Below are 72089 nucleotides of genomic sequence, written 5' to 3' on the forward strand. Positions count from 1 at the left end.
CAGGGTCGGTGCATGCAACAAAGTGTGGGTGTTTGAGGTAGCGGAGGAACATGATTGGCTAGACCTTATACCAGGCCTCACACCGAAGGAAGTGTGGACGGGAAAGCTGCCCGGTTGGCATCAAGGTTAAGATCTCTTATGGGTAAAGCAACACACCTCTGCAGAGTGTAAAGAACTGTGACCTGTCACTCCCTGTTCCGGGATTGAGGAACTGCGAACGCGGCTGGAAAGGAGCTCCATGAAGTTCTAGTAAACCGGTGAAGGCTGACGGACATAGTTTTTTTGAAATAAAAGCAATCACTTGAAGAAATGTTTACCAAAACCTGCATTGGTATTAGACTTTCTGGTCTAATATCGTAGCTAGTGCATGAAACACCTCTTATCTATAATGAACTTGTTGAGTACGCTCGTACTCATACCACTCTTAAATCCCATGCTTAGATTGTCTGAATCGTCTGGAGGAGGACTACGACAACAATGAAGGAGCCGAGATCATCGGCTACGAGGAACCAGACCTCTCAGGAGGTGTTGAAGGCGTAGACTACATCATCGTCTACGGATCCGGGGAGGCTTCCGGAGGAGAACAAGCCTAGAGATATCCGATAGTAGTAGTAACCGAGCAGCCCGAACTCTTAGTATTTAGCTGCTCGAGGAAATAAATGTTTAGTTTAATGCGACTCTTATATTGTAAATTAAGTTGGGTTCGCCTCGAACCTAGGAGTATTCCTCTCCGGACCCAAGAGGAGCTCCAAGATGACATGTGTATGATAGTTGTAATAATCAATGAATGAGTTATGGACCCTGCTATGTTCTGTTGTACTACTCTGAGGGATGTAATATTTGCGGAATGGTACTTCGTGAATGTTATATCAACGACTGGCATACTACAACATGCAGTGGTATGCAGGGTCACCACAGTTGGTATCAGAGCAAAAGCTTTGACCTTAGGTTGGAACCTAGTAAATGGGACCAAACGTTAGGAGTCAAATAGGACTAGTAAAGAATTCTCTAAAAATATGGTGTATATTCAATTGAGAATACAACAATCATATCTTTTAGTGCGATAATTCTTTATTATCTCTATTATGATGCATTATTACTAATCTTATAATCTTTCTATTTCTACAGCCAACTGATACGTCTCCGATGTATCGATAATTTCTTATGTTCCATGCCACATTATTGATGTTATCTACATGTTTTATGCACACTTTATGTCATATTCGTGCATTTTCTGGAACTAACCTATTAACAAGATGCCGAAGTGCCAGTTGCTGTTTTCTGCTGTTTTTGGTTTCAGAAATCCTAGTAACGAAATATTCTCGGAATCGGACGAAATCAACGCCCAGGTTCCTATTTTTCCCGGAACCATCCAGAACACACGAGAAGGGCCAGAGAAGGGGGATAGGGCCACCAGACCACACCCCGGCGCGGCCAGGGGGGCGCGCCCCCCTATGGTCTGGGCAGCCCGTGGCCCCTCCGACTCCGACTCTTCGCCTATTTAAGCCGTCATGACCTAAAACCTCGACACCAATTGACGAAACTCCAGAAAGACTCCAGGGGCGCCGCCACCATCGCGAAACTCCAATTCGGGGGACAGAACTCTCTGTTCCGGCACCCTGCCGGACGGGGAATTGCCCCCGGAGCCATCTCCACCGCCGTCTTCACCGCCATCTTCACCGCCATCGCTGCCTCCATGATGAGGAGGGAGTAATCCACCCCCGAGGCTGAGGGCTTCGCTGTAGCTATGTGGTTCATCTCTCTCCCATGCAGCTCAATACAATAATCTCATGAGCTGCTTTACATGATTGAGATTCATATGAGTTTTGTATCACTACTATCTATGTGCTACTCTAGCAAAGTTATTAAAGTAGTTCTATTCCTCCTGCACGTGTGTAAAGGTGACAGTGTGTGCACCGTGTTAGTACTTGGTTTATGCTATGATCATGATCTCTTGTAGATTGCGAAGTTAACTATTGCTATGATAATATTGATGTGATCTATTCCTCCTACATATGCATGAAGGTGACAGTGTGCATGCTATGTTAGTACTTGGTTTAGTCTGTTGATCTATCTTACACTATAAGGTTACTAAAACATGAGCATTATTGTGGAGCTTGTTAACTCCGGCATTGAGGGTTCGTGTAATCCTACGCAATGTGTTCATCATCCAACAAAAGTGTAGAGTATGCATTTATCTATTCTGTTATGTGATCAATGTTGAGAGTGTCCACTAGTGAAAGTGTAATCCCTAGGCCTTGTTCCTAAATACTGCTGCGTTACTTTGCTTGTTTTGTTTTACCTGCGTTACATTATCGCTGCAATACTACCACCATCAACTACACGCCAGCAAGCTATTTTCTGGCACCGTTGCTACTGCTCATATATATTCATACCACCTGTATTTCACTATCTCTTCGCCGAACTAGTGCACCTATTAGGTGTGTTGGGGACACAAGAGACTTCTTGCTTTGTGGTTGCAGGGTTGCATGAGAGGGATATCTTTGACCTCTTCCTCCCTGAGTTCGATAAACCTTGGGTATCCACTTAAGGGAAAACTTGCTGCTGTTCTACAAACCTCTGCTCTTGGAGGCCCAACACTGTCTACAGGAAAGGAGGGGGAACGTAGACATCAAGCTATTTTCTGGCGCCGTTGCCGGGGAGGAAAGGTAAAAGGTACTCACACTCCGGACCTCGGCTACCAAGCTATTTTCCGCCATTGTAAGTACTCAAAGCTATTTCCTTTAGATCCTGCAATTGCAACTTTTTGTTTCTTGTTTACACTAGTAAGGCATAATGGACAACAATGAGCTTTTTACTCTATTTCCTGATTTAAGACATGGATGGTTTGATCCAAAAATTAAAAAACCCATGGAACATGTTAGTATGAACACTTTGAATACCATTGTTGCTAATGATATGGAAAATTCTAAGCTTGGGGAAGCTGGTTTTGATGAGCATGATCTTTTTAGTCCACCAAGCATTGAGGAGAAAATTTACTTTGATGATACTTTGCCTCCTATTTATGATGATTATAATGATATTGGTCTTTTAGTGCCGCCTACTATGGAGAGTAATTTTTATGATGATAATACTATGCCTCCTACACTTGATGAGAATAATAATGATAGCTACTTTGTTGAATTTGCTCCCACTACAACTAATAAAATTGATTATGCTTATGTGGAGAGTAATAATTTTATGCATGAGACTCATGATAAGAATGCTTTATGTGATAGTTATATTGTTGAGTTTGCTCATGATGCTACTGAATATTATTATGAGAGAGGAAAATATGGTTGTAGAAATTTTCATGTTACTAAAACACCTCTCTATGTGCTGAAATTTTTGAAGCTATACTTGTTTTATCTTTCTATGCTTGTTGCATTATGCTTCTTGAACTTGTTTATTTACAAGATTCCTTTTCATAGGAAGCATGTTAGACTTAAATTTGTTTTGAATTTGCCTCTTGAAGCTCTCTTTTGCTTCAAATACTATTTCCCGCGAATGGATTATTAAAACTGCTGAGCCCATCTTAATGGCTATAAAGAAAGAACTTCTTGGGAGATAACCCATGTGTTATTTTGCTACAGTAATTTGTTTTTATTTTGTGTCTTGGAAGTTGTTTACTACTGTAGCAACCTCTCCTTATCTTAGTTTTGTGTTTTGTTGTGCCAAGTAAAGCCGTTGATAGAAAAGTAAGTACTAGATTTGGATTACTGCGCAGTTCCAGATTTCTTTGCTGTCACGAATCTGGGTCCACCTCCCTGTAGGTAGCTCAGAAAATTAAGCCAATTTACGTGCATGATCCTCAGATATGTACGCAACTTTCATTCAATTTGAGAATTTTCATTTGAGAAAGTCTGGTGCCATTTTAAAATTCGTCAATACGAACTGTTCTGTTTTGACAGATTCTGCCTTTTATTTCGCATTGCCTCTTTTGCTATGTTGGATGAATTTCTTTGATCCACTAATGTCCAGTAGCATTATGCAATGTCCAGAAGTGTTAAGAATGATTGTGTCACCTCTGAATATGTTAATTTTTATTGTGCACTAACCCTCAAATGAGTTGTTTCGAGTTTGGTGTGGAGGAAGTTTTCAAGGATCAAGAGAGGAGTATGATGCAACATGATCAAGGAGAGTGAAAGCTCTAAGCTTGGGGATGCCCCGGTGGTTCACCCCTGCATATATTAAGAAGACTCAAGCGTCTAAGCTTGGGGATGCCCAAGGCATCCCCTTCTTCATCGACAACATTATCAGGTTCCTCCCCTGAAACTATATTTTTATTCCATCACATCTTATGTGCTTTTTCTTGGAGCGTCGGTTTGCTTTTGTTTTTGTTTGTGTTTGAATAAATTGGATTACATCATGCTTGTGTGGGAGAGAGACACACTCCGCTGGTTCGTATGAACACATGTGTTCTTAGCTCATAATATTCAGGGCGAAGTTTCCTCTTCGTTAAATTGTTATATGGTTGGAATTGGAAAATGATACATGTAGTAATTGCTATAAATGTCTTGGGTAATGTGATACTTGGCAATTGTTGTGCTCTTGCTTAAGCTCTTGCATCATATACTTTGCACCTATTAGTGAAGAAATACATAGAGCTTGTTAAAATTTGGTTTGCATGAGTGGTTTCTCTAGAGTCTAGATATTTTCTAGTAAGATGTTTGAACAACAAGGAAGATGATGTATAGTTTTATAATGCTTGTAATATGTCTTTTATGTGAGTTTTGCTGTACTAGTTCATGCTTGTGTTTGCTTCAAACAACCTTGCTAGCCTAAACCTTGTATCGAGAGGGAATACTTCTCATGCATCCAAATCCTTGAGCCAAACAACACTATGCCATTTGTGTCCACCATACCTACCTACTACATGGTATTTTCCGCCATTCCAAAGTAAATTGCTTGAGTGCTACCTTTAAAATTCCATCATTCACCTTTGCAATATATAGCTCATGGGACAAATAGCTTAAAAAAACTATTGTGGTATTGAATATGTAATTATGCACTTTATCTCTTATTAAGTTGCTTGTTGGGCGATAACCATGTTCACTGGGGACGCCATCAACTACTCTTTGTTGAATTTCATGTGAGTTGCTATGCATGTTCGTCTTGTCTGAAGTAAGAGCGATCTACCACCTTATGGTTAAGCATGCATATTGTCAGAGAAGAACATTGGGCCGCTAACTAAAGCCATGATCCATGGTGGAAGTTTCAGTTTTGGACATATATCCTCAATCTCAAATGAGAAAATTATTAATTGTTGTTACATGCTTATGCATAAAAGAGGAGTCCATTATCTGTTGTCTATGTTGTCCCGGTATGGATGTCTAAGTTGAGAATAATCAATAGCGAGAAATCCAATGCGAGCTTTCTCCTTAGACCTTTGTACAGGCGGCATAGAGGTACCCCTTTGTGACACTTGGTTAAAACATGTGCATTGTGATGATCCGGTAGTCCAAGCTAATTAGGACAAGGTGCGGGCACTATTAGTATACTATGCATGAGGCTTGCAACTTGTAAGATATAATTTACATGATACATATGCTTTATTACTACCGTTGACAAAATTGTTTCATGTTTTCAAAATAAAAGCTCTAGCACAAATATAGCAATCGATGCTTTCCTCTTTGAAGGACCATTCTTTTACTTTTATTGTTGAGTCAGTTCACCTATCTCTCTCCACCTCAAGAAGCAAACATTTGTGTGAACTGTGCATTGATTCTTATATACTTGCTTATTGCACTTGTTATATTGCTTTGCATTGACAACTATCCCTGAGATATACATGTTACAAGTTGAAAGCAACCGCTGAAACTTAATCTTCCATAGTGTTGCTTCAATACCTTTACTAAGAATTTATTGCTTTATGAGTAACTCTTATGCAAAACTTATTGATGCTTGTCTTGAAAGTGCTATTCATGAAAAGTCTTTGCTTTATGATTCACTTGTTTACTTATGTCATATACATTGTTTTGATCGCTGCATTCACTACATATGCTTTACAAATAGTATGATCAAGGTTATGATGGCATGTCACTCCAGAAATTATCTGTGTTATCGTTTTACCTGCTCGGGACGAGCAGAACTAAGCTTGGGGATGCTGATACGTCTCCGACGTATCGATAATTTCTTATGTTCCATGCCACATTATTGATGTTATCTACATGTTTTATGCACACTTTATGTCATATTCGTGCATTTTCTGGAACTAACCTATTAACAAGATGCCGAAGTGCGATTCTTGTTTTCTGCTGTTTTTGGTTTCAGAAATCCTAGTAACGAAATATTCTCGGAATCGGACGAAATCAACGCCCAGGTTCCTATTTTTCCCGGAACCATCCAGAACACACGAGAAGGGCCAGAGAAGGGGGATAGGGCCACCAGACCACACCCCGGCGCGGCCAGGGGGGGGGCGCGCCCCCCTATGGTCTGGGCAGCCCGTGGCCCCTCCGACTCCGACTCTTCGCCTATTTAAGCCGTCGTGACCTAAAACCTCAACACCAATTGACGAAACTCCAGAAAGACTCCAGGGGCGCCGCCGCCATCGCGAAACTCCAATTCGGGGGACAGAACTCTCTGTTCCGGCACCCTGCCGGACGGGGAATTGCCCCCGGAGCCATCTCCACCGCCGTCTTCACCGCCATCTTCACCGCCATCGCTGCCTCCATGATGAGGAGGGAGTAATCCACCCCCGAGGCTGAGGGCTCCGCTGTAGCTATGTGGTTCATCTCTCTCCCATGTACCTCAATACAATAATCTCATGAGCTGCTTTACATGATTGAGATTCATATGAGTTTTGTATCACTACTATCTATGTGCTACTCTAGCAAAGTTATTAAAGTAGTTCTATTCCTCCTGCACGTGTGTAAAGGTGACAGTGTGTGCACCGTGTTAGTACTTGGTTTATGCTATGATCATGATCTCTTGTAGATTGCGAAGTTAACTATTGCTATGATAATATTGATGTGATCTATTCCTCCTACATATGCATGAAGGTGACAGTGTGCATGCTATGTTAGTACTTGGTTTAGTCTGTTGATCTATCTTACACTATAAGGTTACTAAAACATGAGCATTATTGTGGAGCTTGTTAACTCCGGCATTGAGGGTTCGTGTAATCCTACGCAATGTGTTCATCATCCAACAAAAGTGTAGAGTATGCATTTATCTATTCTGTTATGTGATCAATGTTGAGAGTGTCCACTAGTGAAAGTGTAATCCCTAGGCCTTGTTCCTAAATACTGCTATCGCTGCTTGTTTACTGTTTTACTGCGTTATTACTGCTGCAATACTACCACCATCAACTACACGCCAGCAAGCTATTTTCTGGCACCGTTGCTACTGCTCATATATATTCATACCACCTGTATTTCACTATCTCTTCGCCGAACTAGTGCACCTATTAGGTGTGTTGGGGACACAAGAGACTTCTTGCTTTGTGGTTGCAGGGTTGCATGAGAGGGATATCTTTGACCTCTTCCTCCCTGAGTTCGATAAACCTTGGGTATCCACTTAAGGGAAAACTTGCTGCTGTTCTACAAACCTCTGCTCTTGGAGGCCCAACACTGTCTACAGGAAAGGAGGGGGAACGTAGACATCACCAACATGGCAAGTTCACGACCGGGAAGAAACGTGAAAGTTATGGATTCCACACTGAACGAATACCAAGGAGGACTTGCTGATATCCTACGAGCCATGTTACTGGAATTTGGGTGCGATCCCCAGATTCCAGTAAAGAAGTACATGTTCTATGATGGACCGGTATTGGCCAAGTGCAGGGTAGGATTGCGACTTCCCGAATCTTTGGGAATGAGCGTAGTCATGCCAGCTGGAGAAGCTAGGACAACCAACACAGCCTACCATATAGCTGTTATGAGAGCCATAACCGACATACGGGAACACAAGACGAAGGAGCTTATGGATTCCGAGTTCTCCCATATTCCTCATAATCAGGAGGAAGAAGATCCCATGCTCAACCACTACAAATATGCCAAACGCAAACCCATAGCAGCGGCAAAATATATGGATAATAGCCGTAACTTCATATCATTACTCTTTCAGTTGAACCATCATCTGATAGGAGCAATTGATACGATGCTTGAGGAATTTACTGAACCCAAGGAGGCGAGTAGGGAAAAAGAACCTATGGAAAATGTAGTGCACACACCAGTTTATTCAGCTGGTGACTACATCAGTATTGATCCACTCGCACGTGAACCTACACCTGTTACACCTGGGAACTACCTGGGTAGTTCCTATGGGGGATACGAAGGCGGAGAGGAATCCGGAAACAACCAGCGTTCCGAGACTCCTATCGAGAATTCCAGGGGTTGGCGTTGGGGAGATGATACTGGAACTCATAGTACTTCTGTGTATTATGATGGAGAGATGAATGATGACGCAACAACCCAGAACCAGAGCTATCCTAGTAATGAAGGAGTGGATGGAGGATATCCGACTCAAGTTGAGTCGGGTATGAGTTTTGGTAACCCTTATGGTGGGGCTACAGGAGAGTACACCCGATGGGTGGACTATGATGCACTCAACGATCAGTTTGTGAACACTGATTTCTCCCTAGGATCATCATCGGATTCGGATTACCAGCCAACGGGGAGACCTTATGTTCCAGGGTCTATCAGGAGGACGACACGTTCGACCGGATGGAAGCCTGGGATGTACCGGGAGTGAAGATTGACTAGAGTCCACCAAGGGAGGCGAGGCTATAATACACAAGTACCACGTGTATTATAGTTTGTAATATTTGTATAAATTTGTACATATACTTTAATAAGTGAGTTTGCATACTCACATCGACTTGAGTATTGTAATAAGACCACTTAAGTATGTATATACAGGGTATATGTTTGTATGATTTGGATTTGCTTCTTGATTTCCATTGCGTGACTAGTTCTGTGCACAAAGTTGAGCTCAGAAAACTTGCGCATGGAGTAATTATGAGTATCATCTTGTGTTGCAGAACTAGGGGGATTATGTCGGGAACGTTAGGAAACGAGACTGAAGCGCAGCGCATGGAGCGCGAAGCAAAAGAAAAGGAAGAGGCTGAGGGTGCAGCCAGAGATCAGTTTCCACCACCACCACCACCCATGACGCAGCAAAACTTTATCCAGTACATGCAGCTGGTGGAGGAGCGACAGCGTGTAACGCTGGAGCAGCAGAATAAATTCTTTCAAGAGTTGCTGCAGCAGAACAGGGTGGAGAGACCTGAGAACCCGGGAGTCACATTAGCAGACTTCCAAAACACCAAGCCGATATCTTTCGCATACGCGCCCGAGCCAATGGACGCGGAAGATTGGCTGATGGATACAGAGCGCAAGCTCAACACCGTTGGATGTAACGACCAAGAGAAGGTTCGTTATGCTACCCATCTGCTATGTGGACCTGCCGCATCATGGTGGGATAATATTGTAGCCGTTTACCCGGCTGGAAAGGTATTTACCTGGGAGGAATTCACGAGGAAGTTCAGGGAATCCAATGTCCCTGAAAGTATAGTGGAACTAAAGCGTCGAGAATTTGAAAGTCTCGAGCAGAAGGATAAGGCAATCCTGACTTATGTCAGGGAGTTCTCTAAACTGTCCCGGTACGCTGTTGAAGAAGTCAACACCGAGGACAAGAAGAAGAAGAGATTTCTGAGGGGGTTAAGTCCCCAGTTCAAGGTACAGCTACGTATGATGAGAGCAACGGAATTCCAAGAGTTGGTGGATGCAGCCATCACTCTTGAAGATGACTTCAAACAACTACAAGAAGAGAAGAGGAAGAAGGCCAAGTTTGAGCCTAAGAGGTTTGTTAGTAACAAGCCCAATACCAGCTTGAGTTTCAAGCCACGGTACAACAACAACAACAACAACAACAACAACAACCAGAGGAGGAACCAAGGAAACCAAGCCGCAAACCAGATTGTTTGCCGCATTTGTGGGTTTAGAGGGCATCTTTCACAAGATTGCCGGAAACCCAAGATCATATGCTTTGGGTGTCGTCAGGAGGGGCACATGCTGAAGGATTGCCCCAAGAAGAATAGTGGAGGAGGTCAGTCAGGAGGAGGAGGAAACCGAGGAGGAAACACCGGAGGCAACTGGAAGAATAAGAAGCCCTTCGGCAAGCTGAACTGTACCAGTCTGGAGGAGGTGGTCAACTCTGACCAGGCGGTGATAGGTACGCTCCAGATACTCACTCATCCTGGCAAAGTACTTTTTGATACTGGTGCAACTACATCATTCATTTCTCAACAATTCATCGTCAAACATGGGATTAGTTGCACTAAGTTAGATACACCCATAACCATACTTTCTGCGGGGGGAACGATAGTAGTAACCCATGCCAAACAAAAACAAGTCATCATGATCAATAAGTGCGCGTTTGACGCGGACCTATTCATTTTACCGATGAAGGACATTGATGTCATTCTTGGTATGAACTGGTTAGAAGCTAATGGAGCATTGATCGACTGTGTAAACAAGACGGTATCATTGAAAAGCCCCGATGGAAGTAGAATGATCTACCAAGGCGAAAAACATACACAGATTGAAGTTGAGTTACAGCTTAACAGCATGAAGGAGGTGAAGTTAGAAGAAATACCTGTAGTAAATGAATTCCAGGATGTGTTTCCTGCGGAATTACCTGGTATGCCACCAGATAGGGAGATAGAATTCACTATCGACCTAATCGCAGGAACAGCTCCGATTGCTAAGGCACCATACAAGATGGGGCCCAAGGAGTTGAAAGAACTTAAGGAGCAACTGGATGACTTGGAACAAAAGGAATTCATTCAGGAGAGTGTTTCACCATGGGGATCACCTGTAATCTTCGTGGATAAAAGAGATGGAGGAAGAAGGATGTGCGGAGACTACAGGAATCTGAACAACGTCACAATCAAGAACAAGTATCCACTTCCAAGAATACAAGATCTATTTGATCAAGTGAGAGGCGCGGGAGTCTTTTCCAAGATTGATCTAAGATCGGGTTACCACCAGATAAAGATCAAGAAGGAGGACGTTCCGAAAACTGCCTTTGTCTCAAGGTATGGACACCATGAATACCTTGTAGTACCTTTTGGATTGACCAATGCCCCAGCAATATTCATGAATCTCATGAATAAGATTTTCATGCCATATCTAGACAAGTTTGTCATCGTATTTATCGATGATATCTTGATATATTCCAAGAACAAGGCTGAACATGCTGAACATTTGAGGTTAGTGTTGCAAACACTAAGAGAACATCAACTTTATGCCAAACTTAGCAAGTGTGAATTTTGGCTAGATCAAGTGGAATTTCTTGGTCATGTTATTAGCAAAGATGGAATCGCTGTCAACCCGAGTAAGGTAGCAGCAGTTCTAGAATGGGAAGCACCCAAGACTGTCAAGGAAATCCGAGGATTCCTAGGAATGGCAGGATATTATCGGAGATTCATTGAAGGATTCTCTAAGATAGCAGGACCAATGACAAAGTTGCTAAGGAAGAACACACCATTCGTGTGGTCAGAGGAGTGTGAGAAGAGTTTTCAAACTCTGAAGGAGAAACTCACCACGGCACCGGTGTTAGCAGTTCCGGAAGTTGGCAAGGATTACACCGTGTACTGTGACGCATCCAAACATGGATTGGGTTGCGTACTCATGCAAGATCGGAAAGTGATATCTTATGGATCGAGGCAACTCAGACCTCATGAAGTGAACTATCCAACACATGACTTGGAATTAGCAACGGTCGTATTTGCACTCAAAACTTGGAGACATTTTCTCTATGGAGCTAAGTGTGAGATCTATACAGATCATAAAAGCCTCAAATATTTCTTCACTCAGAAGGAACTCAACATGAGACAGAAAAGATGGCTAGAATTGATCAAGGATTATGATCTGACAATCAATTACACACCAGGGAAGGCTAATGTTGTAGCAGATGCCCTGAGTAGGAAGAGCACCGGAGGAGTGGAACAAGAAATATCACCGGAGTTGAGGAAGGAAATAAGTCAAGCCCAAATACAACTTTGGGAGAAGGAAGCCCATGAAGGATTATCGGCGTTGCAAGTAGCCGATGAGCTTAATGTCAACCTGAAGAATGAGATAATGATGGGTCAGTTGGACGATCCATTCATTGTAGAAGAGATGAGAAGAATAGATGAGGGAAGACCATCAGAATTTCATCGCGGAGAATCTGGATCTTTATGGTTCCAGAAAAGAATTTGCGTTCCGGATATTGCTGAAATTAAGGAAGTAATACTCCGGGAAGCTCATCAAACACCATATTCCATACATCCGGGAAGTACAAAGATGTACATGGACCTAAAGGAACTATTCTGGTGGAATAACATGAAGAGGGAGATAGCACAATATGTGGCAGAATGCCATACATGCCAGCGAGTGAAGGCTGAACACTAGAGTCCGGCAGGGAAGTTACAACCTTTACCTATTCCAGAGTGGAAATGGGAGGAAATAGGGATGGATTTCATCACCGGACTACCCATGACCAATAAAAAGAAGGACATGATATGGGTAATCGTGGACCGGTTGACGAAGAGCGCCCACTTTTTAGCAGTAAACCAGCAGGATAAAGGAGAGAAACTTATCGATCTTTACATCAAAGAGATCGTGAGTAAGCATGGAGTGCCTAAGAAGATAGTATCGGATCGAGGATCCGTATTCACATCAGCATTCTGGAAGCAACTTCACGAAGCTTTAGGATCCAAGTTGGATTATAGTACCGCTTATCATCCCCAGACCGGTGGACAAACCGAGAGAACCAACCAGATCTTAGAGGATATGCTTAGGGCTTGTGCCCTAGACTTCGGAGGATCATGGGAAGAACACCTACCACTAGCAGAGTTTTCATATAACAATAGTTATCAAAGCAGCATCAAGATGGCACCATTTGAAGCTCTGTATGGAAGGAAGTGTAGATCACCAATATGTTGGTATGAAGCCGGAGCAAGCAAAGAGTTCAACCCTGATTATGTCAAGGAAAAACAACAAATCATTGACATTATCAGAGACAGGCTCAAGATAGCCCAAAGTCGGCAAAAGAGTTATGCCGATCAGAAGAGAAGGACATGGGAACCACGAGTTGGAGACATGGTCTATCTTAAGGTAAGCCCGATGAAAGGACTCCAGAGGTTTGGAGTAAAAGGAAAACTCAGTCCTAGATATATAGGACCTTTCAAGATACTGAGTCAGAATCGAGGTTTATCCTTTGAGTTGGATTTACAGGGAAGGTTAGCTCAAGTTCACAATGTATTCCATGTGTCACAACTCCGGAAATGCTTGAAGACCCCAGATGAACCAATCTCACAGGATGAGCTCGAGTTACAACCAGACTTAACCTACATCGAGAAGCCAGCCAAGATTCTCGAGGAGAGCTGGAAACAACTCAGAAATAAAGCTATCAAGTATTGCAAGATACAATGGAAGCATCACCCCGAGAGGGAAGCCACCTGGGAAAAAGAGGAAGACCTGAGGAAAACATACCCCGAGCTGTTCAGGTATTACAACCACAACTTCGGGACGAAGTTTTCTTTAAGGGGGAAAGGCTGTAATGTCCCAGGTTTAGAGACGATCGAGGGGTAGATTTTAGAAAGGGATGTGCATTGCATAGTAAATTCTGGGGAAATTTCGCGCTTTTAAACAAAAACTGCATCGAAGGGGGACAAGTTTCTCTCTCGATACCTTACAGGGTTAGGGTTTCGAGAGTGCGACAAACTTGCATCTCATTTCACTAGTTTAGTGTTTTGAGAAGAGAGGGGAGAGTTTGCATGATTGAATTCTAAATGAAGTGACATGGTTGAATTCAAACCAATGTTGAATTTGAATTTCAAATTCAAACATTAAATAACTACCCTAAATAATTCAATTGAGAAAATTCATTAAGTAAATAATCAATAATAAACAAGATGAACAATTACAATAAAGTAAAGCTCATTAGAGAAAACTTTGAGCTTTATTGATCATCACACAATATACATTGTCATTACAATATTCATAAGAGAAAATAAAATGAATTACAACACATTACAAGAATTGGTGAAATTGAAAAATACAAGAAAATGAAAAGAAAAAAATACAAGTAATGACCTAGTCTAAATTCTACAAGATCATCTTCACTTGATCTTGGATTGGATGAACTCCCTGTCCAATGTGATCAATTGATAATTCCTGCACATAAACACAACAAATAGAAGTTATGCCAAGTGGCATAGCCACTTGGCAGGTTAGAAAGAAATGGAAAATTGTGGATATGGATCAGCTCCATCTCCAAACCAAGTTCAGAGTATCAGGTGCACATACACGCAGCCAAACTGCTCACCAGGCAGTGTGCATGCTCAACAGCACACACAGGCCAGTGAGTCACCATAAGCTGCAGACCTTGCTGTCGACCAGAGAGGAAGGAGAAGGCCACATAAAAGCCTCCACAGTAAACCCTAGGCCATATCCATCGACAGGCTTCACAGGGTAAGTCACCAAGAACACAAGAACATATGAACAGCCACTGCTGTTCAATCTGATAATTCACCACAGTACTGAATCAAGTCACACAAGGTTGTAAGGAGGAGCAGGGCAAGCACAAGCTCAATCCTGAAGCAATCCTCTACACCAACAAACAATCTAGGAGCTGGAGTGAGGTATACACCAAATCAACCTGAGCAAAACCAAGTTTTGCTCATAAATAAGCATACAATGCATCACAGGAACACAGAAGGGTAGAATACCCTGTTTGTATCATCATTTGGCTATCAGCCATATGATGCAAGCAAAACCAGGGTAAAACTATTAGGAATGGATCCAAGGGAACACTGATCAAGCCAACAGTATTAAGAAAAGGACTTAACCAGGGAAATCCAGCAAGGAACTAATCCCTATTTAGCTACCCAGATTCACCTAGCAACACACAGCTAGCAAAGCCATCAGATTAATGGACAGATATATGTCCAGTATGATTTCAACATCAAATGATCTGGCAGTCTATGAAGGACTACCAAGATTAGTGCACAGAAGCATCCATGAGGTAGGAGCAACCATTTCTAAGCAGACAGAGTCTGCTAGGGTCACAACAGCTACCCAACCACATAGGAAATTCACCAAAGCATCACATCATTATCCAGAAGGATTCAGTATGAGCTAGGGTTCCCAACCAGTGGTTGGCATCCCTCTAGCTACATCAAATTCATCCATATGATTATTACTGATAAACAGTTCACATAATTTATCCATCTAGTAAAGTAAGGAATTACAGATAAATGAAACAGTAAAGTAACTAAAGCACCAACATCTTGCCAGTGAACCAATGGCTCACTGCAAGCATCAGATGATGCTTGGGTAAGCACTAGCACACACCAGCACAAATACAAGTGTCACACAGACACCAGGTGAAGCACCAGTAAGGCACAGGCAACAAGCAAGTGATGATCAATTGATCATCAGGGCCTGCTAAAGCATGCCAGGGCAGGCTAGAATCAAACACTGGAATTCCACATGAATTCTATAAATTAAACAGCCACAGATAAGCAACACTAGTATTACAGACTAGCACATAACCATTTTTATGGTTATAACCAGAAGCAGATCATCAAGGAATTGATGTATATGAACAACCATTAAGCAAGGCCAAACCTACTATAAGCCAGGACTCAATAATCATCACATAAATAACACAGCCTCTTGCTAAACAGCAAGAACCACTCACAGTAATGAACCAGGGGAGCTAGAGCTTATTACAGCACAAGTAAGCAAGCAATAACAGTGGCTGGTGATGCTCAGATAAGCATCTAGCCAAATAATAACATGTATAACCCAAGGATGAGCAGAGCCAAGAATCAAAGGAAGCACACGCCACAGCAAGGTTAGCACAAGCATCAGAGCAGCATAGCAGCATACACACACACAGCAAGTTAGGCGCAGCAAAGAGCACAGCCTAGAATCATGGAAAGCAAGACACAAAGACAAGAGTAGCTGCAGTGGCAGCAAGGCATGGCGGCATCTCCATCAGGAGGAGGGCCATGGCCAGAGCTGCTGGAGGAAGAAGAGGAGTAGGCAAGAATGAGAGAGAGGAGAGGATTGAAGGAGGCGTACCTGGAGCAGCAGCGCAAGGCGTGCCATGGCGGCACGGCGGCACGGGCCACCCACGGCAGCGCCAAGCCGCGCCTGGCCTGGCGACGCCGAGCATGGACGCCCCACGGCAACACCACAGCAGCACCACGGCAACACCACAGTGGCACCACGGCGGCGCCATAGCACCTGGAGCATCGGCGGCGACAAGAACGCCGAGGCACTCCACGCCAGGAGATCAGAGGCGAAGGGGGCGAGGCGAGCAAGCGGCGCAGCACGAATCGCCGCGGAGGATCTGAATCGCCGTCGAGTGGCGGTTCAGATGCGCCACATCTCGCCGGCGGCGATGGCCGGAGTCGGCCGAAACAATTCGGCGAAGGCGCGGCGACGCGTGCGTCGCCAGAGCTCTAGGGTTAGGGTTCGGACACGAGCGCGAGGTGAGGGAGTGAGCGACCGACCGCTCGGGTCGGTTGGACCCGAGCTGGTCTAGCCCAACCCACTGGGCTCCACTGACAGGTGGGCCCAGGGGCAAATCAGTCTTTTCCAAATTTCATTAAAAACCAGAAACTTGGAAATTCAATAGAAAATTGATAAAAGCTCTAAAAAATAATTAAAAATATTAAACTAGATCAGCATAAAATCCTCTATTTAAATAAAATATCAAAGAGAATTTTTGAAGACAATTAAGAATAAGTCCTATTTTGATTATTTAAATCACACACCTAATTTTCTATAATGAAAATAAGTCCATTAATGTATTTGGACTTTAAAAACACCTTGACAACATTTCAAGGTTGTATATTACTTTAAATCAAGTATCCTCAAATTATTCTTAGTATTAAGCTCTTACATGAAATAATGACAACATCGGAAGGGGGGAACAAACCCTAAAACTGGAATCATGCATAACTGCTTCTTTAACCATTGCCCTTATCGGACAATGATGCTATTTTTCAGAGGCAGAGGACAAGGGTCAGTCCACACCTTCCAACTGCAAAACTTTGCAGTGTTCAGGCAAGTTCATCACTTGCTCATGTCATTTGAGTATTTTTATCAAATTACCTGCAAAGTATTATGGTTATCACTATTGCACAAAAATCAAAACCACTACTTTCATAACTATGAATATGACTATGTGGTGGACAATGGAACCATGGATTGAGTTGATATGGTGGAGGTTCCATTGCACGGGTTTATATCCATCTAGGATTAAACAACAAATGTCGCCAGTGATTCTTGTGCCGTAATACCCGTGTTAACCATAAGATCCGGAGTGGGACGGAGTAGTCAAAAGTGTTTCCACCTCTCGATCATCAACGGATGCGCTTACCGTAGACGGTTGTATCTTGCGGAGCAATTGGTGGGTGGGGAGCCCCTTCTAATTCCCCACGGTATAGCTGTTGCTTACCGTAGACGGTTGCTGCTTGCGGAACAATTGGTGGGTGGGGATCCCCTTCTAATTCCCCACGGTAATGTGGTCTATGATGGGTTGCAGCTACCGGCGAAGGAGTTTGGTTCAATCCTGCATCGTCGTCGTGGTCGGGGTCCACCCTGAAATTACGGGAATAATGGGACCAGCGAGGACCCAGGGTCGGTGCATGCAACAAAGGGTGGGTGTTCGAGGTAGCGGAGGAACATGATTGGCTAGACCTTATACCGGGCCTCACACCGAAGGAAGTGTGGACGGGAAAGCTGCCCGGTTGGCATCAAGGTTAAGATCTCTTATGGGTAAAGCAACACACCTCTGCAGAGTGTAAAGAACTGTGACCTGTCACTCCCTGTTCCGGGATTGAGGAACTGCGAACGCGGCCGGAAAGGAGCTCCATGAAGTTCTAGTAAACCGGTGAAGGCTGACGGACATAGTTTTTTTGAAATAAAAGCAATCACTTGAAGAAATGTTTACCAAAACCTGGATTGGTATTAGACTTTCTGGTCTAATATCGTAGCTAGTGCATGAAACACCTCTTATCTATAATGAACTTGTTGAGTACGCTCGTACTCATACCACTCTTAAATCCCATGCTTAGATTGTCTGAATCGTCTGGAGGAGGACTACGACAACAATGAAGGAGCCGAGATCATCGGCTACGAGGAACCAGACCTCTCAGGAGGTGTTGAAGGCGTAGACTACATCATCGTCTACGGATCCGGGGAGGCTTCCGGAGGAGAACAAGCCTAGAGATATCCGATAGTAGTAGTAACCGAGCAGCCCGAACTCTTAGTATTTAGCTGCTCGAGGAAATAAATGTTTAGTTTAATGCGACTCTTATATTGTAAATTAAGTTGGGTTCGCCTCGAACCTAGGAGTATTCCTCTCCGGACCCAAGAGGAGCTCCAAGATGACATGTGTATGATAGTTGTAATAATCAATGAATGAGTTATGGACCCTGCTATGTTCTGTTGTACTACTCTGAGGGATGTAATATTTGCGGAATGGTACTTCGTGAATGTTATATCAACGACTGGCATACTACAACATGCAGTGGTATGCAGGGTCACCACACTAACAACAGACAATTGCATTAAGTATTGCGCGTAATGTAATCAATAACTACATCCTCGGACATAGCATCAATGTTTTATCCCTAGTGGCAACAGCACATCCATAACCTTAGAGGTTCTTGTCACTCCTCCAGATTCACGGAGACATGAACCCACTATCGAGCATAGATACCCCCTCTTGGAGTTACTAGCATCAACTTGGCCAGAGCCTCTACTAATAACGGAGAGCATGCAAGATCATAAACAACACATAGATATAAATTGATAATCAACATAACATGGTATTCTCTATTCATCAGATCCCAACAAACACAACATATAGCATTACAGATAGATGATCTTGATCATGTTCGGCAGCTCACAAGACCCGACAATTAAGCATAATAGGGAGAAGACAACCATCTAGCTACTGCTATGGACCAATAGTCCAGGGGTAGACTACTCACTCATCACTCCGGAGGCGACCATGGCGGTGTAGAGTCCTCCGGGAGATGATTCCCCTCTCCGGCAGGGTGCCGGAGGCGATCTCCTGAATCCCCCGAGATGGGATTGGCGGCGGCGGCGTCTCTGGAAGGTTTTCCGTATCGTGGCTCTCGATACTGGGGGTTTCACGACGAAGGCTATTTGTAGGCGGAAGGGTAGGTCAGGGGGCGTCGCGAGGGCCCAGGAGACAGGTCGGCGCGGCCAAGGGTGGGGCTGCGCCGCCCTACCTTCTGGCCGCCTCGTGGCCCCACTTCGTTGACTCTCCGGTCTTCTGGAAGCTTCGTGTGAAAATAGACCCCTGGGCGTTGATTTCGTCCAATTTCGAGAATATTTCCTTACTAGGATTTCTGAAACCAAAAACAGCAGAAAACAGCAACTGGCTCTTCGGCATCTTGTTAATAGGTTAGTTCCAGAAAATGCACAAATATGACATAAAGTGTGCATAAAACATGTAGATATCATCAATAATGTGGCATGGAACATAAGAAATTATCGATACGTCGGAGACGTATCAGCAGCGTCATCAGGGACGTCGACAGAAAGGGGGAAAGAAGGATTGTGTTGCTTCTCCATGCCAGGAAGGAGTTTTTTTGTCAAACCTGCAAAAAGGAGGGTCACTCTGCCCCTGACTGTTGGTGGCGCTATGGTGATGATGATGAAGATGACACTTCAATGGAGCAGAAGGGTGCCTATGGTGTAGACACAAACTGGTACATTGATACATGAGCCACACATCATGTCACTGGACAACTCAACAAGCTCAATGTTCATGAGAATTATCAAGGCCGAGATCAAATCCACAATGTTGGTGGACAAGGTATGACTATTGCTAATATTGGTCATTCTGTTTTGCACACCCCAGATAGTTCCATACAACTTCATATTATAATAAACACAAACTCTCTTTTCACTCCAAAAAGTGTGTCTTTCTTGGTTATAGTCCCCATCATAAAGGAGTCAAATGCCTAGATCCTATCATTGGTCATGTTTATATCTCTAGAGATGTTTCCCCTGAAGAGTCAATTACGACTCAAGGCTTAAGTCAATCCAGCCTCTGACGTTTTTTCCAAACACATGATTAAATCGTGTTCCAACGGGAGGTCGAATATATTCAAGAAGCATTGGCATATCAAACTTGTTAGTGTATAGTCAATTTGTCACCGTCACTACACAAGACCATCATAGCACACCCGGCTCGTACTCCTATCCTGCGGCAATCACTTGAGAAGAGATACCACCGACACTTATGTTGTTTCCATGACAACAACAATGATATATGAGTAGGGTAGTTGTACCCTGATCCTTGTAGGGATCAAAACTCATGTTTGATGCCTTAGGTGTCACATTATTGCATATTTTTTATTTAGTGGGAGATGACGTTTGTTCCATAATAGACATGCGCCAATGTTGATTTCACTAATCTTAAAGCTTTGTCATGCATTCTTATACTTGATATACACAAGTATATGCATGTTGCAATGGCGATCTATATGCATGCGTGGTACTAGGTGTTTCTAAAACCTTTCTAAAAAGAATGTATACTCCATCGGTTTCGTAGAAGTTGTTAATCAGCGGCAACTAATATGAAACAAAAAGAGTAATTCATAATCTGGCACCGTAAAAAAAATAGTGGCCCTGTGACATATTGTTACGCACTCTCTCCAAGAGAAAATGTTGTGAAGATTAGTTGAATCGTCCTCGAGAATAAACTGAATGACTCACGTAATATTACATGTATTTGCAAAGTGCAAATTTAAAACCGAACTCCGATGTTCGAGAGAACCCTCCCCTCGCGTCGCCCCCTCCCGGCGACCGAGGGGGCTAAACCCTAGGCCACCACCGCTTCCCCCTCCGTTCTTCTCCTTCCCGTAGCCCCCCGGAAGCGCCGCCGGGCTAAGCCTCAGAAGCCGGTAAAGGTGGCGGTGGGGATCTGGGCTCTTGGCTCCCCGCGTAGTGGCTAGGTGGAGGAACACCGCGCCAGGCTCGCCATGGCCGATGTGTCTGCTCGGTGGTTCCCCTTCTTCGATGGCTTGGCCTATGGCTCGGCCTTAGGTAAGGGCGGCCTCTGTCGGTGGCGGCCTCGGTGGGAGCTCGGGATCCCAGTGCAGCGGCCGGTTAGGTGGTGGGGCAGCACCGGCTTGGCGGCGAGCGGTGCCTGCGGGTGTGGGCCGGCCTCTGCGGCCGTGTGGATGGCGCGGAGCCGGCGGGTGCTGGTCTTGGCCCGGGAGGGCCCTCGGTGGTCGCTGGTGTCAAATTGCAAACCGCCAGCTCCTCCTCTCCTCTTATGCACCTGATCTTGTTGGTTCTGAATCGGCTTAGATTTTGGCGGGACTCTCCGACCGGTGGTGCCGGTCACGACGGCGATGGCGTCCATGGGCACCGCCTTCCCTGTTGGGGGCGCCGTCGAGGTACTATCCTTGCCCCTCCTCCTAAGATCCCAGGTGAAAACCTAATTCGGGATTGGGCCGCAATGGATTCGTGGCGTTGCTCCCCTTGCTGAAGGCATGGCCTTGGGGTGCTTGAGGTGGGTATGGGCGTTTGATGTGCGATTGGAGGTGTGTCGGCGTCTTCTCCAATGTTCCCCAGCAGCTTCGTCTCTAACGTGTTCGATCTCCAGTCTGCTGAGGTGCTCCTCGATGTGTTTGGCCTCGCGTTGCTTGCGTGGTTTGGTCTACTTCGGTCCTTGCCATTATTCTGCATCCAGGCTCAGGGGAGCGTTTCCATTAGCCGGCGGTTCGGCACCCTTTGAGCTAGGGAGAGGAGGCAGGGATCCTTCTTCGACGATGGATTAGATGTGGCTGATGCGCAATTACCTGGCGTTTCTCCCTTGTCAAGCCACAACTGTCGCATTCCTCTTGAGTACTTCGCACCGGGTTGCAGATAGTTGAAGAGGAACATGATGTTGCAAGCTATTCTTCAAGCATTTCTGGTGTTTGCTTTTAATTTCGTTGTGTTGTTCTCGGCATCCATATAATCTATTGTTGTCGATTTATTAATTTAAAGCTGATCTTAGGCTTTAATATTTAAAATAAAATTAAAACCATTTTCAGGGTGAAGTACTTGATCCGGGCGTCCGACCGTGCATTTCTGCGATCAGGAGCCGTCCGGCGCAGCAGCTTTTTTTTTTTTTTAGAACAATCCGGCGCAGCAGCCCTAGATAAACGGCCCGATCGATTCCTCAAATGCACTGCACCCATGCGGCCATGGCAGTATGGCACCGCGGAACACGGTAGCGATTAGCGAACGTAACAAACTGACACGACACGCACCCCTAATCCACCCAACCCGTCGCTACGCAATCGTATTAATTCCTTGGCAACCGTGGTTTTGAGATGGTTGGTAACCATGGTTGGGTAAGTTGATAGGCGCCACCTTGGAGCGAATCTTCTGTGGGGCCGGCCAAGGGCGATCACCTGGGGTGCCTAGCATGAGTGTACAGTTGCCGGGTTACTCCATGGGTATAATTTCAGATTGTTAACGTAAAATTCGTGGGCTTTGACAACGGCAAGACTCACCATTCAATCTGCAAGGACGCGAGTGCGTAGGCACAAGGATTCCAAACTTCTTAATTTATACTGATCTCTTCTTAATATGTTGATGATGGCCTCTACTTGTGGATTTCAAACTTCTTAGTTCAAACACTAGTCTCTACTTTCGTTCTCTTCATATTTAGATTCTCATGTAAACATGGCAAACTTACTTTCTACCTTTTTTTCTATTGATAGTTGGCTTTGCATGTGGCTGATGTACGATTTTGGGCAGTGGTGAGAGCATTCGTACGGATGTCATGAAAAAGAAACATATCTTCAAGGGATCTACTCCCTCCTTCCATGAAGATTATCCGAGATTTATTAAAATTTGGATGTATGTATAATACTATCTAGATGCATCTAAGTTTTGACAAATCTCAGACAATCTTCATGGAATGGAATAGAGGGACTAGTAATTTTCAATCTGACTGAGAATAGAAGTAAATTCTCAGTCCGGTGATATCATCCGATCTCACACTTGCCACTCATGAAAACTCTCTAGATCAACACGAATCATGACAACAAGGAAAAAAAACCTTAGCTCCAATTCACGTGCAACTCACAGGCTTGCACGTATCATGACACAGTGTAACGAACTGAAACATTTCTCCAGATTCAATCCATGTACAACTCATAGGCTATCATGGATCACGGCACTATTTATTGGTGACTAAGAATTAGCGAAACCACCATCTTAATGCGGCAATTCTTCATAGCGAGCTGATCAAGAAGGCGGGAAGGCATACATGTATGTACTCTACTTTGCAGCCGGTGTGTCTAAACAGTAGGATCAAGTTCCTAAAAAGTAGGGTGTACATTGGGCTGCAAGCGGAAATCCCGTGTAAGCTGAGCTAGTTCAAACTAACCTGATTTGCTAAAAAGATGTTGCAAATAGTCTACTTCCACCGCTCCTAAATACTTGTCACGGGTTTAAGGAATGTAGACATGTTTTAGCATGCATTTTGAATATATACGACAAATTTATTTTGACTATGAAGCGGGTCGGATCTGGGCGCCGCTCAATCTAGCTTATGACTTTGTGAGGGAGGATGAATTCTAATCGTTCTTGTTTGCAGAATAAGTTGAACACTAAATTTGAGGGCTATGTACGTACGTACGTGATTTGCTGTGCATGCGACCACCAGGAGCCGTCTGCCGCAACAGCTGGCACAATGCACGATTCGTTAAACAGCCCACACGTCACCAGCACCAGGCATGCATGCATGCGTGACGGACAGCTAGCCTCGTAACAAACACTACGCCACCGCTAAACCACGGTAAGTAACGGCCTAACCCCGATCGACATTAACGCCTTTGCTCACTGAACCATGGTCGAGTCAGTAGGCCCCACGAATCTTCTGCGGCCCCACCGCAAGATAAGCCCGCGCTGGCGGCATGAGTCGGTTAATCGTCCGGGTAAATTACTAATCATTCCTGCACACGCATTTTGTTCGTGTAAAAGTTTCTACTCACGGTTAATTAAGATGCTACTAGTTACAAGCAAGTGACCCAAACAGTACTGTAAATTTTACCACGCGCGCGCCCCTCCCGTATCTTCCCGAATCCCGATCCGCTATAAAATCGATCAAGCCTGGCGACGCAACGCACCCACACACGCCGTCTCCATCTGCTACCTCTCGTCCTCCTCCGCCGATCTCTCGCGTCGCGGAATGGAGGTGCTGGTTGCGCTCGGCTACCTCTCGGCCCTCGCCGTCTATGGGTTCCCGATGTACGTCTCGCTACCTCCTTTCCTCCCTTGCTACGCACACGCAGAGATCTAGCTACTTGCTTCCGAGCAGTACCTCGCTGAGATGCTTGATGCAACCCAATCGCAGGCTTACCACCATGCGCGACGTCAAGCGGGCACAGTCCGTCGGGCGCCGCTCCGCCGTGCCGTACGTCGCCGCGCTTCTCACCTGCGGCTTGTTCGTGCTGTACGGGCTCACGCCTCCGCGCCGGGAGGCCCTCATCGTCCGCAACGCCTTGGGCGTGCCGTTCCAGGCCGTCTACACCGGAGTCTTCCTCTTCTACTACGCCCCGGTACACCGGGTGCTCTCCCTCCTCTACATCGTTCCTGGGTTGGTCGGATTCGGAGCGCTGCTGGGCTTCTTCTTCGCCGGCATGCTGGACGCGCTGGTGCTTGGCTACCTGTGCGCCGCCGCCGGATCGGCAACACCTCTGCTTCCCTTCCTCCGTGTGGTACTACACGCCACCGTGCTGTTTCCATCGCTTGCTCGATCCCCTCCTCCAGTTCTTTTTGATTGACTCACGAAATAATCATCGGCTGTATGTACGTGTTGATGCAGCGCATCATCTGGGGGACCAGGTCCATGGAAGGCATGCCGTCGGCACTGCTGGCCACCTTCTCCATCATCAACGGCTTCATATGGACATACAATACCTTTGAGGCAAAACCTCGGGACTTGCTGACAGTGGTACGCCGACCTATACAATCCTCGTCCTCTCTCTCTCTCTCTCTCTTCTCCTCGCGTGCTCATAATCTGGACGGGATCGCTGGCCTGTAACTAACTAGAAGATGCGCCTGCTGTTTGATTGCAGGTTCCCAACGGGGTGGCTGCGCTCTCCGCAGTGCTCCTGCTCCTGATGCACTTGGCCTGCTGGCTCTGGAAGCCGAAGCCGGTCACCCACGCCGCCGACGACACCAAGACGCCGCTCCTGCCAGCGACGGAGCCGCCTACCGATTCACTCGAGGGAGACGGCCGCGGCCAGGATGGCAACGTCGCCGGCGGCGTCGACAACATCGCCTAGCCCGACGTCCTTTTGCCATTCTGTGATCGATTGATACCCGTCCGTGTTGGGCATGCCGCACTTGAGCTTTAGATCCATGTAGGATTGCGTTTGTTTCTTGCCGCCAGTCCTAACACTTGATGACTGAGACGTTTACGTTCGACCAGCACTTCAGTCTTGAACTCTTGATCGTAACTGGGCTATATTTCTCTATTTCTTGTCATCGTTAACTATTCCTCGATTCTTTTAATTTTGTTGATTCTTGCATGCCTTCGATCACGCTTGTCATTTCGATGCCGTCACACCGCAGTCCAATGTGCAACTCGGGACTGCTAGCTTCACATTCAAATGTGCACTCTCTCTCTTCTACATAAGTTTCCCCGCATCCAAGGTGTCAAGTGGAACCCCACCTAAATTTCACCTATAGTTTTTTCGTTTTTTGAGTGCATATTTTGGTCTCAAAATTTACACTAGAAAATCAAAAATAAACTATAAGCCCTTGTTCAGCAAATCTACATACCAAGTGAACTGAAGGTGCTTACGAGGGATTTTGATTTAGATGGGATTTAATTCCTTTCAATCCATGCCAGTCCCGTTCAATCCCACCGAAGAAGGTCTAAGTGAAACTTAGATGAGATCTCACTTCACACATGACCCTACCCTGTGCTTTCCATGAGAGGCGGTGCTTCTCAGCACTTTGATCCGGCGTTATAATTAGATGTAATACATTATATCGTACAAAATAAAATAAAGACAAACACTACTACCTCCGGTTCGACGAATAAGACTTACAAATTTAGTCAAAATTTAAAGCTTATAAAGTTTGACCTAATATGAAAACAAAAATGTGAACATTTACAACATAAATAAATATACTATAAAAATATTTAATGGTGTATCTACTAATATTGATTTGGTATCCTCAATGTTCACATTTTAGCCTATAGCATTGGTCAAGCTTAGAGGATGTTGATTGTTTGCTAAATTTATTTGTCTTATTTATTTATTTATACGCCTTATTTATTGGAATGTAGGGAGTATGTTGAGATCAACGATAAAAGTGAAAGTTTGATCAAGGTTTATCTCGACATGTTATCGTATCCTGTAACGAAAACCCTTGCATGGCAAGTCGTTGAACTATTGATTCATCCCAGAGATAGCTATAGCTCTTGGTTGTTGTCACACCCTAGCCCATGCACCTTTTTTCATAAAGGAAATATATGAGTATAAGGATGATATTAATTATATATAGCCTCTGCAACAATATAATGTCAAGATATAATCTAGACATTAAGGATGCACATAGCTATAAAAAAATCGGCCAAACAAATTAGAGGCACGTAGCAGCATGAACAAACCTCCACCATTAACGACACCTAGACTCCGAGAAAGGTTCTCCAAAGTGATGCTTTTAGGAAGGTAACAATGCACAAGCATTGTCGTCACCCAATCTAACCATCAAAATCAAAACATAGGTTTTCACGCAGAGAAGGTACAATCTCCAGACAACACCTTCAACAAGGACCGACTAGAGAGCCAACATTGCTAGGTACAACCAAACAAGACCAGAGATAGGGTTTACACACCAGAGACTAAAACTTGATACTCAAAGAGCACCACCAAAACCGAATTCATTCTGTGTTGCCGCCCCACTTGTCGAGCACACTGCTGCAAATTACTGATCGCCAGGCACACATTCATCACGCGAAGCGTTTTGACATGGACAACACCACTCAAGAAAAATGTTATTCGCACAGTGTGACACGTAGTATCATCTTCACCCCATCCATTTGTGAACACTCCTGGTCGTAGAACAAACTGAAGGGTCTTGTCTCCTTGCATCTGACACCACTTAGCGGTCCCGAACACATCATGAGCGTGGAGATACTCTAGCCTCTGAACCGCCTTGACATTCCCACTACGCCAGCACAATGGTAATCACGGTTTGTTTGCCATAATCTTGCCATGCATAATCTCCCAAAGGTGCCGGAGGGAGTGGAACCTCGTGAAACCAATGTCCCTTAGCCTTCAGCGATCATGACGTACGGTGCCAAACAAAAAGCCGTAAGGATACCATGCAACGGTCGAACGTCGGCCTCCCACCGCATCAGGTTGGGATCCATCGGTAAGACCCGGGACTAGAGGGAGGTGCTCGATGTACTGCCGTAGATGCACCAAACGTCAGTGCTCCTGCCGTATGGGCCAGGATGGTCGTGGAGTTCTTGGAGTTGTATGATTTGGTGGTCATAGGTTGTGTTGTTGGTGTGTGGTTGACCCTGGAAGGTGGTTGCGCGCCAAGAACTAGGCTCTGGTGGAATCTCGCAAGACACAAAATCTTGCCCGAACAGCAGTTGGCCGACCTGATTTAACGTTGGACTGGGGGGTCGGGAGATGCGCTACGAAAAATAAAAATAGGAAGTGTGCGCCACCCCGCCTCCACCGTACGCCATCAGACGTCCTCCTCCGGTAGCGGCATGGAGGTTGGGTCCTCGAGGGAGGCATACTTCCATAGATGCACCTGGCGTCGCTGTCATCCGCCATGATCAGAGTCGGCTCAGTTTCCCTCTCACGTGTACTTGCTTATTACTATGTCATTGTTTGATGAAGCGGCCCTGACCGATCTCACGCGTACACTTAAACAAAACTGCCATGGTTCCGCACGTGACACATGGCTTGTACCATGTATGCGGCTTGGGGGTTTATGTCTCTCTTACATTAGCGGTGTGGAATTACTTCTATAAATGTTCCTAGACTACCCGCGCGTTGGAGGCACCTGAGAGGGGCAAAAACATCGCGACCACTCGTTAGCCCTGCGCCAGTAGAATTTCCAACCCGCTTTTGACAGCAGCCGTCCGATGTGGTAGCTTTTTTCTCACCCGCTGCTTCTCTGGACAGGTGACTGACGGGTGGGACTAGGTGTGTGCGGGACCAGCGAACAGAGGCAGGGACGCTGCTCGTTTCACGTCGCATGGATCACACATCATGGTAAAAACCTAGATCGAGATAACCATCCAATCCCCTCCCGACCATGTGCTTCCCATCTGCGCTCCTTCCTCCTCCCGCACATCGTTGTGGCGGCGGACCACTCCCGCGCCAAGAGATCATCGCCATTCGCTTGGTGCCCCTTCCTCCCGCTCCTCCCCCACATCGTTGTGGCGGCGGATCCTACCGGTGGCTGGGCGTCTTCCATTGCTCGTGAAGGGCTGGATTTGCAGGCGGCGGCGTGGAGGTTGTAGGCCGACGCGGAGAAGAGGCAGAGGCGCGCGGGAGATGCGGAGAAGCAGAAGCGGGGCGGCGGCGTGGATGATGCAGGCCGGCGCGGAGAAGAGGCAGCGGCGGGCGGTACGACGGCGCCAGCAAGAAGCAGCGGTGCGGCGCGGAGAAGAGGCAACAGGGGCGGCGCGGGCAAGAAGCGGCGGCGCGACGCCCACGAGCTCGTCCTCACGGAGGGATGCGGTCAAGAATTAGTGGGGCCAGTGCAGATGCCGCCTACGAGCTCGTCCTCGCGGAGGACGCCGTACACCACGAGCTCGTCCTCACGGAGGATGGGTCGACACCGGCGGCCTTTGCGCCAGCAAGAAGCAGCGGTGTGGCGCGGAGAAGAGGCAGCAGGGGGCGGCGCGGGCAAGAAGCGGCGGCGCGACGCCCACGAGCTCGTCCTCACTGAGGGATGCGGTCAAGAAACAGTGGGGGCGGTGCAGATGCCGCCTACGAGCTCGTCCTCGCGGAGGACGCCGTACACCACGAGCTCGTCCTCACGGAGGACGGGTCGACACTGGCGGCCTTTGGCACTATGCACGAGATTGAGCCGGCGGTCTACTGGCTAAGAGGTCCGCTTTCCTTATCTTCGTCCACAGCATCCACACCTCCGCGTCAAGCTGGACGAATTTGTGCGTGGTGTCATCCTCGGAACGCGGGCAACCTGCTACTGCCGCTGATGTTTCTTCATATGTTCCTTGGCAGGTTGGAGCCTGGGTTTCTAGGGTGTGCATTTGGGGTTATTGGCAATACTCAGTTTGGTTGATTTTCTTTGGTTTTTATTGCAGCCAGTCGACGGTTTGGAATGGTGATGGGTTGAGCAACAATACAACGTTTCTTTGTCCTAGGTGAGTGCTTAGGTTCTGTGGGATTCTCTTCATAGTATTGCAGAAATTTCATGCTTCAAGGAAATATGAACAATGTGGTTTCATACTTCAAGGAAATATGAACAATGTGGAGAAATGGAATTGGAAAAGAGATGCTATTGGTGTTGTCCCTGTCTAATAGATGACACAATGTACGGGATATTTTGGGCTGGAGCATTGCAGCTCTGACGCTTGTGCTGCTGTGCCCCAAAGTTTTGCAAATGGTTTCTACTGGTATTCCCTCTATTCTTTCTTATCAATATCTATCGGGTTGTTGCTATCTATGTCTCACCACTTTGTTCTTTGAGTCAATCACTCTGATATAGGAGGTGCAAAATGTGATGAGAGCATAGTAGTACATTTTGGAAGGTTACCATGCCTAATTTGTGGGTGGGTAAATATCTACAAGCTATGAAATAGATTAAGTTAATTAGAAACTAGAATAAATAAATGGCAATGATGTCATGCTTTCTAATTTGGTTCACAAGGCTTGTATTTTGATGTGTTGGTACCACATGAGACATATCTCCATTTCATAGATCTCGGTGAAACTATTAGGTGGCTGAATTTACAGACAAGAAGCTGCAGGGCAGTGCGGACAAGAATCAGCAGGGCGGCGGTGCTCCGCCTAGAGGACTTGCAGGGGAGAGGAAGGAGGCCAGCAACAGGAGGGAAGAGCAGGCGGCCTCCCCTCTTTCTTTGTAAGCCATCTGGACTAATTTGATTCCCAATTTTTCATCATGTTCGTGCTTCAGATCCTCAACACTACTTTTTTTTTTCTTCAATTCCAAAAAGTTCCGGCACTGCAGGACGAGGAGTTCATCTTGCCTGTTTGGCTGGTTCGGTTCTCTTCTCCTTTCCTGCTGCCTCCCTTACCGCCTCACTCCCCTTCATCCCTAAGAACTAGGTACCTTACTTGTTTTAGTTTGGAGAGTTCTGATTCATTCTTGAAGAATGTAAAAAACTGCATTAGCTGTTCCTATTTTCAAAGCTAATTGAGTGGCATGGCTGTAGTTTGGTGGCACTTTCTATGGAAACCTCAATTATGTACTCATAGGCATAAAGTTGACGTGATAAAATCCAAATTTTCTTCCCTACTATTATTTTATTTTGCAGATAACAAGCAATGGTTCATTTAAATGAAACTTCAGGTTCGATATTAGTTAGGTGATGATATTTGTCCAGCATGCTTTGTTTGGGCATCAGGATTCATCATTTTAACGGAACTTCAGATTTTATATTAGTTAACTGATCGTCAAATAGTCGATTTTAGCATCAGGATATTCATCTTTGGTCGGTTTTGCATTATGGAATAACTATTTTTCTGAATATGGGAATTGGCTTATTTGATCTATATGTAATTAACAAGTATGTAGTGTTCAACATGATCTCGGAATTAAAATGAAGCTCTTGTGTTGTAGAACTCAAAATAAATACATGCACTAAGCTTAGTAAGGTATCACAAGGAGAGCAGCCAATGTTTTCTGAAATTGTGTTTGGTTCTGTTTGCGAAAGTAGACAAATAGCAATCTTGATGAAACACTGCATTTTTTGTTCACAGTGACGATTTTTCCATGTGGCTGAAGCTAATGCCTTTTAGAATTAGAAATATGACTGAAGTTTATGTTTTTACAATTTTTCTATTTGTACCTATATGCTTTCTGCAGCTAATTAATAAGTTCTGTCTTAATATGCAGAGGACATGAGATCAAACTGGTTCTTTGGGATGATCTTGCAGCTCAGTGCACCTTCTTTGTTGGACCATTCCCTGAGATGGTAAAAGCAGGTAAACTTGTAGGCATCTACTCTTATATGTGTTTCACTTCAGAGTTTGACATGTCAGTCCATATAACAGGTTGGTTTACTGTGATTCTAATACAGTTTGTGTTTTCAGGTATTTTGAGTAATGGAAATTATTATACTTGGATTGTAAGTGTGATGCGATTTTTCTTTTAAACTAAACCAACCATGATTCGGTTTGTCCACAGAGTGCATGACTGTTTTAGAGTAAGCTAACCTTGACTGTTTTAAAGTAAATGGCATATTTTGAATGATTTCTTTTATTCGAGCATTGTTGACCACTATTCTTTATGTTATGACATTTTCTATTTATGCTTCGGAGCTAATGCAACTATGTGACCAATCATGTATTTATAAAGGTTTGCCACTTCTTTATTTTGGTTCGACTTCTTTTAATTATTTTGTTGTCTATTCATGTTTTTGCGGTTGTCACTATACCATAATAATGATCCATGTTAATCACCAATGAGAATTATATGTGCATGAAGTTATTTATTTAATCTAGGAGGCCAATATAATTTTGTATCAAAAAATGTGTTTATACCAGTTTGCTAACCTGCAATTTCTGCTATAATCGTGTAGCGGGTGGCGGATTTCGAGCGAGCAACGACGACCTTGCGTGGGCACAGAGGCCATGGTGAGCGATGCGGAAAAGCTTGATTTCGAGCGGATCCAAGGAGAGAGGAAAAGCGCAAATGCCTACGGGAGGAAGAGCAGCGCGGCTGACCGGGAACCGTTCAGTTGATTGCAATTATGGTGCTGCACAACACCCAGGCAGGCTGTCAAAGGCTGCCCCTTCTTTCTCCATTTTAGCAACTGCAGTACCTGGTTTACACACATCTTGCTTGGTATTGTTTCCCTTCCACCAATCTATTTTTCTAATTTGATTATAAATCATGCAGATGGATGCTACTAATCAGGGAGTAGGTTGCAGCTCACTCAAAACAATTTGGTGGTAAGCTTCTGTAATTTTATTCGGAGAAGAACAATAATAGTTATACCATCATATTGGTTCATCATCTTGGAGACAATTTTGTTGGGTGAAATTCTGCGAATGTAGCAATTTTCTTGTACGTGCAAAATTTATTATTGGTGCTTGTGTACTGATGTTTCAAGTTCATTCATACATTTATGGAAAAGAGAAATACAGTATTGCATTTTTAAAGAAAAACGAATAATGCAAATATCAATAGCGGTGAATTAAGGGTAATCTGTAATTACCTTGATAATATATCTGAACTCATATATATAACAATTCATTTATAGGAATTTGAGAAGATTTGTGCAGAGGGCCTCGTCATGATTTCATGGTCGAGCTCTCAACAACGGTTACCTTCTTTGTGGCTGCACCTATGTTTTTTACTTCCGTTTGATGGGGAAACTATTTATGGTGGCATGGAAATTCGTTTTGTTGTTATGCACCCCCTAATAAAATTTGGCGCTCAGCTTGAAACAAATAATTTATGTAGCTACAGATGCTTATTGTGAACTCGTGTTTATGTTGCAGCGCTATTGTGAAAGATAATTAGTCTATATCTTCTAAACATAAATTTGGCGTGGGTGTAGGGGCTGGCTTGGCCATGTCAGAGAGCAGCACGGCGGCGGCTCAAGCGTGGAAGGAGGGGGTGTGGTGGGTGTTGGATCCGACGACTTGCCATGAACGCGCTTCATCGCGTCGCCGCTGCAGTCGTTGTGGAAGCTGTACGACATGATGGTGCTGGATCATGCCAGACCATGGGCCGTGAGGTTTCCATGGTTAGAAACACGATCAAAAGCCCCAGGTGAATTCCCACTGTTCTTTGATTTGGTTTATTTTGTGTCTATTTCTATGGAAGAGTTTGGAGTGGAGGTTTGTTTCTCTACAATGAATGGCTTGCAGAATTGGAAAAGCCAATTGCTTCCGCTATCAAATCTCAAGTTTATTACACAATGATTATCAACACTGCTGTAAATTGTCTGAGCCTCACTGTGAAAGGAGGCAACGGTGCCTACTGGATAAAAGTGCATGCCCAGTTGGGTGAGGTAGGTGCTGAACGTGTGTTTTTCCTTTTTAGTAAATTACATATACTACCTAGAGTTTTATGAAGGTGGCTTGCCATGCTAAAGAAACTATGCTGGTCAGTTTGGTTTCTAACTTGCCTTTGATCCTCTGTAATTTATAGACCATCCAATCCCACTTATAGGTTTAGTATGTTCTTTTCCAGAAAATCGACATTAGTAGGATGGACTTATTGGCTCTTTCTGAAGAATGCTTTTGACCTTTTGTGATGATACCTTTTTATATGACACCGTTTAATAAGCTTAAGATCTGAATTATACTAGGCGTGAATTACAAAGAAATATTTTTTGGTATAGAGGTACAACATGCAAATAGGATTCTATTCTGGAATGAACTAATGGACCATAGTTTATTATGAGTTACTGCCCCCATCTGTTTCTATTTTGTCAGTGCCATATACCTTCTCTTAGTAACTTAAACTACATGCCAGCTTGGTTTAAGTGAATATTGTATAGGGTACTTCCGTTCCATTATTTAACTCTCTTATCCTTTCAAGAATTAATATTAATGCCATACTGTGACTGACAATTCAAATTTCTATATGTTGCTACTGACGTGCTCTGCTCCTAAATAATGTTGTGGACATTCGTTTGTTTGTTTTGTGCAGAGGCAGTAGTATATTTGGTACTATATTAGTTTGAAGATTGCGTTGGATCCATAAGAAAGAGGGAAGATATGGAGTGGTAACTCCATATTTCACATCGATGTGTGACAGGACTGGTAACTGAAATTGATTCACCATTTTGTATATGACAAAATAAGCTTGACATTGCCACCGTCTACTTGATCAGTCAGTCTGATGTGGTTTTGGTGTTTTTTCTAACAGAGAAAAGAAGCCCCATCTACTTGGTCAATCGGTCTTATGGGATTTTGGCGTTCTTTGTAGAAGAGAAAAGAAGATTCAGATTGTAGATCGCTTGATTAAAGAGTGAGAGGTCCATTCTTATTTTATAGTTTGCTTACAGTCTGTTTGCACCTGACACAATTTTCAGAGGATATGTTTTCAGATCTTCTGTTTCCTTAAATGATAAGATTCATTGAGCTACTGCATAATTTTCAAGTAACGATGATGAAGTGGGGCAGCAATACATATCAAGTCTAGCCAGCAGCTGAAAAGAAAAAAAAGGTTTGCATACTCGCCTTTTTTACTTTGTGGGAGTAAATGGGCTTCCACCTATTTATTATGAGCCTGTAGTTAAAATAATTGATCATCAATAGGTGGTGCCTGAATAAATAGCTATAACAAGTTTTTTTCTAGCATCTACTCACGAACTGGTTATATGTTTCCAGTTATGTATTATTTTACCTGAATACACAGAGCACAATTTCGCACAGTTGCAATGGCCTCTTTGCTTGTGCAGAAGTGCAGTTTTTGCAAGGCTGACAACATGGCTACTTTTTAACTGATGTATTGTTGGGTTCCTTTTCTTTAGCTGTTGGTGTGCCATGGTAATTGTCCTGAAAGAAAACCAACTAAATTTGTTGTGTTTTTAACACGATTTTGGTGTGTTTGAGATTATGCCACTTACACTCGTATTGCATTTTTTCTCAGCCAAAAAGAACATTCGTTCTATTCTCACCCAATTTATTATTTCATACATCACATGCTAAATGTATTCTCAGGGCAAAGGCAATGCGTATTAAAGCTTTTTGTTGCTGCATAGACAAACCCGTCTCAATTATTGTTGTATCGCTTCTCTTGATATTCAGAATTTAACATGGATTTTTATGTTCTTGATAATCCTATATAAAATGCTAAAATTGTGTTGATGTTAAACAAAAAACTCAAAAATGTAGGGATTGAGCGATATATGCAATTTTTAATTTATGTTGATGTACTGCCTGATGATATTTTTTTTGAAAGCTTATTGCCTGATGATGTTCTTGTGTGCTTGGGGATCTGCTTGCGGGTGACTTTATAAATAACGAAAACAAAAAACTGGTCTTTATTTTTCTGAAGCTATGACCTTTTAACAGTAGCCTTAGTTCTTTGTCAGATGCTTGTTTTGCCGTTGTTTTTATTTATGACCCCATCAATTCGGGCTTTTTGCAAGCTAGGTATTTATTTTGTTGTTTTAACAGATTCATAGGTTCACTCCTTTTCTGGTTTAATTGCGAGCTGCTCCGTTCACACCTTTCAGGTGGATGAGTTTGTTCAAACAATTAAAGTAGACAAACAGAAATCTTGATGAAACACTACATTTTTCAGTACCGATCGTTATACATACAAAGTATAAATGAACTACTGAGGTTCATCATTGATTGCTAAATTGAATTTTGAATTTTATAGTTGTTTTTCCATGTGAGAGAGATATCATATTGGTAGCATCCTGAAACCTCCTCAAAACAGAATTTCTTGCTTTGATGTTGTATTTTTTGTAGGACAATGATAATATATATAAACCTAATTTTGAACAAGCTACTGAAAGGTATCAACAGCTAGAGAGAACATCTAGAGCGTTTCCAATGTCGAGATCAAGTGAATTTGTGTTGGGCTCGGTGGTGCTCGACTCTCCTAGCATGAGGCTTTTGGGAGCATTGTGTTGTAGAGTCCTCTCCTTGTGTGCCAGGCTGGCATCATTTCTACCAATCGTGTTGTTGTTACAACTACTACAGCTTCATTGCGCTTTGACTGTAATTTGCATCACTGTATATATTTCTACTTTTCTGAGATGATTTTTTGATGATTATATGGTTCCAAACTTGTATGGTTTAAGCATGCAATCCTCAGCCTTTTTAGGTAACTATGTATGGAGATCAAATCACAATAGTTCCTAGGTGTATCCAAATGAGTGCTCAGATGATAGAAACCACACCAAAGTGAATCCAGGAAACTTCGTGATTTGTTAAATCTGATGGTCTTTCAGTATGAAAATCATAAAGGTACACATGATTAGAGTTACTGTTTTTTTATCTAATTTAACACCAAGGATGAAATTTGAGAGATCAAAATCAAATTCTCCTTTCTAATATGAGAAATATGGCGCCATTATGATTTTCGTTCCATTTGGACAAAATATTTGGATCTTTATAACTCCTTGCAAATTACAGTTGTTATTTTATCTGCAGGTGGTTATTGTTTTCCTTGCACTTGAGTTCAGACCAGCTGGAATTATTCTTGCCTGCGAAGCTTAGGACATATGGCTCTCCATTTACTCCATTTCAATGTAGCAGTCTCTTTATCATATCTATTTTCTTTTGCTGCAGTGGAGTTTCAGAAGAAAGCCAAGACAATACAAGTGAGATAGCTAGCCGCACCAATCAGTTGTGTGGACACGTGAAGTGTCTTATGTCATTGGTGGATCTCCCATGGGCTGGATTTTTTATGTGTGGCCTGAAGGAAAAGAAGAATGGCTGTCACTTCAAGCTGAAAAGTCAAATATCACTCACTCAGCCACTCAACCACCTGGCAAGTACTCTACTCTTAGATCGTCTTAGCTCTATAAGCATTATTACTTTTCATGATTGTTTCAGTATATATTATACCAATGTTATTTTCTCCCTTTTATGAATGAGTGATTACTGACTGTTTGGACAGAATAATGGTTCATGTGAGAGAAATAACATGATATCATCCTGAAATAATATAAGCGGGGGGGGGGGGGGGGGGACGAGGTTGGTAGCCATAAGTCATTCGCTCGTTTCAAAGACTTCTTTCCCAGTGGCATCCGCAGAATATGGCTACTACTACCTAAACTTGGCCAGGTAGCGGTTATTTTCCAGGCATCTACTCTTGTTTGTGTTTCACTTCAGCAAGAAAATCCCAATGGGTAGAATGATAGAGCACTTCAAAAGTTTCCAATCAAGCTTTGCTGTTGTAGAATGTTTATTTTCCTTTTCTTGAAGGAAATCATTCTATTGTCGCAGATATTTGTTCTATACAACCTAATCTATATTTTGTTTGTGCCTAGATTGGAGGTTGCTAGCGGGGAAGTTTTGGTTATTATTCAATCTCGTTTTGGCCGGTTATGGAGATACAGACAAGGAAAGTGGCATTCACTGGCGTGTGGTATGACCCTCCCATCTCCCCCCAACTTATGTTTTTGTTATAATGTCTTCATTACCATATCTGCAAAATTTTAGCTTCCATCTATTTCATGTCCTCTCCTCCACTATTCTTCTCCCCATGTACATCAAATTTGTTTTTTCAACTCATGCCGTACCTGCTAACCATGGTTGTAGTGTTTTTTGGGGTACTCTACTTGATTTTCAATTGCTAATTGATTGTTTGAATGCAATGTGCGCAGTTCTAGGAAAGAAGAGGTCAAGAGATGCCAGACAACAGCGAGCACGGCGTGCAACGCACCCGTCGGGACAGGCTACCGGAGCGGTGTTCATGACCACTCATGCAGCTTGGGAGAGACGCCCGCATTAATGTACAACAAGTTGCCTGAAGCCCAGGTGAGCTTCTCTTGATCCTTCAGCCCCTATGTATGGTCTCTCTCTGGAGCCATATGCTATGGTTGAATGGTTTTGTAGTCATCCCTGTTCTTGCTTGACTGAAATATTGGTCATCCAAATGGCATATTTTAAGACTATTGATGATGTTGTAGTAGCTTTTTAACATCTAAAAGAGGCCAATGGAAGCTATAATTTCGTATGTTTAGGGCCAGATTGCTTGGCTCGTTTAATCAACAGTCCATATTTATTTTCTGAAACAGTTGGCTCCTAAAATGACAATCATTTTTTGATGCAACTCTGTAGTGAGTTTCTCAATTTCTCTACCTATTGTTGATAGGCTTGTTGCCAGCTATGAACTATCAAAGGTTATCTGGAATATATGAGAGGTCATTTATACGACGCTTTTAATATGATTATCTTGTATATAAATTAGTCATAAATCACTGGGTTCAGTGGTGAGACTGATGAATGATAATGGTGTTCCCTTGCTGAATATGGCTTCTATCTTGGTGCCAAGTGAGATGGTTTGAATGGACCATTCTTTGTCTAAAGACCTGATTACAAAAGTTTGTCAGTTTGCAGGTTTGTGAGTTATTATGGGATGATTTAGATGCCTGCTTTATGCATGGGGATCATACATTGAAGAGGAGAGCGGTGATGAAAACATGCACTGTTTACCTGCACATTTTCACGCCATGAGACAAGCTTATTTTAGGATGCTATTTGTAGTGTATTCAAAACTTGAGCTCAATGTGGTTCCTTGGTGTTGGCTTCTATTAAGTGAGCTGCTTATATGTAGTACATTTATTGCAACAATCCAAATATATATCATTGATTTGCATGTCTCTACTGCCTTGTGTATTTGTTCGCTGACAAATGGGCATGACAAAAATAGTGCGAAATCTTACTAAGTTGTCATATCTTATTATAGCACCTCGATGGAATGGTATGTCAGCAAGATACTAAGGGAGTTAAATTCTAGGCTAATTCTTAATACTAAAATAAGCTAAAACTTATGATTTTAATTCTGAAACAATTTTGCCATTTGCGCGATAGCGCAACGGGTCATCTAGTTTGCAACAGAGGGCCCTAGAATGGGTGTGGTAAAAACAATTATTTAATCGGTGCTGTGGTTACATGTTGTAGGTAAGAACGGTTATTTTCGTGAAATTCATAACAGCCACGTAAATTTGCAAGTAATAAAGTAGAAACGTCTATCTTTGTGTTACAAGGGGCTTGTAACATGTTATGGTCATGGTGTAAAGTATTTTTATACTAGTTTTTGCTAAGTCATAGTGATAGCCCATCGCCATGATGGTCGATCAACTGGAGAGGCCGTGAAGTGGGTGTCATGCGAGAGCACACGATGGAGATGTAGTGGCATAGATGATGCACCCACAACATGCCACATAATACATTTGATGTAGATACCCAAACGCATCTGGTTTAGTTGATTGATAGTGTTAAAGTTAAACAACAAAAGCTTTAAATAAGATGATCCTTGAATTTAATACAATTAGAAGTGTTCTCCCAGATAGTGTGCACCACCAAAAAAGTTCACTGGTATTAGGCAGGCCGTGACGATTGGGTGTCAGACAATATCAGCGTCCACATACGGTGGGTGTAAGCCACATTGCGCTGTGAATACACTATGGTTAAATTGGTGATCCTAGCATGTGTATACATGGCCTCGAAACAAGAGAAGATCGAAAGATCGAGCATAAGTCGCATGAATGATGTGATCGACACTTGGTGTCCACCCTTGCAGCTATGCCGCCGGCTGTGATGATTGGTGTGGTATGGTAAATTGGGATTGTGTAATCACTTCTTAGGGATGTTGTTTTCTAGTGGGAGATCATTTAAATAATTTAATTAAAACTTGAACTCGCAATAATTACGAACTTAGTATAAATGTCTTTACAAATATCTTTGTAGTTCTATGACAACCTAGCTCCGATGTGCTGGCTCACCTTGGTCACTTCGTGCGAGAAAAGACGCTTAGTCATAATGGATCAAACTTCGTACAATGGTACCAACATGTGAGAAGTTGCCTTAGCGCAAGTGACACACTTTTCGTAGTAGAGGAACCTTTAGGAGATGAACCAAATGACTCCACGGATGAGGACGACAAGAGGCGATATCACCTTTATCGGCAGCTAGAAATAGTAATCTAGAGAGCCATGCTTAACACTATGGACCCTGAGTTGAAAGTGCAATTTTCTAACGCCAAATATGTCGACATAATTGAGTGCCCTGGATGAATTTCTTTCGACCAAAATGGAGGAGAACACCCACCTATGATGTGTTCACTGCCTCCAAGCTATGGAGAATTTGTCAAGGATAATGTCATGATAGAGAAGATGTTCAACTTTCATGAAATTCTAGCAAATATAAGAGATCCGATGGTAGAACCAATCCGACGAGAAGTCTTGGATGGAGAAGGTATATATTTAAATACGCATTATAATTACTTTCCTTACGAATACTTATGACGGTCTACCAAGTATTTAATACTTGTATTATTTTGTTTGAAAATAGGACGTTCCGCTTGAGGAGAAGCCGTAGGGAGAGAAGGAGACGCGTGTGTTTTGATGGCGAGCAAGATGTTGATGGCTGATGACACTCTCCCTTTACGTTCATCATCGACATTCTTAGTTATCAATTCGAATAAAGTTGTAATGATTATTCGTGAACTCTTTTAGTGTGTCTTGTATCTCGCGAGACAAGTTATTCGTATGTAATAAAGATAAGTCTGTTGTCCCTTTTTATGAATAAATTCTTTGTGTTGACATTATTCGATGAGTTATTCTTATTGTGATCTCGATCAAAATAAAACATTTACAAGTCATTGTGAAATGCTGAAAGATATCCAACTTAATAATGACATCATTTTGACACTATCATTAAATTCATATTGGAATTATGTTTGTTCATATTGGATGAAACACCCAAGTCATTCAATGCATAATGTTTTGACACATGTTATATATGCCGCATGAGTAAAACTCCACGTTCTAATAAAAAAGATTGCGTGATGAATTGTTGAACACTATACATAATGGTGTATTCTATTACAACAAATAGTGGATATTATTATTTTTTATCCTTATTGTAAATTAAGTGAATATGTGTATTTACTAAATAAAACATAAATTAAACTGCTTCACGAGCTCAACAAATTTCAGAAATAAGGAGGGTATTAATTAACAAGAGAATAAAGCCTATGCGATTTGATCAAAGTGATAAAGTATTTGAGTTATACTTCCGCATTGAAGACTTGTGAAAAGTTGTTTTTGAAAATTACTGAAAGATCGAGATGTCGCCTAGAGGGGGGGGGGGGGGGGTGAATAGGCAATTAAAAACTTTTACGGATTTGTCTTGTAAGAATGCAGAATTAAACTAACATTTAGATTACAAGCACAACCCTTAAATATGCTAATCTCAACTAAGTGTAACAATAGCAACTAGAGCTAAGCAAGATAGGCACAAGATATATGTAGCACAAGTGATAGCAAGATATATGTACTTCAAGCACGATGGCTATCACAAGGAAAGAGAGCTCGGGTATAGAAATAACCGAGGCACGCGGAGACGAGGATGTATTCCCGTGTTCCCTTCCTTTGCAAGAAGGTACATCACGTTTGGAGGAGTGGAGGTCCCACGAAGGATTCCCCATGCCACGAAGGCTCACCCTATTCTCCGAGCCACACCCACGAAGGATAATGGCCCTTTCCTTATGGTTAGCTTTTCCTCCACTCCGGAGATGGCAAGCTCCACAACCACTTCACAAGCTCCACGAAGGAGAAGCCCGGGCGCTTCACAATCTTCCACGAAGAGATCACCGGGGCACCAACCAAGCAAACTAGGAGGTCTCCCTCCAAGAGTAACAAGTTCACGGTCTCTCACTCGAACTAATCGTGGTGGAGAGCTCAACACCATGCAATGATGCAAAGCAAGAACACTAGAGGTTCAAGTCCTTCACACTCAAATCCCACCCAAGCAACAAATGCTAAGATGAGATTGGAGAGGAAGAACAATGGGGAAAGTCAACAAAAGACTCCAAGATCTAGATCCCAAGAGTTCCCCTCACTTAGAGGAGAAATGGATTGGTGGAGGTTGTAGATCTAGATCTCCTCTCTTAGATCCCTCAAGAATGAGCAAGAATCATGGGGGGAGACAAGAGAGAGAGCAAGTTCTTCAAAGGCAACAATGGAGGAGAGAGAATGGAACAACTAACTAAGCTCAAGGTGGAAGAAGGGCTATTTATATCCCAAGAGCAAATATAACCGTTGGGGAAAAAGAACTGTTAAAATCGCAGGAAAAACGGCCCGAAAAACGGCACAGCCGGTTGCCAGGCCGGCCGACCGGATTTGGAGCTGAGGAGGCCGGTTGCCTGTCCGGTCGGGCCGGCCCACCGGCCGGACGGGGCAGCGTGCGCGCTGTGCGGGAGATAAGCAAGGGAGGCACATGCAGGTGGAGGTGCGGGGAGAGAAGGCCCAGCCGGCGGTGCGCCCGGTCGGGCCGAGCGCCGCACTGGGCAGGCCGGACCAAACCGGGGCCGCCTCAGTACTCGGCCCGGTTGGCACGAGCGCCGTGGCCTGCGCGGACCGGGTGGGCCGGCGGCTAGGCCGGCAGGCCGGTCGGCCGGCTGGCCGCCCCTTTTCTTTTCTTTTTCTTTTTATTCTTTTCTCCTTTTTTCTTTTTCTTTAATAGCGAATGCTCCCGAACTCCGATTCGAATGAAACCAGTTTTGTTTGAAAGATAACAACAAATGCTATCCTATAGAAAGTGAAAACACAAGAATCTGTAGGAGGGGATTTTATCATGAATATAAAAAGGTAGAATCTTATATCATGAATAACCGGTAAAATCACCCAACCTTGAAAATGCCATAGAAGAGTCATACGAACTCCGTTTTCGATGAACTTGGGCTTTTTGTAAAGATAGCAACAATCTCATGAACCTCACACAGAGAAACACCAAGAAGCAATAGGGATATGCAAAGTATGAAAAGGATTGAGCTCCCTAAGACGATGTGATCAAGTTACCCAACCGAAAACCCCTCTTGATAGTGCGGCTATCTGTCCTATAATCCGGTCTCCCAACAACCACCTTGAGACTGGTAAAAGGAAAACCTATCAAGGCCATACCTTTGCCTTGCGCATCCCGCTTGATCTTGATGATAGCTCTTCAAGCTCCACTCAAGCCGGAATGCCTCACTTGATCATTGTCGCTTCATGAAGACTCACAAATGTTCCCCCATACACCATGATGGGAAAACTCTATTGATGCACATCTTCACATGTCCATTATCACCAAATGGACTACAAGCTTCAAGTATGTGATCCACTCAGTATGCTCATCTTGAACTTTCCCAACTCAACCTTGTATCTTCTCATACTCTATCATACTATCTTGAGGTGTATAAAGAATTCTTCACTTGGAATCAAGCTCTCAAGATCTTGATCATTCATTGCTTATCACATAGGATAGAGCATGGCCAATATTGAGTTCCACATAAGAACTCCTTCTTCATTTCTTCTTCTTGATCATATCACATATAGATCTGCAAATCGATGATCTTGATGCCAATACACAAGGTGTATCTTTATCTACATGTCATCTATACTTGAATCCAACACATGGAATACAAGTAGTACCTATGGAATATTCCTTCATATAAACTCAATGAAAACATTAGTCCATAGGGGTTGTCATTAATTACCAAAACCACACATAGGGGCAATATACCCTTACAATCTCCCCCATTTTGGTAATTGATGACAACCACAATAAGAGGGTTTATATAATGAATATTAGAGACAAGTAGGCAACTTATCCGAGAATAAGTTGTATATATACAAGAGGTTGTATTTGATATGGTCAAGTAACACAAAGCTACTATCCCATATCAAAATCAATTCTACTCACACAACTACAACTAATGCAAGGGATGTGAGTAGAACCAATATATATAGAGCAAACTCCCCCACAATGTATGCACGTGTGATGAACATGAATTCATTGCATACATTGTCAAGATTAACCTTTGGGATAATTTCCACTATATATATACAACCATGCAAGACATATAAATATGGAATGCATGAGAGGCAAAACACTTAAGCACAAACCAAACTTAAGTATAAAACCATTCCCTTAAACCCTCTAAACTTCTCCCCATTAGCATCGAGTGCCAAAATGGGTGAAAAATTTAGAAAGCCAAAATAATGTGAGTTCCTCCCCAAGGTGTGCACTTCTCATAATTTGAGTGGAATCAAATGCAGATATCCAATGATGAATATTTGAAGGAAGTCAAACTATATTGAGGATCAAAGATTGCACGAGAATAACATGGTGAAGAAAGTTTTCACAAATAAAGCAAGCAATCAAAGATCCAATTAGACACACAGAGATATCATGATAAGAGAGATATAGTGCTATAAATAAAATAAGGAAGCTCCCCAAGGTTCGTGCATAATTTATAATGTTTGCATTTGAATTCAATATGCACAATCATGGAATCCTCACTCCCTCTATATCATTTAGAACACAACTCAAGATAAAGATAATATGCTTATCAAGAACAACTTTGAGTCCAACAATTAAGAGATATGAGTGCATGAAGAAAAACAAAATAAACAAAGCACTCATAAATCTTCTTTACCAACATCACTAAAATCAAGAGGATAAATAGATGATCGGCAAAGAACAAGGATATCAAGGTGATGGATTAACGCTCTCATGTATATAAGTTTCTAAAGTGGACAAAGTGATCCATAAAGAAACATGCACACACAAGAGACTAATAAAATAAATAAGACATGATATCCAAGATGAAGTAATAATATATACCAAAGGATGTTTGCTTAAAAGCATATATAGCTTATGGCTCCACTTTTCACTTATGGTATATGAATGAACTTCAACCAAGTAAAATCTCAAAAACATCACAACTAACAATAAGGGAAGTAAAGCTAGTTGGAATGTTTTAAGAGAGGCAACAAGTATCACAAATATGGATTTATTTCGCAATTTCATCAAAATTGCACATAAGAGTTCTTTGAGGAATTGATATGCAATAAATTGCTAGAGGGCATATTTGGGATAGGTGAATCATAAAAATGATATATATACATATTCTTATCATATGCATCTTCTCAAATTACTCAAATGTACAATAAGAAGTTTTCTTTAAAAAGGATTTTTCAAGAACCTCAATATTTTCAAAATAAAAAATTTCATGCCAGGATGCAACTTACAAGAGGATGGATGCTATATGAGTATGCATGAATAAGATACTTGTTACCGAGATAGCAATGGCTTGATGTAGTAGATAAGAGTTCATCGATCATCCTAGCTTGACTCCAATTCTCATATGGTGACAACACCTTCCTTATAGATGAGACAAGCCTCCATTGTATCTCCAATGTACCTAAAACAATATTCAAGTACATCTTGGTCCCCAAACTTATTGGGTCCAAATTGGTTAGACTAACCACAATACATAGGATACACTCCATGTCAATATGTTCATATTTATAGATGAAGTTGGAATTTCATGCACACCTTAGCCATTTAGGATTTGATGGAGTATACCCTATATAATGGATTAAAGAAAGCAAGCATGCTACGCATATAAATAAATTACATATAAGCATGCACAAAGACTTCAAAGATCCAAGAAAGATATACGTTGGACAAAACACCAAATGAATTCAAAAGGCATAGAGGTGTGACCAAACAAATTTGTTGTCCAAATTATATCAAAGAAGCAAATCACACAAGATTTGTTCAACAAGGTTCAACAAATGAACTAAGAATAAACCATTGAGCATAAAGGATGAAATAAAGCAAACATGCTCAAAGATTTATCTCATTCAACAAATAAAGCATAGAAGAAGGAATGAGATAGCAAAACTCCCAAAAGAGCAAGGTTCGAACAAATAAACCAAACCCTCTACACTTTTCACAATGGCACAATGTACCGTAAAGAAAAGGTTTATCTTCCAAAACAAACACTTGATATGAATCAAGATGATTTTTCAAAATATTTTTCAAAAGGACAAGGAAGACACATGGGAGCAACAAGGATTTGTTGGAAATAAAATAAGGCAATAAGAAATAATCCAAGGTGAAGATGATCCATAAATTCAACCACATACAAGGTTATCAATGGTCAAAGACAATGAGTATATTGGAATTCATTTCCGGTGGAGTATTGACAATGGTAGTAAGGATCAACTTCACAATAAAAGGCATAGGATAAGTATATAGAATTAAGCACTATGCACGGATGAAGATTCTTGATAACTTGAACTAGTCAAACAATCACGCACGACAATGATTAGAATAACTTGAAGCGAACGGTGTCCCAAATAAGATATATAGCGATATGTATTTGAGGAAAAAACGCACCAAGAATTTCTTACTCAAACAAGAACCCATAAGATGAGTAATAAAAGTTTTTTAATAAGAATGGAGCTTGTTTGAGCAAACATGCCACCTAGGAACAAGATAATTAAGAGCATCAACTCTAAGTGGCATAACCTCATATGTTCACATTTTCTAGGCTTGTGATGTGTACAAAACATATTACTCCCCATAATGTGATAAAACATTTCTTCTAATCAAGAGGCAACTAAAATTCGACTAGATATGATTAATGAACATTAGAATTTGAATTTCTCATGAGTATGACACACCACATAGTGACTAGATAATATTGCAATATCAATACTAAGTGGTGGTACCAATGTACACACATTTTAAAGAAAGAGAGATGCACAATGCATATCACTCCCCCAAAATGGGATGTTCCATTAATCACTCAAAGAGAGCCAAACAAGATATCATCAAGATGCATTAGGCTCAAAACAATACACAAGTATATGATAAGTCAAACAAACATACTTGAATACACAAGATAGGCAAGTAAGACTCAACACACACAAACACATATTAGATACAAAACCAAACATGCAAAGGGGCAAGTAACTTACAATAAATATGAAGAGTTGAGGTATAAGTTACCGCAAGGAGGAACATTGGATATAAGATATAGATGATGATCCATATGACTTGGCTTGGTCAAAATATAATATATGAAGATCCCTTAATTCTTCATGAAGTAGCCAAGTCTCCAATGACCTCCACATGCACCTATTGATAAAGTTTGAGCTTGTTGGTCCCCAACCAAGTTGGGTCCTAAGAGGTTAGTCACAATAGGCTTGGCAACCCAAATGGTCCTTTTCTTGCGACCACTTTGAGTTCCAACAAACTTGGCAAACAGATTGCCATCCTTATCCTTACCAAGAGAATAATCATCATCAACAATGATAGGGTTGGATAAGGTGCCACTTAAACATGTAGAAGCAAAGTGCCCCTTCTCACGGCATAAGTAGAAAGTGCTCCCCTTTCTCTTCTTTATTGATTTCTTCTCTTGGGGTTATCTTGATTCTTCTTGGGAAGTGGCCTATTGATACACGTACAGCACGCGTCCGTTGGGAACCCCAAGAGGAAGGTGTGATGCGTAATGCGGCAAGTTTTCCCTCAGAAAGAAACCAAGGTTTATCGAACCAGGAGGAGCCAAGAAGCACGTTGAAGGTTGATGGCGGCGGGATGTAGTGCGGCGCAACACCAGAGATTCCGGCGCCAACGTGGAACCTGCACAACACAACCAAAGTACTTTGCCCCAACAAAACAGTGAGGTTGTCAATCTCACCGGCTTGCTGTAACAAAGGATTAGATGTATAGTGTGGATGATGATTGTTTGCAGAGAACAGTAAAGAACAAGTATTGCAGTAGATTGTATTTCAGATGTAAAGAATGGACCGGGGGTCCACAGTTCACTAGAGGTGTCTCTCCCATAAGATAAATAGCATGTTGGGTGAACAAATTACAGTCGGGCAATTGACAAATAAAGAGAGCATGACAATGCACATACATGATATGATGAATATTGTGAGATTTAATTGGGCATTACGACAAAGTACATAGACCGCTATCCAGCATGCATCTATGCCTAAAAAGTCCACCTTCAGGTTATCATCCGAACCCCTTCCAGTATTAAGTTGCAAAACAACAGACAATTGCATTAAGTATGGTGCGTAATGTAATCAATAACTACATCCTCGGACATAGCATCAATGTTTTATCCCTAGTGGCAACAGCACATCCACAACCTTAGAACTTTCTCATCGTCCTGCATTTAATGGAGGCATGAACCCACTATCGAGCATAAATACTCCCTCTTGGAGTTAAGAGTAAAAACTTGGCCAGAGCCTCTACTAATAACGGAGAGCATGCAAGATCATAAACAACACATAGGTAATAGATTGATAATCAACATAACATAGTATTCTCTATCCATCGGATCCCGACAAACACAACATATAGAATTACAGATAGATGATCTTGATCATGTTAGGCAGCTCACAAGATCCGACAATGAAGCACATGAGGAGAAGACAACCATCTAGCTACTGCTATGGACCCATAGTCCAGGGGTGAACTACTCACTCATCACTCCGGAGGCGACCATGGCGGTGAAGAGTCCTCCGGGAGATGATTCCCCTCTCCGGCAGGGTGCCGGAGGTGATCTCCAGAATCCCCCGAGATGGGATTGGCGGCGGCGTCTCTGGAAGGTTTTCCGTATCGTGGCTCTCGGTACTGGGGGTTTCGCGACGAAGGCTTTAAGTAGGCGGAAGGGCAACGCGGGGGGCCACACGAGGGCCCCACACACCAGGGCCGCGCGGCCAAGGGCCAGGCCGCGCCACCCTGTGGTGTCGGCGCCTCGTGGCCCCACTTCCTTTCCCCCTCGGTCTTCTGGAAGCTTCGTGCAAAAATAGGACCCTGGGCGTTGATTTCGTCCAATTCCGAGAATATTTCCTTTGTAGGATTTCTGAAACCAAAAACAGCAGAAAACAGCAACTGGCTCTTCGGCATCTCGTTAATAGGTTAGTGCCGGAAAATGCATAAATACGACATATAATGTGTATAAAACATGTAGATATCATCAATAATGTGGCATGGAACATAAGAAATTATCGATACGTCGGAGACGTATCAGCATCCCCAAGCTTAGTTCCTGCTCGTCCCGAGCAGGTGAACGATAACAAAGATAATTTATGGAGTGACATGCCATCATAACCTTGATCATACTATTGTAAACATATGTAATGAATGCAGCGATCAAAACAATGGTAATGACATGAGTAAACAAATGAATCATAAAGCAAAGACTTTTCATGAATAGTACTTTCAAGACAAGCATCAATAAGTCTTGCATAAGAGTTAACTCATAAAGCAATAAATTAAAGTAAAGGTATTGAAGCAACACAAAGGAAGATTAAGTTTCAGCGGTTGCTTTCAACTTATAACATGTATATCTCATGGATATTGTCAACATAGAGTAATATAACAAGTGCAATATGCAAGTATGTAGGAATCAATGCACAGTTCACACAAGTGTTTGCTTCTTGAGGTGGAGAGAGATAGGTGAACTGACTCAACATAAAAGTAAAAGAAAGACCCTTCGCAGAGGGAAGCATTGATTGCTATATTTGTGCTAGAGCTTTGGTTTTGAAAACAAGAAACAATTTTGTCAATGGTAGTAATAAAGCATATGTATCATGTAAATTATATCTTACAAGTTGCAAGCCTCATGCATAGTATACTAATAGTGCCCGCACCTTGTCCTAATTAGCTTGGATTACCGGGATCATCGCAATACACATGTTTTAACCAAGTGTCACAAAGGGGTACCTCCATGCTGCCTGTACAAAGGTCTAAGGAGAAAGCTCGCATTTTGGATTTCTCGCTTTTGATTATTCTCAACTTAGACATCCATACCGGGACAACATAGACAACAGATAATGGACTCCTCTTTAATGCATAAGCATGTAGCAACAATTAATGTTCTCATATGAGATTGAGGATATATGTCCAAAACTGAAACTTCCACCATGATTCATGGCTTTAGTTAGCGGCTCAATGTTCTTCTCTAACAATATGCATGCTCTAACCAATAAAGTGGTAAATCTCCCTTACTTCAGACAAGACGGACATGCATAGCAACTCACATGATATTCAACAAAGAGTAGTTGATGGCGTCCCCAGGAACATGGTTATCGCACAACAAGCAACTTAATAAGAGATAAAGTGCATAAGTACATATTCAATACCACAATAGTTTTTAAGCTATTTGTCCCATGAGCTATATATTGCAAAGGTAAAGAATGGAAATTTTAAAGGTAGCACTCAAGCAATTTACTTTGGAATGGCGGAGAAATACCATGTAGTAGGTAGGTATGGTGGACACAAATGGCATAGTGGTTGGCTCAAGGATTTTGAATGCATGAGAAGTATTCCCTCTCGATACAAGGTTTAGGCTAGCAAGGTTATTTGAAACAAACACAAGGATGAACCGGTGCAGCAAAACTCACATAAAAGACATATTGTAAACATTATAAGACTCTACACCGTCTTCCTTGTTGTTCAAAACTCAATACTAGAAATTATCTAGATTTTAGAGAGACCAAATATGCAAACCAAATTTAGCAAGCTCTAGGTGTTTCTTCATTAATGGGTGCAAAGTATATGATGCAAGAGCTTAAACATGAGCACAACAATTGCCAAGTATCAAATTATTCAAGACATTTTAGAATTACTACATGTAGCATTTCCCGATTCCAACCATATAACAATTTAACGAAGAAGATTCAACCTTCGCCATGAATACTATGAGTAAAGCCTAAGGACATATTTGTCCATATGCAACAGCGGAGCGTGTCTCTCTCCCACACAATGAATGCTAGGATCCATTTTATTCAAACAAAAACAAAAACAAAAACAAACCGACGCTCCAAGCAAAGCACATAAGATGTGATGGAATAAAAATATAGTTTCAGGGGAGGAACCTGATAATGTTGTCGATGAAGAAGGGGATGCCCAAGGCATCCCCAAGCTTAGACGCTTGAGTCTTCTTAAAATATGCAGGGGTGAACCACCGGGACATCCCCAAGCTTAGAGCTTTCACTCTCCTTGATCATATTGTATCATCCTCCTCTCTTGATCCTTGAAAACTTCCTCCACACCAAACTCGAAACAACTCATTAGAGGGTTAGTGAACAATAAAAATTAACATGTTCAGAGGTGACATAATCATTATTAACACTTCTGGACATTGCATAAAGCTACTGGACATTAATGGAACAAAGAAATTCATCCATCATAGCAAAAGAGGCAATGCGAAATAAAAGGCAGAATCTGTCAAAATAGAACAGTCCGTAAAGATGGATTTTATTGAGGCACCACATTTGCTAAAATGAAAATGCTCAAATTGAATGAAAGTTGCGTACATATCTGAGGATCACGCACGTAAATTGGCATAATTTTCTGAGCTACCTACAGAGAGGCAGGTCGAAATTCGTGACAGCAAAGAAATCTGTTACTGCGCAGTAATCCAAATCTAGTATGAACCTTACTATCAACGACTTTACTTGGCACAAAAATGCACAAAACTAAGATAAGGAGAGGTTGCTACAGTAGTAAACAACTTCCAAGACTCAAATATAAAACAAAAATACTGTAGTAAAAACATGGGTTGTCTCCCATAAGCGCTTTTCTTTAACGCCTTTCAGCTAGGCGCAGAAAGTGTGTATCAAGTATTATCAAGAGATGATGCATCGACATTACCTTGGGCTTTACCCTTACCTTTCTTGTTCTTTTTCTTACTCTTTGATTTAGGGAATATATGTCTACCCCCCTCGGTGTAGAGGTGAATTTTAGGGTGCCTTCTCCCATATCTATGACTGCTCCCAATAGTTTCAGCAGGGATCTTCCGAGTGTGATTTGTCCTGTTCCTGCACATTCAATAACAAGATAATCAATGGATATTGTTCTCCCAAGAATGGTTGTATGCACACCCGCAGCTATTCCTTTAAGAATTATAACAGAGTTATCAATAAGAGTTATTCCTTCTCCCCCTTCAACGAATCCCCAAAGTTTCAAAGATTCATGAATACTCTTAGGCATTAGGCAAAATTCAGACATAATATCACAATTGGCATGAAGAGTCTGGTCACCGATAACAATTTTAATAGTAGGATCCCATAATGAAGGTTCAGAGTTCACTAAAACTTGATCAAGACGGTTACGAACATATCTATAATTTTCATTCAAGCGAGATGCACTTGTCTCAAGAGTGTTTAATCTATTATAAATGCTAATAAGGGCTGAATCAAAGTTATTAGCTGAATCATGTGATGCAACCAACTTCTTTATGGCATTAAAAGCTTGATCCCCATTGCAATGAAGGAAATCTCCTCCCACTACAGCATCCAAGGCATATCTATAGCGAATCATAAGACCAAAATAAAAATTACTAAGGAGCAAACTTAGAGTCATTTGAGGTTCAGCTTTACGATAAGAAGTAAAAATTCTGGACCGAGCATCTTTAAAACTCTCCTCATCCCCTTGTTTAAAAGTGAAGACTAATTCCTCAGGTGAAGAAGTAACAGGTGCAGAACTAGACATGGTAACAAAAGTAAAATGCAAGTAACTAATTTTTTGTGTGTTTTTGATATAGAGTGCAAGACAGTAAATAAAGTAAAGCTAGCAACTAATTTTTTTGTGTTTTGATATAATGCAGCAAACAAGAAGGTAAATAAAATAAAGCAAGACAAAAACAAAGTAAAGAGATTGGATTGTGGAGACTCCCCTTGGAGCGTGTCTTGATCTCCCCGGCAACGGCGCCAGAAAAAGAGCTTGATACGCGTACAGCACGCGTCCGTTGGGAACCCCAAGAGGAAGGTGTGATGCGTACGGTGGCAAGTTTTCCCTTAGAAAGAAACCAAGGTTTATCAAACCAGGAGGAGCCAAGAAGCACGTTGAAGGTTGATGGCGGCGGGATGTAGTGCGGCGCAACACCAGAGATTCCGGCGCCAACGTGGAACCTGCACAACACAACCAAAGTACTTTGCCCCAACGAAACAGTGAGGTTGTCAATCTCACCGGCTTGCTGTAACAAAGGATTAGATGTATAGTGTGGATGATGATTGTTTGCATAGAACAGTAAAGAACAAGTATTGCAGTAGATTGTATTTCAGATGTAAAGAATGGACCAGGGTCCACAGTTCACTAGAGGTGTCTCTCCCATAAGATAAATAGCATGTTGGGTGAACAAATTACAGTCGGGCAATTGACAAATAAAGAGAGCATGACAATGCACATACATGATATGATGAATATTGTGAGATTTAATTGGGCATTACGACAAAGTACATAGACCGCTATCCAGCATGCATCTATGTCTAAAAAGTCCACCTTCAGGTTATCATCCGAACCCCTTCCAGTATGAAGTTGCAAAACAACAGACAATTGCATTAAGTATGGTGCGTAATGTAATCAATAACTACATCCTCGGACATAGCATCAATGTTTTATCCCTAGTGGCAACAGCACATCCACAACCTTAGAACTTTCTCACATCGTCCCAGCATTTAATGGAGGCATGAACCCACTATCGAGCATAAATACTCCCTCTTGGAGTTAAGAGTAAAAACTTGGCCAGAGCCTCTACTAATAACGGAGAGCATGCAAGATCATAAACAACACATAGGTAATAGATTGATAATCAACATAACATAGTATTCTCTATCCATCGGATCCCGACAAACACAACATATAGAATTACAGATAGATGATCTTGATCATGTTAGGCAGCTCACAAGATCCGACAATGAAGCACATGAGGAGAAGACAACCATCTAGCTACTGCTATGGACCCATAGTCCAGGGGTGAACTACTCACTCATCACTCCGGAGGCGACCATGGCGGTGAAGAGTCCTCCGGGAGATGATTCCCCTCTCCGGCAGGGTGCCGGAGGTGATCTCCAGAATCCCCCGAGATGGGATTGGCGGCGGCGTCTCTGGAAGGTTTTCCGTATCGTGGCTCTCGGTACTGGGGGTTTCGCGACGAAGGCTTTAAGTAGGCGGAAGGGCAACGCGGGGGGCCACACGAGGGCCCCACACACCAGGGCCGCGCGGCCAAGGGCCAGGCCGCGCCGCCCTGTGGTGTCGGCGCCTCGTGGCCCCACTTCCTTTCCCCCTCGGTCTTCTGGAAGCTTCGTGCAAAAATAGGACCCTGGGCGTTGATTTCGTCCAATTCCGAGAATATTTCCTTTGTAGGATTTCTGAAACCAAAAACAGCAGAAAAACAAGAATCGGCTCTTCGGCATCTCGTTAATAGGTTAGTGCCGGAAAATGCATAAATACGACATATAATGTGTATAAAACATGTAGATATCATCAATAATGTGGCATGGAACATAAGAAATTATCGATACGTCCGAGACGTATCACCTATCTTCAACTTGAGGTCGAGCATGAGCTTGACCTTTACCTTGTGGCCGTTTCCCTTGTTGTTTCTCACTCAAGTGCTTCTTCTTCTTCAATGGTCATGATCTAACATGATGCCCTTCAACCTTGCACTTAAAACAAACCAACTTGGCCGGATCCTTGACTTTGTCTTGGCCCTTCTTCTTGTTGTTCTTGCTCTTGGACTTGTTCTTGTTATTGGAGTTGAATCCAAGTCCACTCTTGTCATTGCGGGATTGTTGCACAATTAGCATCTTGTCAAGTGCGGATTTCCCTTCATGACGCTTTTCCAAGTCTTTCTTCAAAGAAAGGACTTGGGCCTCGAGCTCTTTGATTCCCTCTACATGGTTAGTAGAAATACAAGTACTAGAGGAAGTAGAAGCTTCATTGTTAGAGCAACAAGGCAATGCAAGTAATCCAACACAAGGTGTATCAATAGTTTGACTAGATGGATTACAAGGACTAGCACATGAAAATATAGCATTTGTAGTAGAGATTGTGCTAATGTCCACATGAGGCTCACAAGATGTTACCTTAGTGATACTAGCCTCATGAGCTAACTTTAGCTCATCGTAGGAAGTTAGAAGATCCTCAAGAGAGTGTGAGAGCGTTTTATTGCTTTCTTCCAATTCCCTACAATTGCTAGTTAGCCAATCAAGTTGAGCCCTTAGCTCAACATTCTCCTTTAAGATAGATGCTTCACAAGAAGTAGAGTTAGTAGCACAAGCATCAACAATAGATTTTTCATTTTCAAGCTCATAGGATTCAATTTTTTGTGTGAGCATAAAATTAGTATGCTTTGATATGTCCCAAACATATCTATATTTCTTATGTTCCATGCTACTTTTATGATGATACTCACATGTTTTATACACATTATATGTCATTATTATGCATTTTCCGGCACTAACCTATTGACGAGATGCCGAAGAGCCAGTTGCTGTTTTCTGCTGTTTTTGGTTTCAGAAATCCTAGTAAGGAAATATTCTCGGAATTGGACGAAATCAACGCCCAGGGTCCTATTTTTGCACGAAGCTTCCAGAAGTCCGAGGGAGAGACGAAGTGGGGCCACGAGGTGGCGACACGCTAGGGCGGCGCGGCCCAAGCCCTGGCCGCGCGGCCCTGTTGTGTGGGGCCCCCGTGGCGCCTCTTGACCTGCCCTTCCGCCTACTTAAAGCCTCTGTCGCGAAACCCCCAGTACCGAGAGCCACGATATGGAAAACCTTACAGAGACGCCGCCGCCGCCAATCCCATCTCGGGGGATTCAGGAGATCGCCTCCGGCACCCTGCCGGAGAGGGGAATCATCTCCCAGAGGTCTCTTCATCGCCATGATCGCCTCCGGATCGATGTGTGAGTAGTTCACCCCTGGACTATGGGTCCATAGCAGTAGCTAGATGGTCGTCTTCTCCCCATTGTGCTATCATGTTAGATCTTGTGAGCTGCCTATCATGATCAAGATCATCTATTTTGTAATCCTACATGTTGTGTTTGTTGGGATCCGATGAATATTGAATACTATGTCAAGTTGATTATCAATCTATCATATATGTTATTTATGTTCTTGCATGCTCTCCGTTGCTAGTAGAGGCTCTGGCCAAGTTGATACTTGTGACTCCAAGAGGGAGTATTTATGCTCGATAGTGGGTTCATGCCTCCATTAAATCTGGGACAAAGGATGAAAGTTCTAAGGTTGTGGATGTGCTGTTGCCACTAGGGATAAAACATCGATGATTTGTCTAAGGTTATTTGTGTTGATTACATTACGCACCATACTTAATGCAATTGTCTGTTGTTTACAACTTAATACTGGAGGGGGTTCGGATGATAACCTGAAGGTGGACTTTTTAGGCATAGATGCATGCTGGATAGCGGTCTATGTACTTTGTCATAATGCCCTGATTAAATCTCATAGTACTCATCATGATATATGTATGTGCATTGTTATGCCTTCTTTATTTGTCAATTCCCAACTGTAATTTGTTCACCCAACATCTGCTATCTTATGGGAGAGACACCGCTAGTGATCTGTGGACCCCGGTCCTATTCTTACATCTGAAATACAAACTGCTACAATTGTTCTTTACTGTTCTTTGCAAACAACCATCATCATCCGCACTATACATCTAATCCTTTGTTTACAGCAAGCCGGTGAGATTGACAACCTCGCTGTTACGTTGGGGCAAAGTTCTGTGATTGTGTTGTGCAGGTTCCACGTTGGCGCCGGAATCCCTGGTGTTGCGCCGCACTACACTCCTCCGCCATCAACCTTCAACGTGCTTCTTGGCTCCTCCTGGTTCGATAAACCTTGGTTTCTTTCTGAGGGAAAACTTGCTACTGTACGCATCATACCTTCCTCTTGGGGTTCCCAACGGACGTGTCGACTGCACGCATCAAGCATTTTTTCTGGCGCTGTTGCCGGGGAGATCAAGACACGCTGCAAGGGGAGTCTCCACTTCCAATCTCTTTACTTTTTATTTTTGTCTTGCTTTATTTTATTTACTACTTTGTTTGCTGCACCTATATCAAAACACAAAAAAATTAGTTGCTAGCTTTACTTTATTTACTGTCTTGTTCTCCATATCAAAAACACAAAAAAATTAGTTACTTGCATTTACTTTATCTAGTTTGCTTTATTTACTACTGCTAAAATGGGTACTGTTGAGAATACTAAGTTGTGTGACTTCACTAGCACAAATAATAATGATTTCCTATGCACACCTATTGCTCCACCTGCTACTACAGCAGAATTCTTTGAAATTAAACCTGCTTTACTGAATCTTGTTATGAGAGAGCAATTTTCTGGTGTTAGTTCTGATGATGCTGCTGCCCATCTTAATAATTTTGTTGAACTATGTGAAATGCAAAAGTATAAGGATGTAGATGGTGACATTATAAAATTAAAATTGTTTCCTTTCTCTTTAAGAGGAAGAGCTAAATATTGGTTGCTATCTCTGCCTAGAAATAGTATTGATTCTTGGACTAAATGTAAGGATGCTTTTATTGGTAGATATTATCCTCCCGCTAAAATTATATCTTTGAGAAGTAGCATAATGAATTTCAAGCAATTAGATAATGAACATGTTGCTCAAGCATGGGAGAGAATGAAATCTTTGGTAAAGAATTGCCCAACCCATGGACTGACTACTTGGATGATCATCCAAACCTTTTATGCAGGATTGAATTTTTCTTCGCGGAACCTATTGGATTCAGCTGCTGGAGGTACCTTTATGTCCATCACTTTGGGGGCGGCAACAAAGCTTCTTGATGATATGATGACAAATTACTCTGAATGGCACACGGAAAGAGCTCCACAAGGTAAGAAGGTAAATTCTGTTGAAGAAACCTCTTCCTTGAGTGATAAGATTGATGCTATTATGTCTATGCTTGTGAATGGTAGATCTAATGTTGATCCTAATAATGTTCCTTTAGCTTCATTGGTTGCCCAAGAAGAACATGTTGATGTGAACTTCATTAAAAATAATAATGCTTATAGGAATAATTTGGGTAACAACTATAGGACATATTGATAACCCACAAGTATAGGGGATCGCAGCAGTCTTCGCGGGTAGTAAAACCCAATTTATTGATTCGACACAAGGGGAGACAAAGAATACTTGGAAGCCTTAACAGCGGAGTTGTCAATTCAGCTGCACCTGGAAACAGACTTGCTCGCAAGAGTTTATCAGTAGTAACAGTTTTATAACAGTAGCAGTAGTAGAATAACAGCAGCAGAGTAACAGAGACAGCAGTAGTAATTATAGTAAACAGCAGGATTAAAATACTGTAGGCACAGGGATGGATGACGGGCGTTGCATGGATGAGAGAAACTCATGTAACAATCATAGCAGGGCATTTGCAGATAATAATAAAACGGTGTCGAAGTACAAAGCAATCAATAGGCATGTGTTCCAATTATAGTCGTACGTGCTCGCAATGAGAAACTTGCACAACATCTTTTGTCCTACCAGCCGGTGGCAGCCGGGCCTCAAGGGAATCTACTGGATATTAAGGTACTCCTTTTAATAGAGTACCGGAGCAAAGCATTAACACTCCGTGAACACATGTGATCCTCACGTCACTACCATCCCCTCCGGTTGTCCCGATTTCTGTCACTTCGGGGCCATTGGTTCCGGACAGCGACATGTGTATACAACTTGCAGGTAAGATCATAAACAATGAATATCATGATGAAATAATAACATGTTCAGATCTGAGATCATGGCACTCGGGCCCTAGTGACAAGCATTAAGCATAACAAGTTGCAACAATATCATCAAAGTACCAATTACGGACACTAGGCACTATGCCCTAACAATCTAATGCTATTACATGACCAATCTCATCCAATCCCTACCATCCCCTTCAGCCTACAGCGGGGGAATTACTCACACATGGATGGGGGAAACATTGCTGGTTGATGGAGAGGCGTCGGTGGTGATGGCGGCGATGATCTCCTCCAATTCCCCATCCCGACGGAGTGCCAGAACGGAGACTTCTGGCTCCCGAGACGGGGTTTCGCGATGTGGCGGCGTTCTGGAGGCTTTCTGGCGACTTTGACTTCTCCCCGTGCGTTTTTAGGTCGAAGGCAATATATAGTCCGAAGGAGGGCGTCGGAGGCTGGCCGAGGGGGCCACACCATAGGGCCGCGCGGGCACCCCTAGGCCGCGCCGCCTTATGGTGTGGGGCCCTCGGGCCTCCACCTGACTTGTCCTTCTGGCTCCGTCAGTATTCTGGGAAAATAGGGCCTTCTGCATAAATTCCGAGGATTTTCCCGAAAGTTGGATTTCTGCACAAAAACGAGACACCAGAACAGTTCTGCTGAAAACAGCGTTAGTCCGTGTTAGTTGTATCCAAAATACACAAATTAGAGGCAAAACAATAGCAAAAGTGTTCGGGAAAGTAGATACGTTTTGGACGTATCAACTCCCCCCAAGCTTAGCTTATTGCTTGTCCTCAAGCAATTCAGTTAACAACTGAGCGATAAAAGAACTTTTACGAACACATTTGTTCATATGATGTATATATTCTCATGCTATGGCTAACACTTAGGCAGTTCATAATAAGATGCATGCAAATAAGATCATCTAACAGCTATGTCAATCATGGAGAGGTACCAACAATTAATAATAAGCAACATGAATCATGTCTATAAGCAGGATTGCAATGTTCATAAAAGAGTATGATAAAGTGGTATCTCGCTTGCCCGTATTTGATCAGCAAAACATAAATGCTCAGGCACCTCTGAAGTTCATAGAAAGACTAGAAATAGAGATTGTCAAAGATAAAAGCATCAAAGTTATACCACAATCAATAATATTTTGAGACAAGCATATTGTACTAAGAATGACAGTTGTGCTCTCAAGAAAGTGCTCAAAGAAAGGATGGAGACACAACATAAAAGTAAAAGATTGACCCTTCACAGAGGGAAGCAGGGATTAACATGCGCTAGAGCTTTTCATTTTTAAAACAAGAGTAAAATTATTTTGAGAGGTGTTTGTTGTTGTCAACGAATGGTAATGGGTACACCAACTACCTCGCCAACCAGACTTTCAAGAGCGGCTCCCATGAAGGACGTTATCTCTACCAGCAAGGTAGATCATCCCTCTTCTCTTTTGTTTACACACGTATTTTAGTTTTATTATGGGTGACACTCCCCCCAACCTTTGCTTACACAAGCCATGGCTAACCGAATCCTCGGGTGCCTTCCATCAATCACATACCATGGAGGAGTGTCTATTTGCAAAATTAAGTTGCTTACTGATGAATCAGAGCAAAACATGTGAAGAGAAATATTAATGAAGTTTGATTAATCGGGGCTGGGAACCCCATTGCCAGCTCTTTTTGCAAAATTATTGGATAAGCGGATGTGCCACTAGTCCATAATGAAAGTCCGTCAAGAGTAAATGACAAGGTTGAAAGTTAAACACCACATACTTCCTCATGAGCTATAAAACATTACACAAATTGAGAAGCATTTTGAAGGTTTTAAAGGTAGCGCATGAGAATTTACTTGGAATGGTTTGAAATGCCATGCATAGGTATTTATGGTGGACACTTTGGAACAACTTGGTTTTCAGGTGTTTGGAAGCATGAGCAGCGTTCCCGCTCAGTACAAATGAAGGCTAGCAATAGACTGGGAAGCGACAAATCAAGAGAGCAGTAACTGTCATAATCATGCTTGCGGCAAAATAAATTAACTTAGGCATAAAAGTGATACAAGAACTCTGAAGCAAATTAAATCATCGAGGCTTAGTTGACTTTTGTTCAATCATATGCATGTGTGAGCATGTGCCAAGTCGATATAAATGAATTATTCAGAGGGGGATACCACAATGTCATACCTACTTATGAATAAAACAATGCAAGCAAACATCCATGACATGCTACTCATATTAATAAATTGGAGCTAAACATGAGAGATCATGAACTACTAGACTTTCTCAAATGACATATACCTCACATGAACCAATTAAGCATGCTCACATGGATGAGTATATGTACAAAAATGAAAACAAATAGAGTTCATACCAGCCTCTCACCACAATCCAATTGTCGTAGATCGTCATTATTGCCTTTCACTTGTGTAGATTGGATAATATGAAATGAAAACCACGCTCCAGCCACCGAAGACCATTGAACTCAAAATAAACTTTACAAACCAAAGAAGAACAACAAATATTTTTAGTGTTTTCGAATTGGAAACAAGAACAAGAGGAAACAAGCGAACAAAGCAAAATCTTTTTGGATTTTCTTATAGCAAACCAACGATAGCAAATAAAGCAAAGTAAAAGCAAGAAACCAAAATAAACAAATGGTGAAGAGAAAAAACAGAAATATTTTTGGTCTTTTTGGGTTTTAGGAAAGAAACAAAGCAAAAACAAGAAATAGCAAACTAGAAGACTCACATAAACACAGCAGAAATTCGTCAAACTTGATAGCAGTACAGTACTCGATTTTTAAGAAATTCTTCCACTGCTCAAATCGAAAAGTGTTCAACTAATGAAAGTTAGATAACAACCTGGGGAACATGCTCAAAAATTGGCTTCGCAAAATAACGTTCTGGCTGTTTTTGAGAATTTTTATGGTGACAGCCCAGAATCTGTTTTCAATCAGCACTTCCCCAAATATCATCTCCCTCTCATTAGAAAACCACTCAAACAAACTAAACAAGTATATACAAGTATCCAGCAATCATAATATGTAAAGAATGAGTGATGCCGGTATACCTCCCCCCAAGCTTAGGATTTTGGCCTAAGTGGAGTTCAATCCCATCGAGGCCATGAAGTAGCATCTCCGTGGTACGACGAAGATGGATCATATTCCGGGTATGTGCTAGAGGAAGCACCCGGGTACGTGGCGGTGTAATCGTAGGAGGGCTCGGCATCCTCGGAGTCATGCTGCTGATGGAAGTCTTGTATCTTCATCTTTTCCTCCACCTCCTCCTTAGTACGCGACCATGGCTGCCTGTCAATACTGAACAAACCTGGCTGGGGAAGAGGAATTTCCTTCTCATCCCCGTCAGCAAACAACATTCTATAGACCATCTTATCTAAAGTGGAATCAGTGGTAACAAAATGATGGCTTTTCATAGCAGCAATATCAAGTCTCCTAGGGGTTAATGGCACATCATTAGAATCAAGAGGAAGTCTTAAGTGTGTTAAAATGCGCAATGCAATAGTTCCTCCAAAAATAGGCCCCCTGTTAGACAGGCGGCGAGCAATAAGAGAACCAAGATGATATGATGTTTGTCCAGTAAGTGCAGCATTCAAGAAAGCAAGATGGTAGCTAGAAATATTGCTAGTGTTCTCCCTACCAAGAATGCTAGTAGCAATGTAATAGGCAAAGTACTTAATGGCGGGGAGTTGGATGTTTCTTATCTTGCCACGCTGAATGGTGCGACAATCATCATCGGTGATCCCTCGATAGAGCTCCAACAGATCCTGGGGGTTGTCATCAATCCTCCTTGCTGTACCTACAGGGGCAATATCCAATGCAACACAAAATGCTTCCAAATCCATAGTAATAGGATTACCATAAATCTTGAATGCAACTGTCGGCCCATATTGCTTGTTGTGGAACTTGAAGCTCTCGACGAAGATTTTGGTGAGCATGTAGTATTGCTCCCTTTCATCTCCCACGTAGGCGGCTAAGCCCGCCCTGTTGACGAGGGTGAAGAAATCATCCAATATCCCTGCATTTCTCAGAAAATCATAGCATGGAAAAGACGAAGCATTAGGAGCCCCATTGTCCTGTTCGGGCGCGAAGCTAGGCGCGATGATATCCTCATTGTATGATCGCCTAAGTCGGGTGGCGGTCCTAGAAGGCCTCCCGGTGCTGGTTGTTCCCCTCTGAAACAATTCTCCAAAGTTGAACTTCTTCATCTTCCTTTTCTGAAATTTTTCAACAAGTGATATAAAACTTGATTTGGTGACATATAATCAAGGGGAACTACTATAGGAACTTGCTAGAGTACTAATCATGCATCAAAACTAATTTTTACATCATAGAACAAGCATGCAAGCTCACTAAACATGTTACCTACAGCAGCAAAATATTCAAGATATACTCAACCAAACAAAATTCTACTTGGATCATTGGAGGAGTAACATACCAAGGAGCAAATGTGCCAAATTTCAGACAGAAATTTGGGCTGAGCAAAGAGATCGAAAAATCCTGAGCTCTTGAGCAAAAACGCGAGTGAGAGAAAGCTGGTTCGAGTTTTTTCAGGAGAGAGAAGATTCTGGGAGAAAGAGATGGCAAAGTGGGGCAAGGAGGGGCCCACACCACAAGGTGGCGCGCCCCCCTCCTTGGCCGCGCCGGCTGGTGGGGTGGCCCCCTGGGGTGCCCCACTGGTCATCCCTGTGTGCTCCTGTGTGCCTCTTCAAAAAATAGGACCAACGGTATAATTTTTGTGAATTTTTGAAAACTTTGAAAAATGCACATTTCTGGGTATTAAGTTTATTATTACTGGCCAGGAAATTTTTTGAAATCTCTAATTAACTAAGGAACTTTGCAAATCAAAAGTGCTACAGCAAATAAAACAAGTGGAGGAAGAAAGAGATGTTGTTTACCCCCTCTATGCATATAAAAAGTATTTGTTAACAAGGTTGATCAAGTCTTGCCACCAAATAAATTTTACATAGCATAAGAAGAAATAAACCTCAAATCAATCATGTTACCTTGAATTGTGTTGATATGGACCCAATCATAAGAGTTTGATATTCTTCCTTAGGCTCATATATTGGACAATCAATAGTTCCAACTTTGATAGTTCTCACATTAGAGATAGTATTAACTCCACATGCTTTCTCAATCCTCTTGGGAAAATAAACGGTATGTTCCTTATCATCAACATTGAAAGTAACTTTCCCTTTGTTGCAATCAATAACAGCCCCTGCGGTGTTAAGAAAAGGTCTCCCAAGAATAATAGACATATTATCATCTTCAGGCATTTCCAACACAACAAAATCAGTTAATATCAAGCAGTTAGTAGTAACTTGAACAGGAACATCCTCACATATACCAATAGGAATAGCAGTAGATTTATCAGCCATTTGCAAAGATATATCAGTAGGTATCAACTTATCTAAATAAAGTCTCTTATAAAGAGAAAAAGGCATAACACTAACACCGGCTCCCAAGTCACATAGAGCAGTTTTAACATAATTATTCTTAATAGAACAAGGAATAGTAGGTATACCTGGGTCGCCCAACTTCTTTGGAACTTTGCCATTGAAAGAGTAATTAGCAAGCATGGTGGAAATTTCCTCATTGGGGATTTTCCTTTTGTTAGTAACAATATCTTTCATATACTTTGAATAAGGAGGCAATTTAATAGCATCAGTCAAAGGGATTTGCAAGAATAAAGGTTTCATCCAATCACAAAATTTATTATAGTGTTCTTCTTCCTTTGGTTTTAGTTTCTTAGCAGGAAAAGGCATTTGCTTTTGCACTCAAGGTTCTCTTTCATTACCATGTTTCTTAGCAATAAAATCTTCTTTAGTATACTTTTTATTTTTAGCATGCTTTTCAGGTTCATCTTCAACTTCTTCTTTATCAGAAACATCATTCTTATCATTACCATTATTATTATTATCATGTTCATTACCACTTTCAGTTTCAGCATCAGAAATAGAAATACTATTAGGATCATTAACAGATTCAGAGGATTCTACAACCTTTTTATGTTTCTTTTTCTTAGAAGGAGCACTAGGTTCAGTTCGTTGAGAATCTTGTTCAATTCTTTTGGGATGCCCTTCAGGATATAGAGGATCCTGGGTAGAGACACCGCCTCTAGTTGTTACTTCATAAGCATGTTTCTCTTTAGAAGTATTTTTTAACAAGTCATTTTGAACTTTAGTGAGTTGATCAATTTGAGTTTGAACCATTTGAAAATGTTTAACAAGCATCTTAACATCATTGGAGGTTCTCTCCACAATATCATGCAAATTGCTAATAGCTTGAGAATTTTCCATTAGATGATTCTCTACTCTCATATTAAAATTTTCTTGCTTAACAATATAATTATCAAACTCATCTAAGCATTGAGCAGGAGGTTTTGAATACGGAATATCTTCCCTACTAAAGCGTTGAAGGGAGTTTACCTCGATCATGGATGAAGGGGGATTATCTCACATATATCTTCTATTGGAGGTAGATTCTTCACATCTTCGGATATAATACCTTTTTCCTTGAGAGACTTCTTAGCTTCCCTCATATCTTCATCATTCAATTCAATTAAACCCCTCTTCTTCAATATTGGCGTTGGAGTTGGTTCAGGTGTAGTCCAATCATCATAATTCCGGCTTATTCTAGCCAATAATTCTTCAGCTTCGTCTGGAGTTCTTTTCCTGAAAACACAACCAGCACAACTATCCATATATGCTCTAGATGCAATGGTTAGTCCACTATAAAATATATCAAGTAGATCATTCTTTTCTAAATCATGTCCAGGTCGAGCTCTGATAAGAGAACAAAATCTTGTCCAAGCCTCAGGCAATTTCTCTTCATCTCCCTGGTCAAACCTATAAATTTTCTGTAAAGCAATATGTTGAGCACTAGTAGGAAAGTATTTTCGAAAGAAAACATCACGTAAATCAGTTGGACTTTTAATAGAACCAGGAGGCAAATTATTATACCAAGTTTTAGCATCATCCTTTAATGAGAAAGGAAAAATTTTAGCGACAAAGTAAGTACGCATCTTGTCATCATCAGAAAACAAGCTACTCATAGAAGAAAGTTCAATCATGTGTTCTACAGCACTTTCTTTTTCAGTACCACAAAAGGGTGTTTTCTCTACAATAGCTATATGAGATAGATCAAGAGAAAAATCATAATCTTTATCCTTAATGCATATAGGAGATGTGGCAAATTCAGGATCAGGAGATAACTTATGTCTAACAAGATATTAAAGTGCGAGAAACTTTTTAATTTTTCTTGCATCAGCAGTAGCATTGCATCTATTAATAAAATCATCATTAAGCTCCACATAATCCTCATCAGGATCATCACTAGAATAATCAAGTTCAGGTGAATTAACAGGTGTAGCAGCATTAGGAGTTTCAGCATTTTCAATTTGTCTAGACCTAGCAATTGTAGCATCTAGAAAGGATCCCAATGAACCACTATCATCAAGCATAGCAGAAATATTATCAATATTATGAGAGTTTTCAGATTCAGCAGAAGTACCAGCAAGTGAAGCTTGCGGCGGTGAAACAAGTTGACTTATCACAGATGGTGAATCAAGTGTAGCAGAGGTACTAAGAGTTGTACCTTTTCTTGTAGTGGATGGTAATATGGCGACTTTAGGATCGCGAGTTTTACCCATGATGGAGAATTTGCAGCGAACAATATCAATCCAGGTGAACTTCCAAATAAAGCTATGCTCCCCGGCAACGGCGCCAGAAAACAGTCTTGATAACCCACAAGTATAGGGGATCGCAGCAGTCTTCGCGGGTAGTAAAACCCAATTTATTGATTCGACACAAGGGGAGACAAAGAATACTTGGAAGCCTTAACAGCGGAGTTGTCAATTCAGCTGCACACTGAAACAGACTTGCTCGCAAGAGTTTATCGATAGTAACAGTTTTATAACAGTAGCAGTAGTAGAATAACAGCAGCAGAGTAACAGAGACAGCAGTAGTAATTATAGTAAACAGCAGGATTAAAATACTGTAGGCACAGGGATGGATGACGGGCGTTGCATGGATGAGAGAAACTCATGTAACAATCATAGCAGGGCATTTGCAGATAATAATAAAACGGTGTCGAAGTACAAAGCAATCAATAGGCATGTGTTCCAATTATAGTCGTACGTGCTCGCAATGAGAAACTTGCACAACATCTTTTGTCCTACCAGCCGGTGGCAGCCGGGCCTCAAGGGAATCTACTGGATATTAAGGTACTCCTTTTAATAGAGTACCGGAGCAAAGCATTTACACTCCGTGAACACATGTGATCCTCACGTCACTACCATCCCCTCCGGTTGTCCCGATTTCTGTCACTTCGGGGCCATTGGTTCCGGACAGCGACATGTGTATACAACTTGCAGGTAAGATCATAAACAATGAATATCATGATGAAATAATAACATGTTCAGATCTGAGATCATGGCACTCGGGCCCTACTGACAAGCATTAAGCATAACAAGTTGCAACAATATCATCAAAGTACCAATTACGGACACTAGGCACTATGCCCTAACAATCTAATGCTATTACATGACCTATCTCATCCAATCCCTACCATCCCCTTCAGCCTACAGTGGGGGAATTACTCACACATGGATGGGGGAAACATTGCTGGTTGATGGAGAGGCGTCGGTGGTGATGGCGGGATGATCTCCTCCAATTCCCCGTCCCGACGGAGTGCCAGAACGGAGACTCCTGGCTCCCGAGACGGAGTTTCGCGATGTGGCGGCGTTCTGGAGGCTTTCTGGCGACTTCGACTTCTCCCCGTGCGTTTTTAGGTCGAAGGCAATATATAGTCCGAAGGAGGGCGTCGGAGGCTGGCCGAGGGGCCAAACCATAGGGCAACGCGGGCCCCCCCTAGGCCGCGCCGCCTTATGGTGTGGGGCCCTCGGGCCTCCACCTGACTTGTCCTTCTGGCTCCGTCAGTATTCTGGGAAAATAGGGCCTTCTGCATAAATTCCGAGGATTTTCCCGAAAGTTGGATTTCTGCACAAAAACGAGACACCAGAACAGTTCTGCTGAAAACAGCGTTAGTCCGTGTTAGTTGTATCCAAAATACACAAATTAGAGGCAAAACAATAGCGAAAGTGTTCGGGAAAGTAGATACGTTTTGGACGTATCACATATCCTGCTAGTGGTAATGATCATTCTTACGGTAGATATGAGGAAAAGATGCTAGAAATTGAAAGATCCACTAAGAGATTTATGCAATCACAATATGAGCAAAATCAATTGTTTACTAAAACTATGAATGAACAATCTACCTTGTTGAAAAATATAGGAAATCAACTTGAAAATTTGAATATGGGGATTTCGGGTTTGCAAACTAAGATTTCAAATGCTAAAAACCGAATCTCATACCTGTCTGTGTCACAATCCTCTTTAATTAATAAAATGGCTGCTAAACCTGAGGATATCGAAAATAAAATTGTTACTACAGCAAATGCCATCCAAGTTCGAATTAATGAGAATATTAGATTGATGGCCGAATTGCATGCTAGGTGGGAAAGAGAAGAAAATGAAAAACTTGCTAAAGAGAATAATGTAGCTAAAGTTTGGACTATTACCACCACTAGTAATGTTAATGATTCACATGTTGCTACACCTCCTACTATCAATGGTAAAATAATTGGTGTTGGCAATGTTACTACTCCTAGTGCAAAGCGTGCAAAATTATCTGAAACTGCTAAAACTGCTGAAACTGATAAAACTGCTAAAAATTTTCAAAATATTGGGGACAATGATCCCATTGCTGTAGATCATAATGGTTTAGACTTTGATGATTGTCACATCTCTGAAGTTATAAAGTTCTTACAAAAGCTTGCTAAAAGTCCCAACGCTAGTGCTATAAATTTGGCCTTTACAAAACATATTACAAATGCTCTCATAAAAGCTAGAGAGGAGAAACTAAAACTTGAAACTTCTATTCCTAGAAAGTTAGAAGATGGTTGGGAGCCCATCATTAAGATGAGGGTCAATGATTTTGATTGTAATGCTTTATGTGATCTTGGTGCAAGTATTTCTGTTATGCCTAAGAAAATTTATGATATGCTTGACTTCCCACCATTGAAGAATTGTTATTTGGATGTTAATCTTGTTGATAATGCTATAAAGAAACCTTTGGGGAGGATTGATAATGTTCGTATTATGATTAACAATAACCTTGTCCCCGTTGATTTTGTTGTCTTGGATATTGAATGCAATGCATCTTGTCCCATTATATTGGGAAGACCTTTTCTTCGAACTGTTGGTGCCACCAATGATATGAAGGAAGGTAATATTAAATATCAATTTCCTCTCAAGAAAGGTATGGAACACTTCCCTAGAAATAGAATGAAGTTACCTTATGATTCTATTATTAGAACAACTTATGATGTTGATGCTTCGTCTCTTGATAATACTTGATACACACTTTCTGCGCCTAGCTGAAAGGCGTTAAAGAAAAACGCTTATGGGAGACAACCCATTATTTTACTTCTGCACTTTATTTTATATTTGAGTCTTGGAAGTTGTTTACTACTGTAGCAACCTCTCCTTATCTTTATTTTATTGCATTGTTGTGCCAAGAAAAGTCTTTGATAGTAAAGCCAATACTAGATTTGGATTGCTGCGCAGGAACATATTTCTTGCTGTCACGAATTTGGACAGTAGTCCCTGTAGAAAAATCAAAAAAAATCTTCCAATTTACGTGCATGATCCCCAGATATGTACGCAACTTTCATTCAATTTTGGCATTTTCATCTGAGCAAGTCTGGTGCCACTTTAAAATTCGTCTTTACGAACTGTTCTGTTTTGACAGATTCTGCCTTTTATTTCACATTGCCTGTTTTGCTATGTTAGATGGATTTCTTTGTTCCATTAACTTTCAGTAGCTTTGTGCAATGTCCATAAGTGTTAAGAATGATTATGTCACCTCTGAATATATGAATTATGCACTGAACCTCTAATGAGTTTGTTTCGAGTTTGGTGTGGAGGAAGTTTTCAAGGGTCAAGAGAGGAGGATGATACAATATGATCAAGAAGAGTGAAAAGTCAAAGCTTGGGGATGCCCCCGTGGTTCATCCCTGCATATTTTAAGAAGACTCAAGCGTCTAAGCTTGGGGATGCCCAAGGCATCCCTTCTTCATCGACAACTTATCAGGTTCCTCTAGTGAAACTATATTTTTATTCCGTCACATCTTATGTGCTTTACTTGGAGCGTCTGTTTGTTTTTATTTTTGTTTTTATTTGAATAAATCGGATCCTAGCATTCTTTGTTTGGGAGAGAGACACGCTCCGCTGTTTCGTATGAACACACATGTTCTTAGCTTTATCTTTAATGTTCATTGCGAAAGTTGAACTACTTCATTCATTGCTATATGGTTGGAAACGGAAAATGCCGCATGTGGTAAATGGTAAAATGTCTTGAATAATTTGATACTTGGCAATTGTTGTGCTCATATAGATCATTTTTAAGCTCTTGCATCATGTACCTTGTACTCATTAATGAATAACTACATAGAGCTTGTTAAAATTTGGTTTGCATGATTGATCTCTAGAGTCTAGATATTTTGTGGTTGAGGTGTTTGAACAACAAGGAGACAATGTAAAGTCTTATAATAGCTACAATATGTTCATATGTGAGCTTTGCTGCACCTTTTATACTTGAGTTTGCTTCAAACAACCTTGCTAGCCTAGCCTTGTATTGAGAGGAATTCTTCTCGTGCATCCAAATCCTTGAGCCAATAACCATGCCATTTGTGTCCACCATACCTACCTACCACATGGTATTTCTCTGCCATTCCAAAGTAAATTACTTGAGTGCTACCTTTAAAATTTATATTCTTTGCCTTTGCAATATATAGCTCATGGGATAAAATAGCTTAAAAACTATCGTGGTGAAGAATATGTACTTATGTGTCTTATTTCTTAATAAGTTGCTTGTTGAGCGGTAACCATGTTTTCTGGGGACGCCATCAACTCGTTTACCTTTGTTGAATATCATGTGAGTTGCTATGCATGTTCGTCTTGTCTGAAGTAAGGGCGGTTTTCACAATCAAATGGTTTGAGTATGCATACTGTTAGAGAAGAACATTGGGCCGCTAACTAAAGCCATGATTCATGGTGGAAGTTTCAGTATGGACAGCTAATCCTCAATCTCTTATGAGAATATTAACTGTTGTTGAATGCTTATGCATTAAAGAGGAGTCCATTATCTATTGTCTATGTTGTCCCGGTATGGATGTCTAAGTTGAGAATAATCAAAAGCGAGAAATCCAATGCGAGCTTTCTCCTTAGACCTTTGTACAAAGTGCATAGAGGTACCCCTTTGTGACACTTGGTTGAAACATATGCTATGCAATGATAATCCGTGTTAATCCAAGCTAATTAGGACAAGGTGCGAGCACTATTAGTATACTATGCATGAGGCTTGCAACTTATAAGATGTCTTATACATAACTCATATGCTTTATTACTACCGTTGACAAAATTGTTTCTATGTTTTCAAAATGAAAAGCTCTAGCACAAATATAGTAATCAATGCTTCCCTCTGCGAAGGGCCTATCTTTTACTTTATGTTTGAGTCAGTTTGCCTATTCTTTCTATCTTAGAAGCAAACACTTGTATCAACTGTGTGCATTGATTCCTACATGTTTACTTATTGCACTTGTTATATTACTTTGTGTTGACAATTATCCATGAGATATACATGTTGAAGTTGAAAGCAACCGCTGAAACTTTATCTTCCTTTATCTTCAATGCCTTTACTTTGAATCTATTGCTTTATGAGTAACTCTTATGCAAGTCTTATTGATGCTTGTCTTGAAAGTATTATTCATGAAAAGTCTTTGCTATATGATTCATTTGTTTACTCATTATCTTCATCATTGCTTCGAATCGCTGCATTCATCTCATATGCTTTACATTAGTATGATCAAGATTATGATAGCATGTCACTTCAGAAATTATCTTTGTTATCGTTTACCTACTCGAGGGCGAGTAGGAACTAAGCTTGGGGATGCTTGATACGTCCCAAACGTATCTATAATTTCTTATGTTCCATGCTACTTTTATGATGATACTCACATGTTTTATACACATTATATGTCATTATTATGCATTTTCCGGCACTAACCTATTGACGAGATGCCGAAGAGCCAGTTGATGTTTTCTGCTGTTTTTGGTTTCAGAAATCCTAGTAAGGAAATATTCTCGGAATTGGACGAAATCAACGCCCAGGGTCCTATTTTTGCACGAAGCTTCCAGAAGTCCGAGGGAGAGACGAAGTGGGGCCACGAGGTGGCAACACGCCAGGGCGGCGCGGCCCAAGCCCTGGCCGCGCGGCCCTGTTGTGTGGGGCCCCCGTGGCGCCTCTTGACCTGCCCTTCTGCCTACTTAAAGCCTCCGTCGCGAAGCCCCCAGTACCGAGAGCCACGATACGGAAAACCTTCTAGAGACGCCGCCGCCGCCAATCCCATCTCGGGGGATTCAGGAGATCGCCTCCGGCACCCTGCCGGAGAGGGGAATCATCTCCCGGAGGTCTCTTCATCGCCATGATCGCCTCCGGATCGATGTGTGAGTAGTTCACCCCTGGACTATGGGTCCATAGCAGTAGCTAGATGGTCGTCTTCTCCCAATTGTGCTATCATGTTAGATCTTGTGAGCTGCCTATCATGATCAAGATCATCTATTTGTAATCCTACATGTTGTGTTTGTTGGGATCCGATGAATATTGAATACTATGTCAAGTTGATTATCAATCTATCATATATGTTATTTATGTTCTTGCATGCTCTCCATTGCTAGTAGAGGCTCTGGCCAAGTTGATACTTGTGAC

General features: G+C 42.1%; 1 protein-coding gene and 1 long non-coding RNA gene across 3 annotated transcripts; both read left to right on the top strand.

Moving 5' to 3' along the window:
• The first annotated feature begins 24240 nt into the window (after positions 1 to 24240).
• LOC127329276 (bidirectional sugar transporter SWEET4-like) lies at positions 24241 to 25339 on the top strand. Its single transcript, XM_051355807.1, has 4 exons — positions 24241 to 24299; positions 24406 to 24769; positions 24877 to 25005; positions 25130 to 25339. The coding sequence occupies exons 1-4, from the start codon at positions 24241 to 24243 to the stop codon at positions 25337 to 25339; spliced, it is 762 nt and encodes a 253-aa protein (XP_051211767.1).
• Positions 25340 to 36922: 11583 nt separating this feature from the next.
• On the top strand, positions 36923 to 38551 carry LOC127335501 (uncharacterized). 2 transcript variants are annotated; one of them, XR_011751100.1, is made up of 3 exons: positions 36923 to 37310; positions 37549 to 37702; positions 38278 to 38551. It is a non-coding gene; the product is annotated as an uncharacterized lncRNA (long non-coding RNA). The 2 variants fall into 2 exon arrangements; XR_011751101.1 differs by having other exon boundaries at positions 36926 to 37310; positions 38285 to 38551.
• Positions 38552 to 72089: the final 33538 nt, after the last annotated feature.

Source organism: Lolium perenne, chromosome 2 (genome assembly GCF_019359855.2).
Source record: "Lolium perenne isolate Kyuss_39 chromosome 2, Kyuss_2.0, whole genome shotgun sequence".
Taxonomy (NCBI): domain Eukaryota; kingdom Viridiplantae; phylum Streptophyta; class Magnoliopsida; order Poales; family Poaceae; genus Lolium; species Lolium perenne.

Bases quoted from the DNA above. Each gene is read 5' to 3' on its own strand.
- LOC127329276 (XM_051355807.1), top strand. From the start codon at position 24,241: ATGGAGGTGCTGGTTGCGCTCGGCTACCTCTCGGCCCTCGCCGTCTAT. The intron at 24,300-24,405 runs GTACGTCTCGCT...ACCCAATCGCAG, and splicing joins GCCGTCTATGGGTTCCCGAT to GCTTACCACCATGCGCGACG. The intron at 24,770-24,876 runs GTACTACACGCC...GTGTTGATGCAG, and splicing joins TGCTTCCCTTCCTCCGTGTG to CGCATCATCTGGGGGACCAG.